General features: G+C 42.4%; 1 protein-coding gene across 1 annotated transcript; it reads right to left on the bottom strand.

Annotated features, from left to right (window-relative positions):
- Positions 1-12,495: 12,495 nt before the first annotated feature.
- On the bottom strand, positions 12,496-61,586 carry KIF18B (kinesin family member 18B). Its single transcript, XM_060781196.2, has 16 exons — positions 61,520-61,586; positions 54,628-54,964; positions 46,965-47,122; positions 43,694-43,798; positions 41,096-41,206; positions 38,656-38,853; positions 32,812-32,988; positions 29,934-30,008; positions 25,711-25,826; positions 25,415-25,472; positions 21,709-21,818; positions 20,953-21,176; positions 20,276-20,825; positions 18,264-18,362; positions 15,022-15,113; positions 12,496-12,782 (listed from the first exon to the last, which is right to left on the bottom strand). The coding sequence occupies exons 2-16, from the start codon at positions 54,950-54,952 to the stop codon at positions 12,754-12,756; spliced, it is 2,427 nt and encodes an 808-aa protein (XP_060637179.2). The 5' UTR covers positions 54,953-54,964; positions 61,520-61,586; the 3' UTR covers positions 12,496-12,753.
- Positions 61,587-70,910: the final 9,324 nt, after the last annotated feature.

Genomic DNA, 70,910 nt, shown 5'->3' with positions numbered 1-70,910 from the left:
ATTTATTAACTGATAAGATTTTTGGACTTGCTCTCCTCCTGAGTCTTTATGAGGAGAAGTAAAGTCTTTGGGAGATAGACACTGAGGCCGAACTGAGGCTCTTGAATCTTTATTTCTTCTTACAGAGATTTGAATTAACACATAGTGAAAGAATCCTCAAGTAGGATATTGTTCAAAAGTTATATCCATAAACATGAAAACAGAAATGCAAGAAAGGCAAAACCTGCAAGAACATGAAGTCATAAACAGGAATCAAACCAAGAATCTTGAAATACGGGAACCAGGAATTTAGGACTAGAAACCGGGAGCTGCTTCCCCTTTTTACAGTGTTGTCCCCACTAAAGACCTGAGAGTCCAGAAACCACTTAAAAGGCCTCAATCCTTCCCATGACATCACTTCGCACACACCTGCTTTCTCTCTCTTTATCTCTAAGCCTCTGAAAAAAACCTCCTAATTTCAAGGTGACTTGATCTGGAAAAACCTTTACATCCCACATTCTCCTCTGAATGCCACTCTGGCCTGTTCTCGTGGGAACTGATATCACTTTCTCCCGTTGCCTGGGAATGGCCTGGAGAAACTAAAACATCTCTCTCCAAGCCACTGCTATCTTCCACAGAGTCCTTAGACATTACAGGTTGCAGCCCATCATCCCCTTCCTCATTCTGAATTCAAATTCCTATATTTGATTATTATATTTTTAAGTTAAGCTGAAATGATCCTGTTTAATTGCTCTATTCCTGTGCTACTATACGTTCTATCCACCTTATTGACCAGTGTAATAGATCTACCTTTTAGTCGGCTAGGCCGAAGCCTGCATAACAGTGGCTGGCATCTTGGTAGTCAAGCAGAGCAGGAGGAGGAGTCAGGTTGACTCCTGATTGGGTGTAGCAATTGGGGGAGGAGTCAGCTTAGAGAGGGAAAATAAGCTGCCTGTTTTGACAGAAAAGGGAGAAGGATCTTAGATAGAGACAGAGAAGGTTGTGGATTTTTAGAGAGGAAGTTACAGCAGGGATCTGACAGAAAGAGAAGAGCTTTTAGTGAGCCTTTAGGTTAGGGAAATAGGCTGAGACAAAGGTTAGGAGTTTTACTGTGCTGGGAGAGCCAGTAAAAGAAAGCTTTGTCTCTAGAGCTTACTACCCTGTGGGGGAAACAGAGAGGGATCTGTTTCTCCAGTGAAACTGTGTCTAAAAGTAGAACAGTTTGTTAAAGGGACTCACAGCTGTAAAAGCTATTCTGTCAGGGGAACTTTCTGTTCAAGCAACCAAGTTATTGCAATCGCATCAAGATTCTGTACCACTCATTTCCATCAAGTTGTTGTTAATATAAAATTAAATAAACTCATTCTTAGTTAACTTTTAACTGATGTATGCCTCAATCCATTCGTTTCCCTCAGAACTCATTCTCTCAACACATTTTTAAAGTCCAGTCAGCTAGGGAGGAAGCCATAGAAGACCAAGAGCTCAAACACCCTTTACCTAAATACATTCACACCCTTTTGGTTCCTCAGGCCAGAATTTCTGAGGTGGTGGCAGCAAATACTACCAAGAACATTCGGTCACTTGCATATACAACATAGGGCCAGCCTTGTAATTAAGCTATATCGAACGGCAGAGGTGTGATTGTTGTGTCCACCCTGTCCGGATATCCCATCAACATCCTTTATAACCAGCCTATCCTTTAACTCATTTCGCATATTGCCCCCCCCCCCCCAAATGAGTCTGTTGTTGCTTATGATGTTGTTTATTGTTGTTTATGCTGTTTTATGCTATTTTAATGTTATTTCTGTTTTTAATTGTACGTTGCCTTGGGCTTGGCCCCATGTAACCTGCCTTGGGTCCCTTCGGGGAGATGGAGGCAGGGTAGAAAAATAGAGTTCTTCTTCTTCATCATAATCCTCTGAGCACTCAGAAAGCTCAACCGAACGAGGCTACATCTGCTTCAGGTATTGTTGAAAAGAGTTTCAACTAGCTCTAGCCAAAATAACTTTAGTCTATAATCTGACAGCATCTAGAATAGAGCTTTCAAAACTGTGTGTCATGACACATCTGTGTGTCAGCTGCAGTGTGTAGGTGTGCCGCACAAACATAAGGAGAAACTTCTGAGTCTTCATAAAAATAAGAAAGAAATTGCATATTTTAAAATATATAAATGAAAGGTTTTCACAAGATGCATGTTTGTCATCAAATATTTCATTTATTACAATTTAAGTGTGTGTTCATCTCTTACTAGGACAGTGGTTCTCAACCTGTGGGTCCCCAGATGTTTTGGACTTCAACTCCCACAAACCCTAACAGCTGATAAACTGGCTGAGATTTTTGGGAGTTGTAGGCCAAAACATCTGGGGACCCACAGGTTGAGAACCACTATTAGAGGTTGGGTAACCTCCTTGAGTCCCCTCCGGGGTTGAGAAAAGCGAGGTATAAATAAGGTAAATAAATAAATAATATTTTCTGTGTTGCAAAATGATGTATGTCTAAAAAGTGTGTCACCAACATGAAATGTTTGGAAAGCTCTGATCTAAAAGGGTGCACATTCTTCAACCATATATTTGAATTTTAAAAAAAGAGGTTCAAGAACTAATGTCAGCCTTGTGGCTATTCCATTCCATACCCCCAGAATATTTTCACCTCTTAGTGTTGAAGTCACTAGAAACCCTTGAGCATGGGACAAATGTGGTCCCATCTGGTTCTATCTCTCCCCCTCCTCAATTGTCAATCCCTGAGGTGTGTGAATCATCAATGTTTAATGATAATGGGTCTTGACAGACGCTACTCTGGGATAAGGGTTTGAGGCTTCAGCTCTCCAAACATCCAGTTCCCTTTGCAGACTGGAGGATGAGGACGTGTATTTGCTAAAGTGATTCTTCACAAAAGAGATGTAGAATCAAACAATTCCTTGTAGATTCCCCACCTCTTAGATGTTCTTCACCTGCTCTTATGGCAGGTGTGGATTTTTTTTAAGTTAATGGCTTCAGATGCAAACTCCTAGTGCTACCAAGGATTTGATTGATTGTCGTGTCAGGAGTGACTCCTGGTGTGAGAGAATTGGCTGTCTGCAAGGACGTTGCCCAGGGGACGCCTGGATGATTTGATGTTTTTATCATCCTTGTGGGAGGCTTCTCTCATGTCCCCGCATGAGGAGCTGGAGCTGATAGAGGGAGCTCATCCGCCTCTCCCCGGATTCGAACCTGCGACCTGTTGGTCTTCAGTCCTGCCGGCACAGGGGTTTAACCCACTGCATCACCGGGGGCTCCACTACCAAGGATGATGTAGCTAGCTAGGCTTTCCCACTAAGCAGGGTCGACCCCAGTTTGGATTTGTTGGGAGACTACCCATGGGTGCTAAGTTTGGAATGGATGGGGACTAACAGCTTTGGCTCCGGTTCAGACCCTGATAGGAGACTGCCTATGGGCACTAAGTTGGGTCAGCCCCCATTTGGAATGGAGGGGAGACTGCCCATGGGTGCTAAGCAGGACCAACCATGGTTTGGAATGGGTGAGAGACCACCCATGGGTGCTAAGCAGGGCCAGCCCTGGTTTGGAATGGATGGGAGATTGCCTATGGGCGCTAAACAGGGCCAGCCCCAGTTCAGAATGGATGGGAGACCTCCCAGGGGTGTTAAGCAGTGTTGGCCCTGGCTCGAACTTAGATGGGAGACCGCCCATGGGTGCTATGTTGGAACGGCCCTAGTTTGGAATGTATGGGAGACTGCCCATTGGTGCTAAGCAGGGCTGGCCCTGGTTCGGAATGGATGGGAGACCACCCGTAGCAGGGCCGGTCCCAGTTTGGACTGGATTGGAAACCGCCTATGGGTGTTAAGCAGGGCTGACCTTGGGTCAGACTTAGATGGGAGATAGGAAATGATATATAAACCAGGAATAAAAATCATGTTACATATGTGATGTGTTCCTGCATGAAAGGGATGTGGACTGGATGGCTCTTGTGGTCTCTTCCAACTCTTTGTTTCAATGAAATAGTACGCCCCCTACAGCTGCCAACATCTGCCAGCTAGAGTGACTTGTAGCCATCCCGTCTAGTAGTAGTAGTAGTAGTAGTAGTAGTCAGAAGAAGAAGAAGAAGAAGAAGAAGAGCTTTCCCTAACCAGAGGACAGGGAATTTATTCTCTTTCTGGGCAGCGAAAGAGCCATAGTACCACATAAGGCATGATGCAACCTGCTGATCTATCTTTCCTGCCATTCCTGCAAGAACATTATACCAGTTTACAGCAGCTGGTAGAGCAGGGACTGAAACGTATAATCACAACAACCTTGTGAGGTAAACTGAACACAGAGATAATGTCTTACCCAAAATCTCCCAGCAAATGTCACAGCTGAGTGGGGAGTCCAGAGCTAGTTCTCCCCTCTAAGTTACATTCCACTAGTTTTGTTGTCGAGCAATTTAGAGTGGCTGTGGATAGCGAGATCCAAGCTATTGTGGGTTGCCTGGTGAGAAAATGTCTAGTTGTCAGGATTAAGGTGACCAGTGTTTGCCAAACAACCCAGTGATAGCTTAAGCCCTCAAGTCAGATCAGAGTTATTGTTTTAGTCCTTTGAATCATCATTTTTCATCTAGCCCCAAAAGGCTAGATCTTTTGTCTTATGGGATATGGAGTTCATAGATGAAGTTTGAGGTTGGTTTCAGCTGGTTAGGATTGACAAAATGGAAAGGCTGTGGTGAAATTTCTGGTTCCTCGCAGATAGGAAGACACCCTTTGTGTTGAGTCATTTAAATGTCCAGCCCTAAACGGTTCCGGCCACACCTACCTCTCCGAACGCATCTCCACCTATGAACCGACTAGGACATTAAGATCGTCCGGGGAGGCCCTGCTCTCGGTCCCGCCTGCGTCACAGGCGCGTCTGACGGGGACGAGGGACAGGGCCTTCTCGGTGGTGGCCCCTCGGCTATGGAATGCCTTACCTGTAGACATCAGACAGGCCCCTTCATTGCTGGCGTTCCGGAGGAAGGTTAAGACGTGGCTCTACGAACAAGCGTTTGGCTAAACAGTGCAACTGAACACAGGAAGACGGTAAAATCGAACATAGGAAATGTTATAAGGATTATGAGAACGGATTCTGATTTTTTATCGAGGCGTTGATATGATAATTGATTGTTGTTTTGTCTGTTGTATATGATGTGTTTTAACTACTTGCTATTGTTATGATAATTTGTATTGTGTAAACCGCATTGAGTCGCCGAATTAGGCTGAAAAATGCGGTATAGAAATAAAGCAAATAAATAAATAAATAAATAAATGACTCGTATCGTCCCAGATGGTCTGGCTTCGCCCTCCGAAGTCTGATCTGATAAAGAGCTATTTATTCTTATCGTCCATGACAAGTGTGCTTGATGAAAACTTTTGTTAAGGGATGACTAGCTCAGGAGTCGTGAAGGGACTTCCTGAGCCATGAGAGTTGCTGGTTTTATGAAACAGTAGCAAGGGAACATACAAGGAATTTATCGGAAGAGAGGGGGAATCATGCAGGGTCTAAGGCAGTGGTCCTCAACCTTCCTATTGTCACGACCCCTTAATAGAGTTCCTCATGTTGTGGTGACCCCCAACCATAAAATCATTTTCATTGCTACTTCATACTTGTCATTTTGCTACTGATATCAATTGTAATGTAAATATCTGATTTATTTTCATTTACTGGACCAAATTTGGCACAAATACTCGATATACCCAAGTTTGAATACTGGTGGGGTTGGGGAGGGGATTGATTTTGTCATTTGGGAGTTGTAGTTGCTGGGATTTATAGTTCACCTACAATCAAAAAGCATTCTGGACTCCACCAACGATGGAACTGAACCAAACTTGGCCCACAGAACTCCCATGACCAACAGAAAATACTAGAAGGGTTTGGTGGGACCTTGATTTTTGGAGTTGTAGTTCACCTACATCCAGTTAGAGCACTGTGGACTCAAACAATGATGGATCTGGACCAAACTTGGCATGGATACTTAATATGCCCAAATGTGGACACTGGTGGAGTTTGGGGGAAGATAGACATTGACACTTGTGAATTGTAGTTACTGGGATGCATAGTTCACATACAATCAAAGAGCATTCTGAACCCCACCAGTGACAGAATTGGGCCAAACTTCCCGCACAGAAACCCCATGACCAACAGAAAATACTAGAAGGGTTTGGTGGGACCTTGATTTTTGGATTTGTAGTTCACCTACATCCAGGTAGAGCACTGTGGACTCAAACAATGATGCATCTGGACCAAACTTGGCAGCAGGCCCGTAGCCAGGATTTCGTTTCGGGGGGGGGGGGGGGGCTGAGTTTGGTTCGGGGGGGGGGGGCTGAGTCTGAGTGAAAGAGGGTCTACCCTAGCAAACCTTTTGTATCGTTACCCCAATATCCCCATGCATATGGGATATATTGAGCAGGGCGATCAGATCATGATATGAAGAAACATAACAGTTTAAATAATGTACCAGTAAGGCCTTCTCGTAGACCACCATGAGAATTTTGGGGGTGGTGGTGAAGCCCTCCAACCCCCCCCCCCCCCCCCCCCCCCGGCTACATGCCTGCTTGGCAGAGATACTTAATATGCCCAAATGTGGACACTGGTGGAGTTTGAAGATAGACATTGGCACTTGTGAATTGTAGTTACTGGGATGTATAGTTCACCTACAATCAAAGAGCATTCTGAACCCCACCAGTGACAGAATTGGGCCAAACTTCCCACACAGAAACCCCATGAGCAACGGAAAATACTGTGTTTTCTGATGGTCTTTGGAGACCCCTCTAGCACCCCCTCGTGACCCCTCCAGGGGTCCCAATCCCCGGGTTTATTTACATTTATTTATTTACATCACTTATATCCTGCCCATATCAGCCCGCAGGCGACTCAGGGCAGTCTACATATTGGCACAATTCGATGCCATCAATACAATACAACAGCAAAAACAGTTAAGTGCATTTAGACAAAAAAGACAGTGGAATAACAATTTAAAAAGAGCTATATCCTCTCATTCCAATCCTCATCCGTTTCATCGTCTTGGCCGTTCCTGGGTCATTCTTCATCTCAAGCTTGACTATCTATTCTGGGGTTCCAAATGCTTGCTCAAAGAGCCAGGTTTTTACTTTCTTCCGAAAAGTCAGGAGGGAGGGGGCTGATCTAATATCCCTAGGCAGGGAGTTCCACAGCCGAGGGGCGACCACAGAGAAGGCCCTGTCCCTCGTCCCCACCAAGCGTGCTTGCGAAGCAGACGGGATCGAGAGCAGGGCCTCCTCATATGATCTTAACTTCCTGGAGGGTTCGTAGGAAGAGATGCGTTGGATAGGTAGGCTGGGCCAGAACCGTTGAGAAACACTGGTCTAAGGGAAAGTCACGTCAGACCCCCAAAGTCCATAAAAGTTCATAAAGTTTGGGTTACAGGGGTGTTTCCATGTGGGGCCATGGAAAAAGCCTTAGGTTCCCACATGGGGGAGAGATAAGAGATTATGGGATCATTCCAGCCTGGTGTCCTTGGCAAAACTATGAATTCCCTGAGTCCTGGGAAGGGGGGGGGGGTCACCTCTGATCACAGTTTCATGGAAAACTTTATCGTCAGAAATTACTGGACCTCATCATGCTTAAAATGGCTTGGATACTGCTCACATTTCCCTAATAAATCAAAGTATTTGAGAGGTCTCACCCCCCTTCTCCCACCACGCTTTGACACACACAGCTGTAGTATTTAATTGCATCTCTGTGACACCTTCAAAGATTGTAGGTGGAGAAGAGGACTGAACCAAGACAGGCGTCCCTCCATTCTGCTTCAGCAGGCTTGTTATCTCAGAGGTGACGGCTTAGCGCTTGAGCAAGAGTCGGCTTGCGATGTGAGAGTGTATTAAAAAAGAAAGGGAATATATAGGACTTTGGGGTGAGCCGCTAAAGCCTCTGCTAAATCTCCCCAGATATTTCCCCCTACCCAGCCTAGGCAAGTGGGGATATACGTGGGGGGAATGTCTCTTGCAAGGCCCTCTCCCAAACCACAATAAAAAATGCCATTTATTTCAGCCAGCAGAGGCAAAATTGGATCATCCACTCCCACTGCCACCTAATGAGCGGCACCAACTCAAAGCGAGTTGGAAGTTTTAATTATAATCTTGCTGCCTCTAACAATGCAAAGCCGGGCCCCATCTGCAGCCAGTTTTCTCGACAAGACAAGCCCTCTTCTAAACTAGGTCAGGCATGGCGGGAGCCTGTGCGTTGCGGAGTGGGGTGGGTACATCTCCCCAGAGGGAAAATGTTCAGATACAGATCTTTCACTGATCCTGGGGCTAGCTGAAGACGGACGATGGGCTGTCAGAAGCGGTTGCATCAGGGACCGATACATCAGGGAATTAAGGCTGCTTAATGCGCTTAGGACAATGAGAAGATTTCATAAATAGGGCTGTTTGGGGCCTTTCTTCCCGTTGCCTTTGACAACACGATTTTTAGCACCACTGTTCCAGCAAATGTTTGGGCAAACTTTAATGTGCAGTTTAACAGATTCCTTTCTTGCAAGTAAATCACAATTGGAGGGACAGAAATGGGAAGTAATAATTGATCACTAAAGAGATTTTGCGGGGCAGGGAAATATTACTTTCCATGAGTTGCTGTGAGTTTTCTGGACTTTATGGCCATGTTCCAGAACTATTTTCTCCTGACGCCTTGCCCACATCTGTGGCAAGCATCCCCAGAGGTTGTGAGGTCTGTTGGAAAAAAGGCATGTGGGGATCTATATTAGGCATGGTTAGGTACCGTCAGAATCTTCGTAATTCAGAATAAAGTCGGAAAAATTACCTTTTTGAAGCGATTTTGAAGTTTTTAAGAAAACTGGAAGTCCCTTTGCCCTTCTGAAGTTTTTTCCGCCATTTTTGTTACAACTCATAAAGTGAGTCGGAAATGATTTTGCTTTTCCCTCCTTCCGGTCCTCGGCTTAAGCCAGAGAAGCCAGTTTTAAACCAGAAAAGGAAGGAATTTCCTGGCCTCGGCTCAAACCAGAGAAGTCAGTTTTAAAGCCAGAGAAGCCAGTTTTAAACTAAGGAAGGAAGGAATTTTTTGGCCTTGGTTCAAGCCAGAGAAGCCAGTTTTAAAGCCAGAGAAGCCGGTTTTAAAGCCAGAGAAGCCAGTTTTAAACCAGGGAAGGAAGGAATTTCCTGGCCTTGGCTCAAGCCAGAGAAGCCAGTTTTAAACCAGGGAAGGAAGGAATTTCCTGGCCTTGGCTCAAGCCAGAGAAGCCAGTTTTAAACCAGGGAAGGAAGGAATTTCCTGGCCTCGGCTCAAGCCAGAGAGGCCAGTTTTAAACCAGGGAAGGAAGGAATTTCCTGGCCTTGGCTCAAGCCAGAGAAGCCAGTTTTAAAGCCAAAGAAACCAGGTTTAAACCAGAGAAGGAAGGAATTTCCTGGCCTTGGCTCAAACCAGAGAAGCCAGTTTTAAAGCCAGAGAAGCCAGTTTTAAACCAGAGAAGGAAGGAATTTCCTCCATTTACTTTTCCCCACTTCTGGTCCCTGGCCTCGGCTTGAGCCAGAGAAGCCAGTTTTAAATCCAGAGAAGCCAGTTTTAAACCAGAGAAGGAAGGAATTTCCTCCATTTGCTTTTCCCCACTTCTGGTCCCTGGCCTCGGCTCGAGCCAGAGAAGCCAGTTTTAAACCAGGGAAGAAAGGAATTTCCTGGCCTCGGCTCAAGCCAGAGAAGCCAGTTTTAAAGCCAGAGAAGCCAGTTTAAAACAAGAGAAGTAAGGAATTTCCTCCGCTTGCTTTCCCCGGCTTCTGGAGTAAAACAACTACTTTCAAAGTAAAGACCACCCAATGAAACAGGAAATAACACTTTCAAGCCATTAACAAAAGGATTCGGAAGTCTCAGAAGTTTCGAAAAGTTTTGAATATTTATTCTGTGAAAATCGGAATTGACTTTAGAATCGAACCACCAGCGCCCCTACATCTGAAACAAGTTTTGAACCATTTTTATAAAATCAAACAAGCCTAGTCTATATATCTGTGGAATGTCCAGGGTGGGTGTTGCCTGACGTTCTCCTGACGTTTCGCCTGCATCTATGACCTCACAACCTCTGAGGATGCCTGGCATAGATGCAGGCGAAACGTCAGGAGAGAATGCTTCTAGAACATGGCCATACAGCCCGAAAAACCTACAACAAGCCGTTGATTCCGGCCATGAAAGCCTCCGACAATACAGAGTCAATCTTGCTAAACACAATGGGACTGGCTTCTGAGGACAAGCTGAGAAAAGCGACTTTTTTGTCATATCCGTTGTTGGGATTCTAGGACTTTTAGTTTAAGAAAATAACTTTCACAGCTCTTGTTTCATAGATATTAAAGATTATGTCAGATTTTCCTTATAAAACTGCCACTCATCCATCAAGCTTTTATTTGTAACAGAAATGTAGTTATTTCATTTATATCCCAATTTACTCCCGAGGTGGGGTGCAAGAAAAGAAAGATGTGAGATGCTGTGTGTCTCTGCAAGCCATAAGTGAACTGCAGGTGGCAGTCTTGACTCTACATTGACACTACATGTCCCCTTCCTCCTCTATATGTGAATATATATTATAGTGGTTATAAACTATTTATTTTATGATATTTTATACTTATCATCGATGTATTTGGATTGTTGTTACAGGATTTTAATATGTTGTAAGTTGCTTTGGGTCCCGTCAGGGAGAAAAGCAGGATCTAAATAAAGATGATGATGATGATGATGATGATGATTTGAAACACAGCAAGATGAGTCCACAGCAGACACTCTGCTGGCTGTTGAATTGGATCACACATCGGACACTTCCCAAGTGTCTAGGACTATGTGATGTATCAACGAATAATGCGTGCAGATCCCAGTAAGGTGGCCTTTTACAGCTGGCAGATGGTAGTTTTGTCTGCGCCGATTGTGTTCAAATGCAGGCCAAAGTCTTTAGGCACTGCACCCAGTGTGCCGATCACCACTGGGACCACGTTGACTGGCTTAATAGAGTAAAATAATAAATGTAAATAGAGTAAAATAATAAATGTAATAATGATAATCATAGAATCATAGAATCAAAGAGTTGGAAGAGACCTCATGGGCCATCCAGTCCAACCCCCTGCCAAGAAGCAGGAATATTGCATTCAAATCACCCCTGACAAATGGCCATCCAGCCTCTGCTTAAAAGCTTCCAAAGAAGGAGCCTCCACCACACTCCGGGGCAGAGAGTTCCACTGCTGAACGGCTCTCACAGTCAGGAAGTTCTTTCTCATGTTCAGATGGAATCTCCTCTCTTGTAGTTTGAAGCCATTGTTCCGCGTCCTAGTCTCCAAGGAAGCAGAAAACAAGCTTGCTCCCTCCTCCCTGTGGCTTCCTCTCACATATTTATACATGGCTATCATATCTCCTCTCAGCCTTCTCTTCTTCAGGCTAAACATGCCCAGCTCCTTAAGCCGCTCCTCATAGGGCTTGTTCTCCAGACCCTTGATCATTTTAGTCGCCCTCCTCTGGACACATTCCAGCTTGTCTTGAATTGTGGTGCCCAGAATTGGACACAATATTCCAGATGTGGTCTAACCAAAGCAGAATAGAGGGGTAGCATTACTTCCCTAGATCTAGACACTAGACTCCTATTGATACAGGCCAAAATCCCATTGGCTTTTTTTGCCGCCACATCACATTGTTGGCTCATGTTTAACTTGTTGTCCACGAGGACTCCAAGATCTTTTTCACACGTACTGCTCTCGAGCCAGGCGTCACCCATTCTGTATCTTTGCATTTCATTTTTTCTGCCAAAGTGGAGTATCTTGCATTTGTCACTGTTGAACTTCATTTTGTTAGTTTGGGCCCATCTCTCTAATCTGTCAAGATCGTTTTGAATTCTGCTCCTGTCCTCTGGACTATTGGCTATCCCTCCCAATTTGGTGTCGTCTGCAAACTTGATGATCATGCTTTCTAGCCCTTCATCTAAGTCGTTAATAAAGATGTTGAACAGGACCGGGCCCAGGACGGAACCCTGCGGCACTCCACTTGTCACTTCTTTCCAAGATGAAGAGGAAGCATTAGTGAGCACTCTCTGTGTTCGTCCACTTAACCAATTACAGATCCACCTCACCGTAGTTTTGCCATAATAATAGAGTAAAATACTGTAAATGTAATAATAATAACAAATAGAGAAAAAGATCAAATAATAAATAATACTAATAACAGAGTAAAATAATAAATAACCTTGACTCGAGTTTAAGTCGAGGGGAGCTTTTTCAGCCTAAAAAAGGGGCTGAAAAACTAGGCTTATACTCGAGTATATACAGTACATTTCAACATATCTTTTCGCTTCTATTTTTCCCCCTTAATGCAAGAAAGCTACAGCCAGGAGAAGAATACAAGAAGCTACTTAACCCTTCTACCTGGTAAGTCTCTCAAGAGGTTGAAAACATATGTGGCCTCTGTGTCTTTTTCAAGTTTTGAGGACCCCTTCATCACATAGACTCAGTAAACTCTAGTCACAAACACAATCCAGCACAAAGCCTAAAACCCAAGATTTGTTGTTTCTGTTTTTATTCTCTTGTTTATTTAAAAATATATGTTGTTCGCAAATTCTACGTACGCGAGATATGCTTATACAAGAGTAAAGTGAGGTAATTAATGTTATTCAAAATATATATGCATAGAGAAAGAGGATTTGGGGGTCCCCAATAGTGCTGGGCAATGTTTTGGGAGAAAACAGATTTACAATATTTTCGACACGAGACGCATCCAGAGATAAGCGGCCCGATTCTCCAAGAGATGCAGTGCCTTTCTAGCGCCATTTCCATGCAGGAGGTTGTCCTGTTGGAAGAATATAGATTAAATTGAGAAATGTCGAGCAAAGTGAGTTGATCCAAGATACCGAAAGCATTCTGGATTTCTTTTTTTTCCTGCTATAACTGATAACTTGAGGTGGCTTCCCGCACAAGCACCAGCTTGACGGCACAGGTTGATAACTGGCAGCTCCTCAGATTTTGCAACACTGCAACCACCATTTATTTATTTATTTATTTACAGTATTTATATTCTGCCCTTCTCAGGGCAGATTACAATGCACATATACATGGCAAACATTCAATGCCATAGACACACTACATATATAGACAGACACTCAGAGGCTATTCAACATTCCAGCTTTTCAAGAGGGTATTCTGGCCACCAGGGGAGCTGCCACTTCACAGTCCATTTGTGACACTGATGAAGTACTAATTCTCTAATTTAACTAATTGGCCTTGCAAATTAGTCAAATTAGCCTCTCTGCCTAAGCAGTACCTAAATTTCCTACTTGACAGATGCAACTGTCTTTCGGGCTGCAAAGGTCGACAGCAAGCTACACAAATTGGCAGCAAGCTCACTCCGACTTCGAACTCATGACCTTTCGGTCAGTGGTGATCTTAATGCTGCTGACTCCCAGCCAGCTGTGACAAAGTCCCGGTGCCTTCACCACTGGTTAGACTGGGTAATTGCTAGTGGGAATTGCAGTCCAGCAATACCTAATTGCCTGCCTCTATTCTAAAGTGACAAAACAACCGCAAGGAAGGTAATTTTTGAAGGAAACTGGGTTGCTTGGAAGAACAGGTCTATGGCTGGATCTATATTGACATATAATCCAGACTATCAAAGCAGATGAACCACATTATCTGCTTTGACCTGGATTATATGAGTCTACACTGCCATATAATCCAGTTCAAAGCAGATTATCTGGATTATATAACAGTGTAGATTCAGTCTTAGAGGAACAAGACTAGCTTGGAAGTTTGCTCACTGCACATTCAGAACCAACATATCCCATTCTTCTGTGGTGCTCTGAAGGCACACAGAGCCATATTTGTAGCATAATGCAATATGAAATGGGTTTTTGAGAAAGATGATGGTTTGATGATAACATAATAGATAAAATTGTTGAAAATTAGTAAAATTAGTAAAATTACTCCTGATCAAAAGGAAGAATTCTTGGAGGGGGAGGGGTATTGAGATAAAAATATACAGTTATTGAATAACATTTAAAATGTTCAAATAGTTGGCATTAAAATTATCTGAGGGTAGGTGGGATAACCCATTGCAAAAGGGAAATTGTTGTATATGGATAAATAACAGACTGTTGGAAATCAAAATAAAATGGATTTTTTTAAAATGTGGGTTCAGATGAAAGAAATAACAACAACAACAACAAGAATGAATGAATGAATGAGGAAATACAATAAGATATCATATTGGGGAAAATTGTAGAAATGCAGTAAAATTAACCTATTTAAAAAAAAGTTGGAGGACATTGAGATGTGAAATATAATAACTGAATTTTAGTGCAAATTTTTACATTCTTTGTGTTGATAACACTTATGAATAAGTAGGGATTTTAACCATATTTGTTCAAACTTAGCAGCAGTTAAAACAATTAGACTAGAAGTACAAACTAATATTTTGAGAGATGCCTTGATTTCAGTGAAGTCAAGTATTTTTAATGTCTTTTATGTTTTTTATTTTATTTATATTTTTTAAAAGGTTTTTTTTTTGTCGTGTCAGGAGCAACTTGAGAAACTGCAAGTCGCTTCTGGTATGAGAAAATTGGCCGTTTGCCCAGGGGACGTCTGGATGATTTGATGTTTTTATCATCCTTGTGGGATGTCCCCGCATGAGGAGCTGGAGCTGATAGAGGGAGCTCATCCGCCTCTCCCCAGATTCGAACCTGCGACCTGTCGGTCTTCAGTCCGGCCAGCACAGGGGTTTAACCCACTACGCCAGTGGGGGCTCCTTTAAAAGGGTGAGGCTACAGGAGTAGGGGGAGGTCGTACAGTGGGTTTTTAAAAATTACATCTTTTTGAAAACCTAATAAAAACACTGGAAAACAATTTGAAATGTAGAAGGTACCCAATTCCTATTAAAACCCTCCCTCGATTTCTTTTGCACAGACATGCACTCTGTAGAGCAGTTTTGTAACTATTTTTTTTCAACAAATATTTGTGGGTCTTTATTCTGTCTTATAAGGAAATTAAGAAATCTGAAGACCTCTGCAACCTGAAAAGGACTGAAGCCTAATTACCTGATGCACTCCCAGCCTGAGAAGACTTCACGGAAGTGCCTCTTGGGCGGGCAATGCGGCTGCGTGGTGCACCCAGAGACTGGGAGGCAGAGCTGAAAAGAGAAGTAAAGAAACCAAGAGGGAAATAAGAAATAAGTCCTCACCATACTACAATCCACAATCAAGAAACGTATATTTATCAGTAGCACCAGCTGAGAAATTTTGCTATCTGAGGCAGAGCAATAAAGAGTCATTCTTCCTATCTAGTTAACATGCAGAGTAACCTGGGGCAGTCAAGGTTTTTGAACACCCGAAGCAGAAAATCAACTTTTGCTTTGGGCCAGAGTGAAGAGAGAGGGGGGCAGGAAGGCAGTTCCACCTTGTCTCCTGTACTGGACTAATAATATAATATAATATAATATAATATAATATAATATAATAATGTAATACAGTATATTACTAATAATAATACAATATTATAATTATATCTTTTATATTACATGTAATATTACTAATAATATTACAATATAATGGTGTAGTACAGTGTTACTCAACCTGGGGGTCGGGACCCCTGGGGGGGTCACGAGAGGGTGTCAGAGGGGTCGCCATAGACCATCACAAAACACAGTATATTCCACTGGTCATGGGGGTTCTGTGTGGGAAGTCTGACCCAACTCTATCATTGGTGGGGTTCAGAATGCTCTTTGAGTGTAGGTGAACTATAAATCCCAGCAACTACAAATCCCAAATGTCAAAGTCTATTTTTCCTCAAACTCCAACAGTCATCACATTTGGGCATAATGAGTATCCATGCCAAGTTTGGTCCAGATCTATCATTGCTTGAGTCCACAGTGCTCTCTGGTGGTAGGTGAACAATAACTCCCAAACTTGAGGTCATTGCTCACCAAACCCTTCCAATATTTTCTGTTGATCATGAGAGGTCTGTGTGTCAAGCTTGGTTCAATTCCATTGTTGATGGAGTTCAGAATGCTCTTTGATTGTAGGTTGACTATAATTCCCAGCAACTACAACTCCCAAATGACATACTCGATCCCCCCCCAACCCCACCAGTATTCAAATTTGGGCCTATTGGGTATTTTTGCCAATTTTGGTCCAGTAAATTAAAATACATCCTGCATATCAAATATTTACATTACAATTCATAACAGTTGCAAAATTACAGTTGTGAAGTAGCAATTAAAATAATTTTATGGTTAGGGGTCACCACAACATGAGGAACTGTATCAAAGGGTCGTGGCATTAGGAAGGCTGAAAACCCCTGGTGTAGTACAATATAGTAACATGTGGTGCTGAAGTTGTGCTATGCTAATAATATAATATATTGTATGTATATATATCTTGTAAGTCGCACTGAGTCCCCGAATATAATATTTCAAATTTAAAATATAAATAAATAAATAAAATGTTATAAGTCTCTTCCCTCAGCAGGAAATACACATCAGGAATTAGTTCAGTAAAAAATGGCTACTCTTCCATGAAACCAAAACTCCATTGACTAAGGTAGCTGTTTCCCTCAACTTCATGGTAGGGCTCATCCTGTTTGTTGGAATTGAACAAGTATAGCATTTTTGCATATATTTGCACAATGATCACCACTTCGGAATGCTTGCTGCCATGGACTGTTTTAGAGACTTTAAAAATAGATAAACAAACAAATAAATAAATATTTTTGAACTTATATCCTGCCCTATCTCCCAGGACGGTTTGCAACAGATATTGGCAAGCATTCAATGCCGTGAGAAGCTGAACAAAGACAAAAATAACTCAATTCCCCAAATCCCAAAAACAAATCCACATCTACATTAAAATAATAACATGTTACACTGCAATATTATCAGCCATATTATATGTAATATATAATATACAATTATCATATTATTATATTTATATTATATTTATATTATACTATGTTATTATAAAACAATATATGTAATGCACTACCTGCATATTATATTATTAGTAATATAAAATATATTGTACTATATCTTGAGTTGTAATATATACAATATACAATATATTATATTACGACATTATTAATATTATATATAATATAATAGCACTATTACATTACAATGTTATTATTGCTATAAATAATTATATTGTATATAATATATCAATATATATGCGCATGCGTTGTAATTTAATTTTTGTTTTTTGTTTTTTAAGTCTCTTTTGCTGTGTCTTTCAGTGTTTTTATGAGTGATTGTCACTTGTTGGCCTGAGACGTGTATTGTGTCCAAATTTGGTGTCAATTCATCCAGTAGTTTTTGAGTTATGTTAATCCCACAAACTAACATTACATTTTTATTTATATAAATAATATTTTTTTATTTATATAGATAATATATCAATGAAGAGAGAAAAGCAAGGTATAATAATAATAATGGTTTGCCGGCCATGAAAACCTTTGATAATACAATAATAGTAATAACTCCTGCTGTCTTCCCTTAATTAGATGTATTATTATAATATAATAATCTATATAAATAAAAATGTAATGTTCGTTTGTGGGATTAACATAACTCAAAAACCACTGGACGTATTGACACCAAATTTGGACACAATACACATATCAGGCCAACGAGTGACCATCACTCATAAAAACACTGAAAAGACTTTAAAAGCCTCAAAACAAAAAAATACATTACAACGCATGCTCAAAACCACATATATACACATATACACAAATATATACACACAAAAACATATACACAGACTGGGCCACAGCAATGCGTGGCAGGGGATAGCTAGTCAGTATAATAATAATACTTTAATTATTATTTAATTAATGTAAATCCCTCCTGCTAATGACTCAAAAGTATGTGTAACATAATGAAGGATTAGAGTGTACTATGCCATTTCAGGCTATAATGAGGAGACTGCTCCTTCTGAATGATCCCTGGATTTTTTTTTTCTAGCTTTAAATTGTAATTTGTATTGTTTTTAGTGTTGTGAGAAACTCTGAGTCTCATTTAAGAAAAAAGGCATACATACATTTGTGTGTGTGTTTTTTTTAAATCCCTGTAGGTAAAACAAACAAACACTAGAACATCAAGAAAAACCATTCTGTCCTCTCACAAGTTTTTTTTTTAACTTATGGAAGTTGTTTTGGCCCAGTAAGAAGTTTCAACATCTCCACTGGTAGCCTGAAGTGGGGCAGTCTAGTTTTTGTGGCACATGTCAAGAGTCTCTGATTAATGAGGACTCTGTTAACTGACTTTTGAAGTCAAAGGCAATCTTACGTTGTGGTGTGCCTCCTCTTCTGAGTTGACGCTTTAGAAGTCAAGGATGATGGCCGAGGGATGGAAGACCCTTTCATGGTGAACACTGGCATGGAGGCTCTGAAATAGACCCATAAGAGATGGTAAATGCAAGACCATGGAGAGGTAGTTTTGGCTGTGTGCCCTCATCAGATAAAGGGCACCACAAGGCCTGGTTTCACTATGACTGCTGACCCACCACCATATGCAAAGCAAAAGAGCCCAAAGGTAGACCATCTTTGCTGTAGAAACTGAACAAGACCACAGTCCCACTTAACCATTCCCAGTGATTCCATTTGAGTACTAATGTAAGCAGTATGTGCATGCCACTCTTTTCCACATCTTACTGTAATATTTCTTTGGTTCATTGTCCCAACACATTATCTAACCAGCACCGTTCATTACTTTTTATAGGGTATTTTTATTTTAAACTGAGTTGGGTTTTTATCTCTTGTAATTGATCTTTTGTGAATGTTATTTTATGTTAATTTGATACTATTTTATTGCAGTTGTTGTTGTATTTTGTCTATATTTTATGTGGTTTATGGCACTTTCGTGTGCTGTCTGTAAGCTGCCCCAAGTCCCTCCGGGGAGATGGTCAGTAAGGTAAAGGTTTTCCCCTGATATTAGGTCCAGTCGTGTCCTTTAGCAAACTAGGTAAAGTAAAGGTAAAGGTTTTCCCCTACATTAAGTCCAGTTATGTCTGACTCTGGGGGTTGGTGTTCATTTCCATTTCTAAGCCGAAGAGCCGGCATTGTCCGTGGACAACTCCAAGGTCATGTGCTGTTACCTTCCCGCTGGAGCGGTATCTATTGATCTATTTATTTATTTATTTATTTCATTTGTATACCGCTCTCTCTCAGCCCGTAGGCGACTCAGAGCGGTTTACAACCAAATCAGTATACAAAGTGCACAACATTAGCATTTAAAACAGTAATCATGGCAACTAAATCAATATAACAATACATCAATATAACATCAATACATCCAGATAACTAATCCATCACGTCTCTACTCACATTTGCATGTTTTCGAACTGCTAGGTTGACAGAAGCTGGAGCTGACAGCGCTCCCCTGATTCGAACCTGTAACCTTTCGGTCAACAAGTTTAGCAGCTCAGCGATTTAACCCACTGAGCCACCAGGGGCTTTGGGGAGATGGTAGCGGGATATAAATTATTATTATTATTATTATTATTATTATTATTTTGATGTCCCAAAATGCAGACTGTGCAAAGAAGCTGATGAAACCATGGATCATATCCTCAGTTGTTGCAAGAAAATTGCACAGATGGACTACAAACAGGCACAACTCTGTAGCCGAAATGATTAACTGGAACTTATGTCACAGGTACCACCTGCCAGCAATAAAGAATTGGTGGGATCATAAACCCGCAAGGTTTGTGGAAAATGAACATGCAAAAATACTGTGGGACTTTCGAATCCAGATTGACAAAGTTTTGGAACACAATACACCACGATTGTGGAAAAGAAAAAAGTCTGGATTATTGATGTCGCCATACCAGGTGACAGCCGCAATGAAGAAAAACAAGAGGAAAAACTCGGCCGTTATCAGGACCTCAAAATTGAACTGCAAAGGCTCTCGCATAAACCAGTACAGGTGGTCCCAGTGGTCATCAGCACACTGGGTGCCGTGCCAAAAGATCTCAGCCGGCATTTGGAAACAATAAACATTGACAAAATCACGATCTGTCAACTGCAAAAGACCACCTTACTTGGATCTGCACGCATCATTCGAAAATACATCACACAGTCCTGGACACTTGGGAAGTGTTCGTCTTGTGATTTTGTGATACGAAATCCAGCATATAGATCTCGTTTGCTGTGACATACTGTGCTTTTGTGTCAGTAAAATAATACTACTAACAACAACAACAACAACAACAACAACAATAATAATAATAGGAACACAAAGTGTAATGGAGCCTAATGCACCCTGCAAGGATACGTTTGCCACAACTCCCTGTTACCCACCTGGGTATGAACGGTGCCCCCTTGGGGTGAGAGAAATGTGGAATGTTTTCCCAGGCAGGGCATGCAGGAGCACTGGACTTTGCATTTGAAGAACAGGGATCCTCTCCAAGGTCAAAAGTGGTGTTCAGGCATGGCGGGGGCATTGGAGTAGTGCAATTCTGGACTGCCGAAGTGCCCAAAGGCACTCGTCTCTTCGTCTCAGTCAAAGAACAGGGCTGCGAGGAAAGGCAACTGGTCGGCCTTTGGGACTTTGATTTCCCTACAATGGGGGTGCTGGTGGACTCCATGGGCATAAGAGCAGCCCATTCCTTCAAGTTGTCCACTTGCTGGGGAGAAGGGTCTGCCTTTCGTCGACGTTTAGCCCGCCCCTTTGGGCCAGATGGGGTGCTACTTTCAGATGGTGATGAGGGCTCTGTTGACTTCCTCCTCTTTTTTGTTAGGTGGGAAGGTGCCTTGAAGGAAGGACTTGGGATCGCGAAGACAGGGGAAACTCCAGGACTGGCTTCTGGGTTGGCACGATCAGTCGTGGAAAGCGCAGCTGGAACGACAGCTGAAAAGAAGCCACAAAACAGTAATGAAACCCGACATCCTAAGAGATGCAGGATCTGTCTAAGAAAAACAATGCAATTCCCTGCTAATTCGGTGACACACTCCATATCTCCCTCCATAAAGATTACCTTTATCCACAATCTGCTCCATGTTCTGGTCCAGGCTGACATGGGTATCTGTCTCTAGTTTCCTGACTTGCTCCTCCATGGAAATTTCAGGGACTTTGCAAGATCCTTGTTGCACCAAGCCGTCCAGTTCTTCAAACTCATCTCTCATTTCAGAGGTGAGAAGGTTGGAAGTTTTCAGAAGAGTGTACTGCTTTTGGGCTATGCGAAGGATAGTAATTGCTAGGCTGGAGTGAGAAAAAAAATACCATGAAGATTCAACTGGAGAGAGAACCATCTCTGAAAGATCATAGAATTCAGGGTAGAACCTTCTTTCCATCCACTCCCATAGAAAAAAGCAGTTTTCCCAGCTGGTCAGCTGTGAATCACACATTTGGTATATTCCTGCGCTTGCGCAGGCAGCAACGGACATTCTCGAGACTATTTTATGGGCGAGTAGCCCCGCCCATTCTCCCCGTCAGTATAAATAGCCCAATAGCGGGGCCACTGCCCAGTTCTTTTGCCGCAAAAGCAGTCAGAAGTCCTGAGGCATGACATTGTTAAATGTGGGGAGGATGGGTGGGGATGTGTGAATTCATAGGTGACCACTCGGGAAACTACAGTTACAGGTAAGCAACCAATATTTTGTAAGTGCTGAAATGTCTGCAAAATTGATTGAACTAACAATGTACTCCATATTCATAACAGCATATAAAACCCCAGGCTGAACAAGAAACCAGTCACTCACTCCTCGTATTGAAAAGAGAGACACCAACTCACGTCTCCAGCTGTTTCTTGTCCATTTCCTGCAGCCAAGTGTTCAGCTTCTCCTGCTGTTCAACTGGATTTGAGGACCCCACGCAAGAATATCCAAGGTTTTTTCCTAGCTCCTGAATTTATGCAAGAAATACACATTGAAGAAATAAATAAATATGGCACATACATGTATATTATACAGGAGATGCTAAAAGGCACCACTCACTTTCAAGGCCCACACAATTGGCTGAGTTGCTGCGACATCATGCAGCACTCATCACTGCTATAAATACTAATAAGAAAGGAGCATCCATTGTATGTCAGACAGGCACCCTTAGCATATTTGGCAGCTCATGATGGGCAAGTGCCACAGCCCTCTGATAAGAAGGATGCCCATTCAGGCTTTCTTGCCAATGCTGAAACTGAAGTAGCACAAGAACCATTACTGTTTCTTACTCCCTTCAGTTTTCAGCATGATTGGGAGGAAAGGCTCGTATTGCCTTTGTTATTCTTGCCAAGAGCTGGGGAGAAAAAGCAGAGGTCCTTCTCTGTGGGTTTGGAGATGACAAAGAGCAGCAGGAATTTCTCCCAAGTGATAGGAACAGCCAAAGGCAGAAATGAAAGGAGTTACTTGCTCTTGATGAAGAGCAAGAGTGGGCTGTTTTGGTGGGACTAATTTGGAATGATTTGAATCATTTCATTCAGAGCATTAACAACTCTGAGTCTATCTCCTCTCTAAGTATCTTTATTAAGTATCTACGAATAAAAAAAGCAGTTTTGGACTTTTTAAATAAAAAAATGATGTTTGGGGAGCATGGGAGATGGTTTGGGGAAGTGTGAGGCCACACTTCGTTTACAATTCATCTTTTTTTTCGTGTCAGGAGCGACTTGAGAAATTGCAAGTCTCTTCTGGTGTGAGAAAATTGGCTGTCTGCAATGACGTTGCCCAGGGGATGCCCTGATGTGTTACCATCCTGTGGGAGGTTTCTCTCATGTTTCTCTCATGTTCCTGCATGGGGAGCTGGAAGTGACAGAGAGAGCTCATCCGCACTCTCCCCGGATTCAAACCTCCAACCTGTCAGTCTTCAGTCCTGCTGGCACAAGGGTTTAACCCACGGCACCACCGGGGACTCCTCTTTTAACCTCTTATCTGAAGAGATAAGAGGTTAAAAGAGTTTCAGATTCTCCTTCTCTGTGACTTAAGTTGAGCTTTCTCATTCAAGTCTTTGCTTCTTGGAGGAAAAGGAGTGCCGAATAGGAAAATATTTGTAAACATTTCCATCTACAATGGGAAAGGTTGCCTTAATGTGTCTTTACATCCCAACCTTTTACATTTTGGGTTATTTAAACAAAAAAATGTGCAACCCCCCCCCCCCCCAAACCCTCCAATTGTTGATGGAAAACAATTTTCTTTGTTGTATTGTCGAAGGCTTTCATGGCTGGAATCACTGGGTTGTTGTAGGTTTTTCCAGGCTATATGGCCATGTTCTAGAGGCATTTTCTCCTGACATTTCGCCTGCATCTATGGCAAGCATTCTCAGAGGTGGTGAGGTCTGGATGGCCATCTGTCAGGGGTGCTTTGAATGCAATTTTCCTGCTTCTTGGCAGGGGGTTGGACTGGATGGCCCATGAGATCTCTTCCAACTCTACGATCCTATGATTCTATTCTAAGTCCCATGTTGGGCGCCAGAGATGTAGAGGCAATGCCTCGCTGACACTCCCACAATCCGTATGAAGGCAGGAGCGCTCTCAACGCAAGAGGGCGATGTAAAGGAAGGACACCGCAAGTTGAACTCCAACTGCAGAAGCGATTTATGGTGGGCCAAGCACTAGCGACAAAAACACACATTAGAATACATTCGAAGGCTCCCCATCGTGGTCACTGTGAATCGCACATATCGTCAGCTACCTAGCTGCAGCAGACAGAAGTCCTTTGTCCCACCCTGGTCATTCCACAGATATATAAACCCATTTTCCTACTTCCAACAGATCTCAGTACCTCTGAGTGTGCTTGCCATAGATGCAGGCAAAACATCAGGAGAAAATACCTCTAGAACATGGCCATATAGCCCAGAAAAACCTACAACAACCCAATTTTCTTTGGGTTTTTTTTAAGGTTTTGCACATTTTTTGCAAAAACGTTTAAAGTATAAAACATTAAAATATGCAAGTCCCTTTGTAATCTCACCCAACTTTTGAACTTATTCATTAAAGATGTTGAGATTGACATGTATACTGCTAGAAGCACCTGCCATGGTGGCCCACATGCTCGTCACATCTTGAATAGATTACTGCAACACACTCTATGTGAGGTTGCCCTTGAAGACTGTTTGGAAACTTCAAATAGTCCAAGAGGTGAAAGCCAGGCTGCTCACCGGAGTGATGTACAGGGAGCACGCAACCCCACTGCTGCATCAGCTCCACTGGCTGCCAGTGTGCTACCAAGCACAATTCAAAGTGCTGGCCTTGACCTATAAAGCCCTAAATGTTTCTGGTCTAATTTACCTGTCCGAACGTATCTCTCCCTTTGAACCAGTTAGAGCATTAAGATCATCTGGGGAGGCCATACTCTCGATCCCACCCCCCTCACAGGCGTGATTAGTGGGGACAAGAGTCAGGTCCTTTTCAGTGGTGGCCCCTCGACTATGGAACTCCCTCCTCAGTGATGTTAGACTGACCCCTTCCCTCCTTACATTTAGGAAAAAGCTGAAGACCTGGCTGTGGCACCTACATCTGGGGAATAGTGCAACATGGAATGCAGCACTAACAATGAAGGGCGTTAGGCTTGGGTAGCCATGGAAAAATTTGGTTCTAAACTCGTTTTGTTTTTAGGGGGCCCTTGCGTTTCGTTTTTTTAAATAATTCCGAAATTTTCCTTTTAAAAATTTCGAAATTTTGTAAAATTACGAATCGATTCGTTAATGGCGGACGCGATTGCGCAATATGCTAAAAAAACCTTCAAATGGGACAGGGGGAACTTCTGAAGCTTCCCTCTCCCTCTGTTGTTGACGGTTGGTGTGATAAAACAAACAACAACTATAAAACTTGCACCAGACGTGCGAAAATAATTACGAAATAATTATGAAATAATTACGAAATAATTGCGAACTAATTACAAAATAATTACGAAATAATTACGAAATAAATTGAAAAAATTGTTTCAAATCTAATTTACTCCTCACACTATTCCTGCATGGCTCAATATTGGATCGTAAGCTAATTTAAATACGAATTAATAACGAATTACAAAATTAACGAACAAAACCGCCAAAGCCTAAAGAGCGTTTGCTCGTAAACTTCCTCCTTGATCAAATCGCTGACATTTTTCTGGCATTTCCTTATGGGTGCCTTAAATACCTCTCCGCTTTAAGGTGGTATCTATTTATCTACTCACATTTTGCTTTTGAACTGCTAAATAGGCAGAAGCTGGGTCAAAGGCCAGGAGCTCATCCCAACCGGGGCTTCGAACTGTCAACCTTTCAATTGGCAAGATTTACTGCAGCTGGCAGTTAACCTGCTGTGCTAAAACCCGGCCCATGAATGGGACCTTCACCACAACCCATCTGGAGGTGTTCGCTTGAGGAAGGCTAGTCTACAAACAGGTTTGTAAACCACTAACTGCTAGATATTGCCTGCCCCAGACAATACTCCACAGTCCCTTTTTTCTACTATCTGTTCCATGTGGCTTCTTCCTGAGCAAGAGGCATTGTTTCAATAGCTTCAGGATCACCTTGTCCTCACAATCCTCCTTAAGCTGGACTTCAGAACCCACAGTATCTTCCTTTGACCTATGAAAAACATAAGAAGGGGATATTAATAATTCATCCGTTTCTGATTGGTAGAAACTCCAGTTTCCTACCAAAGTAATCTCTTGTACATATCTTTGCCTTTTGTCCTGGGCACACCCTAATATTGTTTATGATTTTTATGGTGGTATATAGTGAGGCATAAGATGCCACATTGTTAGATTGTAGCTCCTCCCAATTAAAACACCTTTTCCTACCTCCTTTGAAACTACAGACCCACCTGAGATATTCATCCTTGTGTTCAGGACTAGAAGAAACGAGAGAAGGTGGTACACAGGAATTAGGATCTGGATTGTTTTGCTCATATGCACGGAGCCTCCCTCTTAAATCTGCCACCTGCAAAGAAAAACATTATTTACTAGCTGTCCCCTGCCATGCATTGCTGTGGCCCAGTCTGTTGATCTGGGAAATAAAGTAATGAGAAGTGTTGGTTTCTAATATATGTATGAAATTTCTTTATGCTTGTGGGTAAACAGTATTTCTTGGTGTTTCTTTGCCAGTGTTGATGTGGAGAGTGTCTGGTTTGTCTACTCTGGAAAATGCAACATATCATTGTCCTTCTTTAGGGGTCCCTTTCAAATCTATGGTACTATAACTGTCATAAACATGTGTGTGTGTGAAACATATATATTTATCTATATCTATCTATATATAAATGCTCTGTGCATAATGAGTACCTTAAAAACAAAAGAACCAATGAATGAAATCACACCAAATTTGGCAACAAAACGTCTCACAACACAAGGAGTGACCATCACTCAAAAAATTATGATTTTGTCATTTGGGAGTTGTAGTTGCTGAGATTTATAGTTCACCTACAATCAAAGAGCATTCTGAACTCCATCAATGATGGAATTGAACCAAACTTGACACACAGTACTCCCATGACCAACAGAAAATACTGGAAGGGATTGGTGGGGATTGACCTCGAGTTTGGGAGTTGTAGTTCACCTACATCCAGAGAGCACTGTGGACTCAAACAATGATGGATCTGGACCAAACTTGGCACAAGCACTCAATACGCCCAAATATGAACACAGATGGAGTTTGGGGGAAATAGACCTTGACATTTGGGAGTTGTAGTCCCTGGGATTCACAGTCCACCTACAATCAAAGAACCCCACAAACGACAGAATTGGGGCAAACTTCCCACACAGAATCCCCCTGACCAACAGAAAATACTTAAGGCCACCCAATCCAACTCCCTTCATCAGGGCAAAAAAACGTAATCAAAGCCCTCCTGACAAAGAGCCATCCAGCCATAGATATAGATAGATAGATATGATTCATACACACACAGTATCTACATTCTGTACATGAAATACTATAAGCTATATTTGATTTGAAAGGGACCCCTAAATAAGGACAATGATAAGTTGTATGTTCCAGGGTGGGCAAACCAGACACTCTCCACATCAACACTGAGAAAGAAACAGCAAGAAAAACTGTTTACCCACAAGCATAAAGAAATTACATATGTTAGAAACCAACCCTTTCTCATTACTTTATTTTCCAGATCAACAGACTGGGCCACAGCAACGCATGGCAGGGGATAGCTATTTTCTTTATATATATTTATCTATATCTATGGCTGGATGGCTCTTTGTCAGGAGGGCTTTATGTTTTCTTGCTCTGGTGAAAGGAGTTGGACTGGATGACCTTAAGGCAGCATTTCTCAACCTGGGGTTTGGGACCCTGGGGGGGGGGGGTTGCGAGGGGGTGTCAGAAGGGTCACCAAAGACCACCAGAAAACACAGTATTTTTTGTTGGTCATGATGGTTCTGTGTGGGAAGTTTGCCCCAATTCCGTCAGTGGGGTTCAGAATGTTCCTTGATTGTAGGTGAACTATAAATCCCAGTGACTACAACTCCCAAATGTGAAGGTCTATTTCCCCAAACTCCATCTGGGTTTATATTTGGGCATATTGAGTATTCGTGCCAAGTTTGGTCCAGATCCATCATTGTTTGAGTCCACAGTGCTCTCTGGATGTAAGTGAACTACAACTCCCAAACTCAAGGTCAATGCCCACCAAACCCTCCCAGTATTTGCTGTTGGTCATGGGAGTTCTGTGTGCCAAGTTTGGTTCAATTCCATTGTTGGTGGAGTTCAGAATGCTCTTTGATTGTAGGTGAACTATAAATCCCAACAACTACAACTCCCAAATGACGAAATCATAATTTTTTGGGTGATGGTCACTCCTTGTGTAGTGAGACGTTTTGTTGCCACATTTGGTGTGATTTCGTTCATTGGTTCTTTTGTTTTTAAGGTACTCATTATGCACAGAGCATTTATATATATATAGATATCAGGTACAGTTAAAAATTCCCTCGTAGGCTAGGCATAGGTGGGTCTCCAGTCTGCAATTTTCATCATGCTCAAATTGCACAGTCAATGGCAAGCAATTCTGGGAGTTGCAGATTTGCCCATTCTGGCCTATATTGCCAATAATTGCATTTCCATGACCAGTATCAAAACAGGGTGAACCTGTGTCAAGTGTGGAGGAGGAATTGAACAGATTACTCTCGGCCCTTGGACAAAAATACAATACACACAATGGAACTTGTTGAGTTTCATCCCTGACTGCACAAGTCTCCAGCCCTCAATGAGTACTTAGCCTAGATAGATTAGAATGAGGGATTCCTTCCTCGAAATTCCCTCTGCATGCCCATCTCAAGAAGGGGCTTAGAAGGGGGGTTGGCTTACTCATCCTGCATGCAGCTATCTCCTCCCCTTTGAATACTTAGCAATGTGATATCTTCAGGGAAGACGTAATTTCCTCTTTAAAAGTATTATCATTGCCCTGATTAGGCCATGTGGTCAATTCTCCATTTTGATCTCTTTCTTCCTCTTTTTCTCCTTGAGTGAGGATGCATCTTGCCATTCTCCAGGCAGGATGTAGATGCATGGATGCTATTTTGTTATTTTTCCTTTCCTTAGAAGATATCTTAGTGAAACTAGTTAGCTCCAAGAACCTTTCCTATCCAGAATGAATTTCTTTTGACTTTAATAAACATATTTTTAGAACCTATGAAGTTGTGGATCTGCACCCGTACCTTGGGAAGTCAGACTTAGCCACGGTGGTCTTGTTACATCTAGGATAGACTACTGCAACGCACTCTATGTGGAGTTGCCTTTGAAGACTGCTCAGAAGCTTCAAATAGTCCAACGAGAGGCAGCCAGGTTAATAACTGGGGTGGCATACAGGGAGCACACAACTCCCGTGGCTGCCAGTTTGCTACCGGACATAATTCAAAGTGCTGGCTTTGGCCTATAAAGCCCTAAATGGCCCTGGCCCAAATTACCTGTCCGAAGACATCTCCCCCTATGAACCATCATGGAGATTAAGATCCTCCGGGGAGGCCCTGCTTTCCGTCCCGCCATTGGCACAGACACGATTGGTGGGGACAAGAGACAGGACCTTCTCGGTGATTGCTCCCCGGCTATGGAACTCCCTTCCTGGTGAGATCAGGTCGGCCCCATCTCTCCTGTCCTTTAGAAGGATGGTAAAAACTTGGCTGTGGGACCAAGCTTTCGGGGCAGGGCAATAAAGCGGCAATAGGAAAGATGACTTGGTCAAAATATTAGATTTGATGCGAATGACTGGGATGGGTTTGAATGGTGTATTTTAATATTTTGATAAATGTTTTTTAGTGTTTATGTATTATATGTGAATTTGTGTCCCGACATTGAATGTTTGCCGTGTATATGCTGTGCTCCGCCCTGAGTCCCCTTCGGGGTGAGAAGGGCGGAATATAAATGTTTTAAATAAATAAATAAATATTGCATTGTCTCCTTGCATCACTATGCCAAAAGGGTGCATTGAAATGTGTGTATTTACATTTAAAATGGGAGAAAAGGCAACCCATGGGTGAGGAGCAATTTTCCATGGTATGGAAACACCTGAAATGGTCTGGGCTCGGACCTAATTTATTTATTTATTTGCTGTATTTGTATACCGCCTTTCTCAGCCTATTGGCGACTCAAGGCAGTTTCCAACAAAACAGTATACATAGTATCATAATACAATTTTAAACATTAAAATTACATAAATCACACAATAAATACAATATCACTAGCGTCTCCTTATTGTCAAGCATTGTCCAGTTCCATCGTCAGTAATCAGTTCCATATATTAGTTATCTGTATCCGTTACTCTGTGTTTGTAAACGCTTGCTCAAACAGCCATGTTTTGAGTTGCTTCCGAAATGTTAAAAGGGAGGGAGCAAATCTAATCTCTCTGGGGAGGGCGTTCCATAGCCGGGGGGCACAGCTGAGAAGGCCCTGACTCTCATCCCCGCCAAACGTACCTGGGACGAGGGTGGGGCCGAGAGCAGAGCCTCTCCAGATGATCTTAAGGTCCTAGATGGTTCATAAGGGAGTATTCTAACCTCAGCACCGTGAGAAAATCTCTCCTTCAAAAGCCATGTTATCCGAACTCCTTACCTCCGCTCTGAGCTGCTCACAGACGACAGCATATTGGCTGAGAGAGTAGTCCAAGCTCACTACATTTCTTTTCATCTGCAGAACAGGACAAAGCACAGAGTCATGAGTGATGCTGAATACTGCAACGCTTAAACAAGTTACTCTATTTTCTTATACACAGAGATTCCAGCCTACTGTTCCTTGAAGATACATATAGCTGTGGCGAAGTTAACGATTCTGAAAAATGGACTGCAGCTTGTTTTCTAATCTACCAAAGCTTGGATTATTGTCCGCAGGCTCCCCTAGTCAACATGGCCACTGATCATGATGGATGGGGGATTCTGAGAGTTGTCATCCGCAAATGTAACCATTCCTATATGTGTCCACTATTTATCTCTTCCTGCCTAAATTAAAGAGCTGAGGATCTAGCAAATTCCAGTGAAGTGAAAGGAAGTCAAAGCTGATCTTGAAAAGCAGGGCAATTTGTTCAATAAACTCCAAACTACCACTGAATTTACAAGCTTTGTTACTTGTAAGTAGTACATTCTTTGGTCTGAGGAGAAGACAGTTTAGAACCCCCTTTCCGAGCCAATATTGCTAGGAATGTGCTATTTTTGAAAACAGAAACAGGTTTGAAAGAGATAGAATTCTTTAGCCTGTGTTCAACTTATCCGAACCAGAATACACAGCCCGCACAACTGACTAGACAAGCATTGGAAACGAATACTGGGAGAGTCTGATCTAGCGCTGCTTTTCCCATGAGAATCTTCCAGCATTCATTCCTAGTATATACCAAGCCAGATGTACAGACAATGTGTATTCTGTGTTCACAGAGATTGTATCAATGGTGCTGCAATGGGTTAAACCAGGGGTCCTCAAACTATGGCCCGGGGGCCAGATGCGGCCCTCCAAGGTCATTTACCCGGCCCTCACTAAGGGTCAACCTAAGTCTGAAACGACTTGAAAGCACACAACAACAACAACAACAATACTATCTCATCAGCCAAAAGCAGGCCCACACTTCCTACTGAAATACTAATAAGTTTGTATTTGTTAAAATTGTTCTTCATTTTAATTATTGTATTGTTTTAAGTGTTTTTTGCACTACAAATAAGATATATGCAGTGTGCATAGAAATTCATGCATGTTTTTTTTCCAAATTATAATCCGGCCCTCCAACAGTTTGAGGGACTGTGACCTGGCCCTCTGTTTAAAAAGCTTGAGGACCCCTGGGTTAAACCGTTGAGCTGCTGAACTTGCTGACCTGAAGGCTGGCAGTTCAAAACTGCGGGACAGGGTGAGTTCCCACCATTAGCCCCAGCTCCTGCCAACATAGCCATTCGAAAACATGCAAATGTGAGTAGATCAATAAGTACAGCCTCTGTGGGAAGGCAAACAGGCACTCCATGCAGTCATGACGGCCACATGAGCAGGAAATGGAGAAGAGCATCGCCTCCAGAAGCCAGAAATGAAAGGAGAAGCCTTTGCCTTTGTATTTGTGTCATTGTATTTCATTAATACTCTGAGTCCCCTCGGAGAGATAGAGCAGAATATAATATAAAGTTTTTATATTGTATTTAATAATCTGGTGTTCATGTATTTATTTATTTGCCTTGCCTTGTGAAAGACCTATGGTCTAAGCATCGAATAAACTCTCATATATATATTTATATATATATATATATATATATATATATATATATAATTATTATTATTATTTGAAACACCACAAGATGAGTCCACAGCAGACAATATCACTCTTCTGGCTGTTGTACTGGATCACACATTGGACACTTCCCAAGTGTCTAGGACTGTGTGATGTATTGGTGAATAATGCGTGTAGATCCCAATAAAGTGGCCTTCTGCAGCTGGCAGATAGTAATTTTGTCAGCGTTGATTGTGTTTAAGTGCAGGCCAAGGTCTTTAGGCACTGCACCCAGTGTGCCAATCACCACTGGGACCACCTTGACTGGCTTGTGCCAGTCTTTGCAATTCGATCTTTAAATCCTCATATCTTGTCAGTATTTCCAGTTGTTTCTCTTCAACCCTGCTGTCACCTGGGACTGCAACATCAACGATCCATATTTTATTTTTTAACAAGATTGTGAGGTCAGGAGTCTTGTGCTTATTATTATTATTATTATTATTATTATTATTATATCAATATATATATATATAATCTCATCAGCGCTGATTGTGTTTAAGTGCAGGCCAAGGTCTTTAGGCACTGCACCCAGTGTGCCAATCACCACTGGGACCACCTTGACTGGCTTGTGCCAGTCTTTGCAGTTCGATCTTTAAATCCTCATATCATGTCAGCATTTCCAGTTCTTTCTCTTCAATCCTGCTGTCACCTGGGATTGCAACATCAACGATCCATACTTTGTTTTTTAACACGATCGTGAGGTCAGGAGTCTTGTGCTCCAATACTTATTATTATTATTATTATTATTATTATTATTATAATTATATCAATATATATATAATCTCGTCAGCGCTGCTTGTGTTTAAGTGCAGGCCAAGGTCTTTAGGCACTGCACCCAGTGTTGTTGTTGTTGTTGTTGTTGTTGTTATTATTATTATTATTATTATTATATAAACAATGAAGGACTGTGCAGCCTGTGATTGCAGAAATTGCTATGGCATGTATAACCTGGAATTATTGCTCTTTTATTTCTAAAAACAAGTCTGTAGCACTACTATGAAAAAAGCCTTCAAAATATAAATGCAATTTTGCTTCCATTGGAGCTTTTGAAAAGCATGATGTCCACATTATTCCAGCAAAGAACAAAGTACCATGGACACCAGATATATTGCATACATGCAGACAACAAGAACAACTACAATGCTTAGTCAGTCAATGATACATCAAATTCAGAAATCTATCTATGGTACTCACTAAGAGTTTGATTTCTTTAGCCCGGTTGGCATATTTGAGGGTGTTGTATGTGTCTTCATAGGAAAGAGCAGAAGGACTAATTGCAGCAATCATGATGGTTCGACAGTTTCCACCAATAGAATCCTTTAGAAGACGCGTGAGTTTGCTGTCCCGGTATGGAATATGGTTCTTTTTGCTCTGTAGACCAACAGAAAGAGTGTGTTTATAAAATTAATTTCAAAAGAAAAAAAAGCCATATACGTTTCTAATAATATAATGTAGTATTTTGTATATACATATAATATTTATATTATTATAATGTAATACAATATAATACTAGTAATAATAATACAATATTATAATTATATATTTACATTACATGTAATATTACTAATAATATTACAATATAATGTTATAGTGCAATATAGTAATATGTAATACTGATATTGTACTATGCTAATAATATAATATATTATATGAAAATATATATTGTAAGCCGCTCTGAATCCCCTTCAGGGTGAGAAGGGTGGCATATAAATGCCATAAATAAATAAATTATATATATATATATATATATATATATATATAGTTAAAGCAACAGTCCTATGACTGCATATTTTGGGCCTGAATTTCTGCAGAATTTTTTCCAGAAAACATTTCAGTGCTATATTTTTCATGTCTAGCCATCTATATCTGAGCTTGCGTGAGCTGCTGTACTTCAATCAATCATGTTTTCTATATAAATAAAAATTTAATGTTCGTTTGTGGGATGAACATAACTCAAAAACCAATAGACGAATTGACATCAAATTTGGACACAATACACCTAACAACTCAATGTATGTCCTTCACTCAAAAAATTGATTTTGTAATTTGGGAGTTGTAGTTACTAGGATTTATAGTACACCCACAATCAAAGAGCATTCTGAACTACACCAACGATGAAATTGAACCAAACTTGGCACACAGTTCTCCCATAACCAACAGAAAATACTGGGTTTGGTGGGCATTGACCTTGAGTGGCGGGCATTGACCTTGAGTTTGGGAGTTGTAGTTCACCTACATCCAGAGATCACTGTGGACTCAAACAATGATGGATCTGGACCAAACTTGCCACGAATACTCCATATTCCCAAATATGAACACAGATGGAGTTTGAGGGGAATAGACCTTGACATTTGGGAGTTGTAGTTGCTGGAATTTATAGTTCACCTACAATCAAAGAGGATTCTAAACCCCATCAACGTTAGAATTGGGCCAAACTTTCCACACAGAACCCCCATGATCAACAAAAAATTCTGTGTTTTCTGATGGTCTTTGGCAACCCCTCTAACACCCCTTTATGACCTCCACTGGGGTCCCGACCCCCAGGTTGAGAACTGGTGCCGTAAGGCCATCCAATCCATCTCCCTTCACCAGGGCAAGAAAACATAACCAAAGCCCTTCTGACAAAGAGCCATCCAGCCATAGGTATAGATAGATAGATATGATTCACACACACACACACACACACATATACGTATATGACAGATATAGTATCATATATTTGAAAGGGACCCCTAAAGAAGGACAATTATATGTTGCATGTTCCAGAATACGCAAACCAGGAAATCTTTACATCAACACTGACAAAGAAACAAGAAGAAATACGGTTGACCCACAAGCATCAAGAAATTACATATATTAGAAACCAACACTTCCTCATTACTTTATTTTCCAGATCACCAGACTGGGCCACAGCAACACGTGGCAGGGGACGGCTAGTATCTATATAAATAAAAATGTAATGTTCGTTTGTGGGATTAACGTAACTCAAAAACCACTGGATGAATTGACACCAAATTTGGACACAATATGCCTCACAACCCAATGTATGTCCTTCACTCAAAAAATTGATTTTGTAATTTGGGAGTTGTAGTTGCTGGGATTTAAAGTACACTCACAATCAAAGAGCATTCTGAACCCCACCAACGATGATATTGAATCAAACTTGGCACACAGTTCTCCCATGACCAACAGAAAATACTGGAAGGCTTTGGTGGGCATTGACCTTGAGTTTGGGAGTTGTAGTTCACCTACATCCAGAGAGCACTGTGGACTCAAACAATGATGGATCTAGACCAAACTTTGCACAGATATTCCATATGCCCAAATATGAACACAGATGAAGTTTGGGGGAAATAGACCTTGACATTTGGGAGTTGTAGTTACTGGGATTTATAGTTCACCTGCAATCAAAGAGCATTCTGAACCCCACCAATGACAGAAATGGGCAAACTTCCCACACAGAACCCCCATGACCAACAGAAAATTCTTAAGGCCATCCAGTCCAACTCCCTTCTCCACGGCAAAAAAATGTAATCAAAGCCCTCCTGACAAACACCCATCCAGCCATAGATATAGAGAGATATATATAACTCACGCACACAGATATAGTATCATAGATTTGAAAGGGACACCTAAACAAGGACTATTAAATGTTGCATGCTCCAGAGTAAGCCAACCAAATAATCTCTACATCAACACAAGCATACAGAAATTACATATATTAGAAACCAACACATTCTCATTACTTTATTTTCCAGATCACCAGACTGGGCCACAGCAACGCATGGCAGGGGACGGCTAGTGTAGGCTAAATATGGATATGAACTTCAAGATATTCTTATGGGGAAGCACAGCACTGACAAATGTTAATTCTCATAAAAAAATAGACTAACAAATAAATGTACTGCTGAACTTTTTTTTTTGTTTTGCAATTTTTTCCCCTTCTCTATCGTAAGTATAAATTATCTAGGAAAATATGATAAGCTGCCCATGTCCACAGACACATCCATCCTTTGGTGAAATAGAATGTTCTAGTAGATGTACGGAATAATATTTTTCTTGCACTGAAATGGGACTGATAAATAGTGCAGAGTAAGTAAAGTTGAAGGTACTACAGCTATGCTTCGGCAAAAGATCATTCTACTATTGATATAAAATATAATAAAGTACGGTTCTCTATGTGTCCACAAAAAGAAAAATAGTACACAACTTTAGTTATATTTTAATTATAAGGAATATGTATAGTAGGCTATATACATTACTACAAACATTCAAATAAACAAACATTCACATAAAGTTATTTCCACATGCAACTTTGAATGCATTTGAATGTTAAATCAGAGAAAATTAATTTAGAAAATTATTTTTTAATAAAATGCTCCAATTTCAATTTTTCTATAAATCCCATGTTGCTGCCAATAAGTGAAACCCACGGAAAGGTTTACTTCTGAGTAAACACACAAAGGACTGCAGTATAAGGTTTCTAACTATACCCTCTTGTGGTGAAACTGAAGTACATCTTTTAAGGGGAAAATACTACATTTTAGGTGTGAGTTTTTCCATAAATCTCTATTTAAAAAGCAATATCGGAACACTGAACTCCACAAACATTAAAGGAAAATATACATCTTGACCATATTTCTTCAGAAAAGCAATTCCTCTAGATTCAAGCAGGAATGCAACATTTCAACTCAGATGATCTTGGAATGACTGCTACCCTAACTCTACTTTGGACATTCTGGCAAGGCTGATTGGGTTTGCGGTCCAACATCATGTAGTTAACCACATGTTGCCAATACCTTCTAGACATACTTTAGCTGTAAGGATTGGGGAATCTAGATCTTTCTGAAAAAGAGGCATTGTGTTATTAAATGGAACTTGAGATCGTTGAAGGAGGCCCTGCTCTCGATCCTGCCTGCTTTACAAGCACATCTGGCAGGGATGAGAGACAGGGCCTTCTCTGTGGTGGCCCCTCGGCTGTGGAACTCACTGCCTAGGGATATTAGATCGGCCCCCTCCCTCCTGACTTTTTGAAAAAGAGTGAAAACTTGGCTCTGCGAGCAAGCATTTGGAATCTCAGCATAACCAGACAAACTTGAATCGGAAAATGATCTAGGAATGGCTAAGATGATGGAACGGATGAAGATTGAACAAGAAGACATAGTTTTAATTTTTTTATTGTTCATTATTTTTATGGTTTTAAATGTACTGCGATGTTTTTTCTACTTTTATTAATGTACTAGCCATCCCTTGCCATGCATTGCTCTGGCTCAGTCTGGTGATCTGGAAAATAAAATAATGAGAAAGTTTTGGTTTCTAATATATGTAATTTCTTTATGCTTGTGGGTAAACAGTATTTCTTGCTGTTTCTTTGTCAGTGTTGATGTGGAGAGTGTCTGGTTTGCCTACTCTGGAACATGCAACATATAATTGGCCTTCTTTAGGGGTCCCTTTCAAATCTATGATACTATATCTCTCTGTGTGAATCATATATATCTATCTATATCTATGGCTGGATGGCTCTTTGTCAGGAGGGCTTTGATTACGTTTTCTTGCCCTCGTGAAGGGAGTTGGACTGGGTGGCCTGAAGTATTTTCTGTTGGGCATGGGGGTTCTGTGTGGGAAATTTGCCCCAATTCTGTCATTCGTAGGGTTATTATTATTATTATTATTATTATTATTATTATTAAACTTTATTTGTACCCCGCTAGCATCTCCCGAAGGACTCGATGCGGCTTACAAAGGCCAAGGCCTCAACACAACAACAGCATAACAATACAACTCAAAGCAAAATCAAAAAAATAAAGCAATAACAACAAAACATTACACTATAACACAGTTATACTTTGGCCACATCATGAGGAGACAGCAAAGCCCAGAGAAGACAATTATGCAGGGGAAAGTGGAAGGTAAAAGGAAGAGGGGCCGACCAAGGGCAAGATGGATGGATGGCATCCTTGAAGTGACTGGACTGACCTTGAAGGAGCTGGGGGTGGTGACGGCCGACAGGGAGCTCTGGCGTGGGCTGGTCCATGAGGTCACGAAAGAGTCGGAGACGACTGAACGAATGAACAACAACAACATAACACAGTAAAAACTAGGGCTGGGCCAAGTAATGGGTACAGATTAATAAAGTGCTGCTGGGACATAATGCTGGAGTTTTCCCATTCCGGAAAGGCACATCGGAATAGCCAGGTCTTCAAGCTCTTCCTAAAGACCGCCAACGTGGGTGCTAGTCTGATGTCTTTGGGGAGGGTTCAGAATGCTTTTTGTTTGTAGGTGAACTATAAATCCCAGCAGCTACAACTCCCAAATGACAAAATCAATTTTTTTGAGTGAAAGACATATATTGGGTTGTTAGGTGTACGCTGTCCAAATTTGGTGTCAATTTGTCCAGTGGTTTTTGAGTTATGTTAATCCCACAAATGAACATTACATTTTTATTGTATTTTTATTTAAGGCATCGAATTGTGCCGACTTGTACACCGCCCTGAGTCACCTTTGGGCTGATATAGGCGGGATAGAAATAGTGTAAATAATAAATAAATAAATAAATAAATGGTTCATTGGAATCCTAGGAATCTCCAGTGGCGCAATGGGTTAAACCCTTGTGCCGGCAGGACTGCTGACCGAAAGGTTGGCGGTTCGAATCTGGGGAGCAGGGTGAGCTCCTGTCTGTCAACTCCAACTTCTCATGTGAGAACAGGATGGTAAAACATCCAGGCATCTCCTGGGCAACGTCCTTGCAGATGGCCAATTCTCTCACACCAAAAGCGACTTGCAGTTTCTTAAGTCGCTCCTGACACACACACACACACAAACCAAATGGAAATCCTATAATCTTTTAGGATGTCAGTTGTGATTCTTGAAAATGTCATTTTGGTTTTCTGACCAAAAAAGACCAAATCTGGAATTGTTGTTGTTCATTCGTTCAGTCGTTTCCGACTCTTCATGACCTCATGGACCAGATTAAATCTGGAACATGTATTGAACACACCAACATATGCCATGAGACAGGGAAAAGTCGCAAAACTGTACCTTGGCATCAGCCAGGCTATTAATGACATTGATGAGGGCCAGCAGGGAGCGGTTGATGTTGGCACCTTCTCGGAGTCTCTCTCCCTTGGTGTTTGCTACAGAGGCCCGCTCAGATCCTGCTAAGTCTATCAGGCTCATCTTGGCCACCTGCAAGTCGTGAGTTGTGCCTATCATACAATCCTGCTGCTTCACATAGATCTGCAAAAAAGGAAAACAATGCACTCCTTAGGACAAATAACATGACACTGGATTGTCCAAAGAACAGAAAAGGGAGCTTCTTATTGAACCTCTGGACTTTTCTCTTTCAAGTAGAAGATCTTCCCAAACCAGTGAATCTTAGAGAGCATCATTTCAGCATCTCAATTAATTTAATCATCTTTAAATACCTGGGAGTAACTCTGGACTGTGCTCTGACCTACAAGAAGCACTGCCTGAATATCAAGCAAAAAGTGGGCGCTAGAAACAATATCATGCGAAAGCTGACTGGCACAACCTGGTGATCACAACCAGACACAGTGAAGATATCTGCCCTTGCACTATGCTACTCTGCTGCTGAGTATGCATGCCCAGTGTGGAACACATCTCACCACCCTAAAACAGTGGATGTGGCTCTTAATGAGGCATGCCGCATTATCACGGGGTGTCTGCGCCCTACACCACTGGAGAAATTACACAGTTTAGCCGGTATTGCACCACCTGATATCCGTCGGGAAGTAGCAGCCAATAGTGAAAGGACCAAGGCAGTGACATCTCCAGCTCAACCCCTGTTTGGGTATCAGCCAGCACATCAACGACTTAAATCAAGAAATAGTTTTCTAAGATCTACAGAGACAATCGCTGGAACACCCCAGCAAGCGAGAATCCAAAAGTGGCAGGCTCAAACCCAGAACCTCAATCAATGGCTGATACCAAATGAGAGACTCCCTCCTGGGCACACAGAAAACTGGGTGACTTGGAAGGCGCTGAACAGACTGCTCTCTGGCACCACAAGATGCAGAGCCAACCTTAAGAAATGGGGCTACAAACTGGAATCCACGACGTGCGAGTGTGGAAAAGAGCAAACTACAGACCACCTGCTGCAATGCAACCCGAGCCCAGCTACATGCACAACGGAGGACCTTCTTGCGGCAACATCAGAGGCACTCCAAGTGGCCAGCTACTGGTCAAAGGACATTTAATCATCTACCAAGCTTGCAAACTTTGTGTTTTGTTTGTTAAAAAATGCAATACAACTGTTTGGTTTGCTCCTGACACGATAAATAAAAATAATAATCTTTAAAGTACTTTGCCAAAGTTCTGCTTGCATCTTGAGGGAGGGGAAACAACTCCACCGTAACAGTGACAAAACTCACATTGGTAAACTTAAGGGATCAGAGAACAATCCCAAACTTAGCTGAACTGTTGTTGGTTTATTACCACTTCCCAAGAGATGAGGCAAAATAATGCTCCAGTATTTTTTTAAAAATGGAGTTGCTGCAATCAACTGTAATGCAACTTTTACTATCATTAATAAATAAATAAATAAATAAATAAATAATACTTCTGCTCTATTGGTTGATTTTTAGTTCTATCTCACATTTTGCCCAGAACTAGAACTCAGAACAGCTTAAAAATATTTTGAGATCCAGATAAAAACACATGAATGTAATTGCATTTCAATTGATACATTCATTACCCATATGGATTTGAAATTAGGTCAGCTAAACAACAAGTGCTCCTCCGTAACAGTCCTATACCTCATTTGATAGCATATATGTATTTTCTAGCATTATTTCTTTATCAGATAATTTGGTACCAGAAGCAGAAATAATATGGAAAGAATAAGAACAAGTTCTTACACCCCCAAAATGTACAGCTCAGTATGTTTCAGCTTTACTTAAAACTAAACAATAAGCACATGTGATATAAAGGGTGGGGAAATAGTCTTGCAGAAGCAAACAAACTATCAAGAGTTGCTGTGAGTTTTCTGGGCTGTATGGCCATGTTCCAGAAGCATTCTCTCCTGATGTTTCACCCACACCTATGACAAGCATCCTCAGAGATTGTGAGCTCTGTTGGAAACTAGGCAGGTGGGGTTTATATATCTGTGGAATGTCCAGGGTGGGAGACATAACTCTTGTCTGTTTGGCACAAGTGTGAATGTTGCAATTAGCAAGCTTGATTAGCATTGAATGGCCTTGCAGCTTCAAAGCCTGGCTGCTTCCTGCCTGGGGGAATCCTTTGTTGGGAGGTGTTAGTTGGCCCTGATTTTAAACTCTGACAGCTCAGATCTCTTCCGGCAGTAGTCTCACAAGTGTCAGAAGCCACACTGGGTAACAGACTTGGTGAGAATGTAGCCGGTTTTTGCACAACAGTTACATCAAGAGAGGAAAGAATTCCCTTCTGACTGAAGTGCCTCCCAATTTGCTGTTAAATGTTTAAAAAACCTTGCAACACTTACCTGGAAGACTGCATGGGACCGTGAAGACGTGGCATTAATATCTGTCGAGTGCTGTGTGCGGTTCAAATTTCCTTGCCTTAGCATCTCTAGGAGCTGGGCTGCAGTTTTCGGCTAAAAGGAGGCAGAAACACCAGAGAGAAAGAGATGATGCTGATGGAATATGTCCTACAATCATGGCCAATGGGGAGAGGCTTCTTATTCACTTTCTCATTCACAAGGGCTGGGGGAGGACATGAACCTCTCTTAACAAGGCTCTTTTATACAGCATATATATTAAATGTACTCTGGCATGTTAAGAGGCTATTCCTAGCCCCCGCACACAGTCAGTTTGTTACTGGAAACAGTAAGGCACATTAGAAATCTGACCACAGGAAGACTGTTACCTGCATTAAAAATCTAGATGGCCTTTAAAAACAAACCCTGACATTTTTACAAGGGTTGAATGAAAAGTAATGCCTCCACCTTTGTTACTTGGGTTTGGATGGGAATATTTTAATAAATCAAAAGCAGAAATAATCCTTAGAATGTGCTCTTCAACTATTACTATTCGCTTTTCCACATAATCACCGGATAATTGGATACATTTCTGCCAACGATTAACAACTTTTCTGAAGCCGTCACAGAAGAAGTCGACACTCTGTTTCCGCAACCAGCGTCTCACAGTTCTCTCAACGTCTTCATCAGAAGCATAATGATGTCCCCGCAGATCTTCTTTCATTATCGGGAGCAGATGGAAGTCAGACGGTACTAAATCTGGACTGTATGGAGGATGTTGTATGGTGGTGAGATCCAGTCTCTGAAGTTTCAAGTCTGTGCGCTTTCATTTTAGGCATCAGCATCCTGGGGAACCAGCGTGCACAGGTCTTCTGATATCCAAGCAAAGCAATAATGTGACCCACACGTTCTTGTGAAATGCCAGTTATGCTTGAAATTTCTCTCTGAGTGATACGACAATTGTCCTGAATCAATCTGTCAACCTTTTACTTGTGAAACTGGGTGGTTGCTGCCACAGGACGTTCAAATCTTTGTTTGTCATGCAAGTCAGATGTTCCCACCTCAACATCTTTAAACTTACTTGCCCAACGACGCACAGTACTCACATCAACACAATCACCATAAACAGCTTACATTCTCTGATTAATCTCCTTTGGGGTGACACCTTCTGCTGTCAAGAATTCAATGACTGCACGTTGCTTAAGTCGCATTGACTGACCGTCTGTGTAGGGTTCCCTACTTTAACAACACAACCATTCAATGCTAGGGCTTCCTGCCAAAATAGAACTATAGAGGAGAGTCTACTCAACAAGCCAGTACTGCCATCTGTTGAGGAGTTACGAAGGTCGAGGCATTACTTTTCATTCAACCCTCATAGAGCACTGAATAGAGTGTCCCTTACCCAATTATACTAGTAAGTGGCACATCAAGAAACCAAGACACATCCTAAGAATGAGAATATATTGATCTCCAGATGTTTTTGGATTTCTACTTTTATCAGTCTTGGCAAGCACATCCTGTGAGAAAGATTGCAGTCCAACAACATCCAGGAGGCTGGAACTTCCCCATCACTTGAAATCTACCATAGCTATCTGCTGTCCACCTTGCAAGATCACTATGCCATCTTTCAGCTGCACCCACAAGCCAGTTCTTCACATCTTTGGCACCTCCATGATTCCACTTTGCCTTGTCCATTGTTCTATTTCCATCCTAAGTTTTCACAATCATTCACTACAGTCTTATATCTAGTCCAGTCTCCCAACCTTTTCTTGACCAGAGACCACTTTGACCAGGGACAACTTTTGACTAGGGACTGCTTGACCAAGGACCACTTTGAGCAGGGACCACTCTCCAACATCAGTACCCAAAGGTTACGAATCAGTTTTTGGTCAAATTTAGATTGTTTGGTTCAGAAAACTGTATTGGATAGACTACATCAGCTCGTTTTTGATACAGAACATATGTCATCCAGTAGTCGCCATCTGCTCACCCACAGAAAACCATATTTATTAATCTAGAGCTGATGTGGTCTATTCAATGCAATTTTCTGAATCAGCACCCCAAATAACAGTAGGAACAGGCCTAAAAACGAAGACACCAAGGCACCCCCGCTTCCATGTGGTATAAGGAACGTCTCTGCTCAGGGGAAGGGAGGGAGGAGGAGAAGCAGCAGTCAGGAGGCTTATTCTCATGCCTTTTGTGGGTAGTCAGCCTCTCCCCTCCTGACATTCCCATTGCCTTGGCACTTACAAGAGGGTTTCACAAGACCAGTCACTTCCCTTGCAGTGATGGAGTAATAGTGAGGCTGCAGACTATATTTTAGTTCCTGAGGACCACTGGTGGTCCACAGACCACAGGTTGGGAATCACTGCTCTAGTCCCATTTATCTCCTAGTTATACAACCAAACCTTTTAGGTTCAAGGACCAGATCTCTGCCATATTCTGTACATCATGTTGCATAGGCCTAAGACTACAATCAATATTAAGCAGTAGTAATCCTACTTTTCCATGCACGGGGAGTGGCTATTTCTTCTGAAAAATCTCGAAGTCTTTCTTGAAATCCTCCCAGTATTGTCCTCTCTTCAAGCCAATCATCATACCCACCTGATGAAATGAAAGACCTTGCACCACAACCCCTTTCTCTGGGTCTTCCCGGATGGTTAGCGGTCCCTTTGGGTCCAAGAGGTCATGAATTTGTTCATTATACACCTAAAAGAAAAAGTCAGGCTTCAGTTCATTTAGGTCAGCCTCTTGGAATCACTAGTTCTCTGATGCTCCAACACCTGCCTTGTATAGATCTGAGCTTGACAATGTAATTTCCTGGACTAGAACTTCTTGAATTGCCATCCAACTAGCCATTAGACCTGCTAGATGAAGGCTTCCAGGAGTTTTCGTCCAAAAAAGTAACTTTTCAATGTACAAATATATGTCCATTTTATATATCCAAACAACAAAAGCTTTTCTTCCCACTCTTTCAGTCAATCATGTTTTAGATGCCCAGGAAAAAAAACACCAAACAAGGGACACATTCTTTTGTTTTGGGCACTGAGAAAATTGACATATTAATTCAGTATTATAGCGAGTAGGCCTGGGCAATCTGTGGTTCTAAATGGTTCTAAAGCACTTACAAAACTAAAGTTCTGGTGGTGAAAATTTCAGAACTCTAATAAAACTTTCAAAATTTAATTATTATTTCATTATTGGTGATTTTTTAATGACAGAACCAATTAGGAACTGCCATTTATAATGAAATTTTGAGAGTTTTGTTAGAGTTCTGAAATTTTCACCACCAGAACTTTAGAATCATTTAGAACCATGGATTGCCCAGACCTAATAGCGAGCCAGCATCTAAAAAAATTATGGTGGCTTCTTTAGAGGAAAACTAAAGGCAGAATCTCCCCAAAAGGATCAAATTTGGGAGAGCCTTTCTACTTCTGTTCGCACTTACAATTGAAACAATCCAGGATAGTGTTTTTGCAATGCCTACACAATGGAAGTTCACTCCTGTTCAGGTTTGTTAGGTTAAGAATTTAAGATTCTTTTTATTTTGCAATGCTTTCACTTAAGTTGGCAATGGGTACTGGTATGTTTTGCAGACAAGGAGAACGCCCACCAGTGAAAAAGAAATGTGAAACTTGCAATGGCAAGCTTTGGGTGTATCCTACGTAGCAAGCATGTTATGAGTATTATTATGTGACTAGACGTCCCCTGCCATGCGTGGCTGTGGTCCAGTCTAAGTATATGTGTTTTGTGTGTGTGTATATGCATATATGTGGGTGTATATATGTGTGTTTATATACCACATGTATATAACCACATGTATATATGTGGCTTTGCGCATGCGTTGCAATGTATTCTTTGTTTTTGTCTCTTCTGCTGTGTTTTTCCATGTTTTTATGAATGGTAGTCAATTGTTGGCCTGATATGTGTATTGTGTCCACATTTGGTGTCAATTCGTCCAATTGTTTTTTAGTTATATTAATCCTACAAACTAACATTACATTTTTATTTATATAGATTGTATTACTCCACTCGGAGCGAGAAAGGACAGAAGATGTAATCTCTGCAAGTAGGTACATATAAATCTAAACTGCAATTAGTTATGCCACATGGAAGAGTTCACATCTGTAATAATTAGGGCTGTAACATATAACAGTGTAATTAGTTAGCTCAACCAGTTAAAAGGTTTTTACAGCACAATTGAATACATGTCTATTTGAAAGCCTCATTGTGTTCACTGAAGCGTGCGTCTAGGTAAGTGGATATAGGATTGTTGTTTAAAAAATGAAGTATTTGGATGATTATTGGCTAGTGAAAGTATTTTCACTTGTGTTCCCCCAGTCCTCATCACCAAACCAAAGCACAATTTTGCAGCAGTATTTTACATACATTCTCAATGGGTGGGGAGACAAGATTGATCACAATTGAGGATGAATATAAACACATCCATAAGGCTCCTTAAACTGAGTTTGGGCAGTCCAGCTGACTAAAAGGAGGAAAAGATGACTGAGAATAGATCCAATGTATTGTTGAAGGCTTTCATGGCCGGAATCACTGGGTTATTGTAGGTTTTTTCAGGCTATATGGCCATGGTCTAGAGGCATTCTCTCCTGACATTTCGCCTGCATCTATGGCAAGCATCCTCAGAGATAGTGAGGATGCTTGCCATAGATGTAGGCGAAACGTCAGGAGAGAATGCCTCTAGACCATGGCCATATAGCCCGAAAAAACCTACAACAACCCAATAGATCCTATGTTTGACTTGAATCTGTACATATTAAAGGGAATAATAAGAATAACACTATGTAACATGATTTTTTCCCCTGGGTTATAAATGTCAGTGGTTCAATTAAAAAATAGAATAAGTTTATTAAACTGCAAAAACTTTGTTTTTGTGGGACATTCTGTAGAACATTTTGCTATAGTTTTTCAATGAATATATCATAGAGTCTGAACCAATTCAACACAGTTTGTGGCAGCCACAAAAATGGAGTTTCTGGAGTATAATAACTGCTTTCAAAATAAGTACCGCACAATTAAACAGGAAATAACACTTTCAATACAGGAACGGAAAAAAAATTCAAAATTTGTTCCATCTATATAAATTAAAATGTAATGTTTGTTTATGGGATTAACTACTGGATGAATTGCTGCCAAATTTGGACACAATACACCTATCAGGCCAACAAGTGATCATCACTCATAAAAACACTGAAAAACACAGCAGAAGAAGCTTAAAATGCCAAAAAATAAGAAATACATTACAACGCATGTGCAAAACCACACACATATAGACAAACAAAGAACATATACAGAGACTGGGCCACAGCAATGTGTGGCAGGGGACGGCTAGAACTGTAATAAGAACAACAACAATAAAACAATAATTTATTTTTATTCCACCTTTCTCCCCATAGGGGCACAAGGCAGCTAACAATGACATAATACAAAAGTGGGACCACATTGTGAGTGAAGGGCCCACTGTATGGTCACTGTGTGAACAGCAAAATCCTGGGCCGATTAGTCAGATGTTTGAGCAATACATGCATATACACAGCCTAATTTTCCTTCTTCCTTTTCACAAGAAGGAGAAATAACCAGGATATAAGATGTAAACATAGTTTCTTGCTATGCCCAAACCAGGTTAAGTGCTTCAAATCAAGCCAGTTTCAAAACAAGAAGACTTTCTTTCCACCCCAGATCTTGCTTGTTTTGATGTTTACATAGGAAGAGACTCATATACATGGCTCCCTGGCTTATCACAGTTGATTAAACCAAGATTATGAGTTTCCCATGATGTGCAAATTGGATCTTGAGCTGTCCTTCCCCTCCAAGAGAAAGGAAGCTTGTAAGAAAAGAACTGGAAGGGTAGTACCTCCTGATACGAGATGAGCACCTCACAATGCTTCTCCTCCTTCCTGGCCTCAATTTTCTTGTAGAGCTCCCGCATGGTGAGGTACATGATGCCTGGTTCCTTCTCTGAGCCCAACATGGTGTGGGTTTTCCCAGCACCTGTTGCACCATAGGCAAAAACTGTAAAGAGAAGAGTAAGACCCATTGAGTCATTTTCCAAACTCTAGTAATAAAGCTGTGCCTCATCCTACTCTTATGTGCCTTATAGTGCTTTAGGGCCAAGGCCTAAACATATAATAATAATAATAATCATCATCATCATCATCATCATCATCATCATCATCTTTATACCTCGCCACCATCTCCCCAAAGGGGACTTGGGGCGGCTAACATGAGGCCAAACCCTTCTAAAAAACAATACAGAACACAAAATGCAAAATACAAGACAAAATACATCAAAAAAATAATAAATAAAAATAAGAATAAATTACAATAACAAAATACAATAGTAAAAGAGAATATAAAATCAAATAGGATGGGCAGGTCAAATGAACAAGATAAAATGATAAAACCCTGGGTGAGGTAGAAGTAAAATATACAAATAAGGGGGCCCCAAGAAAATGAAACAGTAGGGACTGGCTTTCAGTTTAGAATGGGGAAAGTGTGTCATAGGGGAGCATTATAGCTGGGACAACACAATTAGTGTGGATGGTCACTCTTTAAAGGCACATTGAAAAAGCCAGGTTTTCAGATTTTTCTTAAAGTCTACTAAGGAGGGGGCTTGCCTAATCTCAATAGGTGTTGTTGTTGTTCATTCGTTCAGTCGTCTCCGACTCTTCGTGACCTCATGGACCAGCCCACGCCAGAGCTCCCTGTCGGCCGTTACCACCCCCAGCTCCCTCAAGGTCAGTCCAGTCACTTCAAGGATGCCATCCATCCATCTTGCCCTTGGTCGGCCCCTCTTCCTTTTGCCTTCCACTTTCCCCAGCATAATTGTCTTCTCTAGGCTCTCCTGTCTCCTCATGATGTGGCCAAAGTACTTCAACTTTGTCTCTAGTATCTTTCCCTCCAGTGAGCAGCCGGGCTTTATTTCCTGGAGGATGGACTGGTTGGATCTTCTCGCAGTCCAAGGCACTCTTAGCACTTTCCTCCAACAATCTCAATAGGTAGTGAGTTCCAAAGACGGGGAGCCACAGCAGAGAAGGCTCTCTCCCTCGTTCCCGCCAATCTGGTCTGTGACAGTGGGAGAGGCGAGAGGAGAGCCTCCCTGGAGGAACTGAGAGGTTGTGCTGGTTGGTGGCAGGAGATGTGGTCACGCAGGTAGGCGGGCAAACCGTTCAGGGCTTTAGAGGTGATGACCTGAACCTTGAATTGGGACCGGAAGATGAACGGCAGTCAATGGAGCTCCTTGAACAGGGGGGTTGACCGCTCCCTGTAATTTGCCCCAGTTATTAATCTGGCTGCCGCACGTTGAACCGATTGTAGTTTCCGGGCCGTCTTCAAGGAAAGCCCCACGTAGAGTGCATTGCAATAATCCAATCTAGAGGTAACTAAGGCATGGACCACCGTGGTCAAGTCAGACTTCATGAGGTATGGTTGCAGCTGGCGCATGAGTTTTAATTGTGCGAAGGTCCTCTCAGCCACTGCCGACATCTGAGCATCAAGTGTCAGCGCTGAGTCTAGGAGGACCACCAAGCTGTGGAGCTGTGTTTTCAGGGGGAGAGCAACCCCGTCAAGCACAGGTTGCCACCCAATACCCCAGTCGGACATACGACTGACCTGGAGGACCTCTGTCTTGTCAGGACTGATCTTCAGCCTATTCATCCTCATGCCTACCAACACAGCAGCCAGGCACTGGTTCAGCACCCGAGGGGCTTCCTTGGATTCTGGTGGAAAAGTTGGGTGTCATCTGCGTAGAGATGGCACTGAGCTCCAAAACTCTGGATGACCTCTACCGGCGGTTTCATGTAGATATTAAAAAGCATGAGAGACAGAATGGAACCTTGCGGGACCCCACAGGTCAATGGCCAGGGGTCTGAGCAAGTGTCTCCCAGCTTCACCAACTGAGAACAATCCTCCAGGAAGGACCGGAGCCATAGCAAAAGCGTGCCCCCAAGACCCATCCCGGAGAGTCGGCCCAGAAGAATACCATGATCGATGGTATCAAAAGCCACTGAGATGTCCAGGAGAACCAGCAGGGTCACACTCCCCCTGTCAAGTTCCCTGTGGAGGTCATCCACCAAGGCAACCATAGCCGTCTCGGTACTGTGCCCAGGCCTGAAACCAGACTGCGATCTATCTAGAAAATCGGTGTCATCTAGGAATCCCTGGAGCTGGGAGGTGACCACCCACTCCAGCACCTTGCCCAAGAAAGGAAGGTTGGAGATTGGTCTGTAGTTATTTAGCACAGAAAGGTCAAGGGAGATCTTTTTTAGTAATGGTTTTACCACCACCTGCTTCAAGCAGGACAGGAATTTCCCTTGACTCAACGAAGCGTTTACGATGGAAACAAACCAATCCAGCAACCTATCTCTAGCCAGTTTAACTAGCCAGGATGGACAAGGGTCCAGAGCACAAGCGGTCACCTTCACAGCCTCAAGGACCCTGTACACGTCATCAGGAAGAACAGGGTGAAAAGAATCCCATAAGGTCGAACAGACAGATTCCTTGGTTACCTCATTTGGCATTGCCTACAAGATTACCTGCCCCGTGTGAGCTTACCATCCAGTCCTGGCTGCAAAACTCTGAAAAGTTAACTTTTGGGGTTACGAGCCCTAAATTCCTCCTTGTGGGAGCCATTTTTGAGAAGCTGGGGTGGGATAGTTTATCTCTGTACCTCCATACTGCCATCCCACTGTGTTAATATGATTTCAAGGGAAGGATCCCTTGGCAACAAAGCAACAAAATGCAAAATTAGTTTCAGAAAGTGATGTTTGATAGGGCAAATGGTAGAAGGAGTTAAACGTCTAATGTCTCTCATCCTCCACAGCCTAAGCAGCTGATCTCCATTCCCTGTGGCGGCTATTTACAAAACAAATAATGTCCACATTAGTTGCATTTGCACACATAAATGTCAGCTCTAGTTTGGATTTCAATAACAGTACATAACCTCCTGTAGCACTGCTTTTGTTTTAGATATTTGGCATTTCAGATACTTACATAAGGACCACTGTTTTTGGGAAGTCTTTTGGTTTTGTAAAGGTTTGCCAGGTTCGATTTTGTTTGATACGTTTCTGATCACTTTGTGGTCATATGTCACAGTTACAAAGGGACATGGTTACATGTCATGATTTCATTTGTGGCTTTTAGTGCACTGGGAAGCATGTGTTCCTTGGGCACTCAAGTAAGCACAGGGTAACTGGTATATTAGTATACTTCAAGTCTTAGAGCAAGGTACAAGGGAATGTTCACAAATATATGGTATCTGAAGCAGTTCAAATTAAAGAGAATTATAAAGGGAGGAGGTCAACTTGGTATGCTAGTTTGAGCATTGGACTACAATTCTGGAAACCAGGGTTCAGACATCTACATGAAACTGCTGGGTGAGCCCATCCGGAGTTTTGGAGTTTGGTATCATCTGTACGCAGATGACACACAACTCTACTACTCTTTTTCACCGAAATCCAAGGAAGTTTCCCGGATCCTGGACCAATGTCTGGCAGCTGTGACAGGCTGGATGAGGGTTAACAAACTGAAGCTAAATCCAGACAAGAGAGAGGTCCTCCTTGTCAGTCATGATGCCGATTGGGATATAGGGTGGCAAGCTGTGCTTGATGGAATTACACTCCCCCTGAGGACACAGGTCCACAGTTTGGGGGTCCTTCTGGACTCAGCGCTGACCCTAGAGCCCCAGGTGTTGGCAGTGGCTGGTAGGACTTGTGCACCAATTCCACCCGTACCTCGAGAAGCCGGATCTGGCCATGGTGGTCCATGCTTTAGTTACATCTCATATGGATTACTGCAATGCATTCTACATGGGACTGCCTTTGAAAATGGCTTGGAAATTACAATCAGTACAAAGATCGGCAGCCAGTTTCTTCACAGGAGCAAGCTATAGAGAGCATACTAAGTCCCTATTAAATCAGCTCCACTGGCTGCCTATAAGTTTTTGGTCCCAACTCAAAGAGCAGGTCATGACCTACAAAGCCCCATACGGTTCGGGTCCAGCCTTATTTATGAGACTATGTCTCCCCCTATGAACCTGCATGGGCTCCAAGATCTGCTGGAGAGGCTCTCAGTCCCACCTCCATCGCAAGCATGGTTGCTGGGGACAACGGAGAGGGCCTTCTTGATTGTGGCTCCCTGGCTCTGGAACGCCCTCCTTGGGGAGATCAGGCAAGCCCCATACTTGAAACTTTTTGGACAGAACTGAAGACTCGGCTTTTCAAACAGGCCTTCGATAATGGCTAATAGAACATCCAACAATTGAAGGACCTAACATGGTTGAAGTTTATCCTAGTGTTGATATTAATTGACTTGTGGCTGGGTATTCCAAATGGGTTTGTATACTATGGTTTTAACTTTTAACCTTTATTTATTTATTTATTTATTTATTTACTTCACTTTTAGCCCGCCCATATCAGCCCGAAGGCATCTCAGGGCAGTGTACAAATCGGCACAGTTAGATGTCATATAAAAATACATACATCGGATAAAATCTTTTTAAAAACCACATTACAATACATTTAAAATCATAACAGCAATAACAATAAAATTATAAAAACTATGTCTTCTTGTTCAAATCCTCAAACGTTCCATCGTCTTTCCTGTTCCTAACCTTTGTTATGTTTATTGTTTTCTTATTTTGATTTGACATGGTATATCTTGTATTATTAAGTTATTGTTGTTTTTTTATGTCTTATGTTGTCCTGGTTGTATTGCTGCTATTTCGTAAGCTGGCATGAGTCCCTCTTGGGAGATGGGGTAGGATATAAATAAAGTTATTATTCTTATTCTTATTATTATTATTATTATTATTGGATTACTGCAATGTAATCAATTATTATTATTATTATTATTATTATTATTATTATTATTATTGGATTACTGCAATGCACTCTACGTGGGGCTGCCCTTGAAAACGGCCCGGAAATTTCAGATGATCCAACAGGCGGCAGCCAGGGAGCGGTCATCCCTCCTGTTCAAGGAGCTCCACTGGTTGCCCAATTCAAGGTGCAGGTTCTTACCTACAAAGCCCTGAACTTGCGTGACTGCATCTCTGTATACGAACCCACACGATCCCTTCGATCATATGGAGAGGCCCTGCTCTCGATCCCACCAGCATCGCAGGTGCGATTGGTGGGGACGAGAGGGAGGGCCTTTTCGGTGGTGGCCCCTCGACTCTGGAACTCACTCCCTAAAGACATCAGACAGGTTCCAACTCTGGCAGTCTTCAGGAGGAGCTTGAAGACGTGGCTGTTCCAGTGTGCCTTCCCGGAATAATGATCCCATAGCACTTTGTTCTCCAAAGCACTTTATATTTCTTTAGGTCTGCTCATATGCCCTTCCACAAACACCAGTATCACCTTTCGTCCATGTCCCAGCATTATTTCCAATTTTAACTCTATATTTGGCCTTCCCATTGTTTTTAATTGTGTGTTGTCTTATTGATAATGTTGTGTATTTTATTGTCTATGTTTTTTAATTGCTTGTATTGTTGTGATTATTGCTTGTATTGTTGTGTTTGGGCTCGGCCTCATGTAAGCTGCACCGAGTCCCTTGGGGAGATGGTAGCGGGGTACAAATAAAGTGTTGTTATTATTATTATTATTATTATTATTATTATTATTAATGTTGTTATTGTTATTATTATTCAATGAACAAATGTTGCCAAGAAAACCTCATGATAGTTTTGTGTCAGGATCAGAAAATCAACAACAACAACAACAAAATAAAGGAAGGGTTATAAAATCACACATTTCCCTTTCACATGTTCTTAACAAACTGGCTTGTCTGTTGGTAGCAAAAAAACCACCCCTTTTTTCACTTTAGGGAGTTTCTTTCAAACGGTGTGTAGAGAATTTTTCTCTGTATGGGACTAGTTCAATGTCTACTTCATAATCACTATGGCTGTAATCCACTTCACATGTACAGTATGAGTTAAATCTCAGTAAATATGCAGACAATTGTACTACAAGTGGGTGAAACCTCAGGGTCAAACTGTAAGTATGAACAACCAGCTTCAACTACTTGAAAGTCATCCTTCCACTCACACATCTGATGCTGAATATTAAAATGAGAAGAGGCAGAGCCATTAGAAAGGAAGGTTATTTGGACCAGAGATAGAGCGCAAGTGTGACGCACATCTTGCCCTCTCAGTCTAGAAATATTCCATGTGATCCAAGTCCATACACTCTCCTAATGAGTCCTTCCAAAATTAAACTGAAGTGGGGAGAGAGCGCCATTTAAAAATGCTTGTCAATTAGTACAGGGACCATAGAAAGGTGGGAACAAAGCAGTGTCCTGTTTTAGTTTATGAAATTTTACAATTTTTGCAAACTACAAGACAGGAGATTCCATCTGAACATTAGGAAGAACTTCCTGACTGTGAGAGATGTTCAGCAGTGGAACTCTCTGCCTCAGACTGTGGTGGAGGCTCCTTCTTTGGAAGCTTTTAAGCAGAGGCTGGATGGCCATCTGTCAGGGTGCTTGGAATGCAATTTTCCTGCTTCTTAGCAGGGGGTTGGACTGGATGGCCCATGAGGTCTCTTCCAACTTTATGATTCTAATTCAGTACACAGGTGTCAACAACAGAGTATAATTCTAGTCTTTTTCTTAACCACAAGGTAGTTCTCCCCAACCTCTGCTGTGTCAGCTCCACTGGCTGCCGGTTCAGTTCCGAGCCCAATTCAAGGTGCTGGTCTTGACCTATAAAACCCTGTACGGTTCCGGTCCAGCGTATCTGTCCGAACGTATCTCCCTCTACGTCCCACCACGGAATTTAAGATCATCTGAGGGGGCCCTGCTCTCGACTCCACCGCTTTCTCAAGCAAGGCTGGTGGGGACGAGGAGCAGGGCCTTCTCAGTGGTGGCCCCCCACCTGTGGAACTCACTCCCAGTGGATATCAGGGCATCGACATCACTCCTGTCCTTTAGGAGAAAGACAAAGACGTGGTTGTGGGACCAGGCCTTCGGGCAGTCTGCTAACTAGATAGGACAACCAGGCAATTAGGACCGGCAGGACTGATATATGTGGACTGATAAATGTGGAAGAAAACTCTGAACCATGAGATAGCGAACACTGACTGGCAAGAAGGAAGAAGTGGTTGTATCGGTTTGTATGAAATTTTACTGGTTTTATTGGTTTTAACGGTTTTAGATGCAATGTATTGTTGTTGTTGTTGTTTGCTAATTTGTTATTTTGTTTTATTGCTTATTATTGTGTATTATGTATGCTATGGGCATCGAATTGTGCCTTGGATGTGTAAGCCGCCCTGAGTCCCCTTCGGGGTGAGAAGGGCGGGGTAAAAGTAAACCAAATAAATAAATAAATAAATAAACCTGGCACTTCAGAAGCACCTGACCATCACCTCTAGTAAGCATAAACTGTATTATCAGGAAATGTCGGGCATTACAGTCCACTACATTTTGAAAATTGCCATACAGTGACAGGTAATCATATCACCTGTGACATTATAAACCCCCACCACCAATGCTACCATCACCAAGCCCAGTTCCCATCTTACCAGAGCAGTTGTACCCATTCAGGACACTGTCCAGGATGCCTTTGGTCGTATTCTCAAACACTTCTGCTTGGGTAGAGCTCTCTCCAAACACCCGGTCAAAAGCAAAGGTCAGATTCTTGCCCTTCCTTTTTGAGGCAGAGTCCTGGGCTTGGAAACTCACAGGGAAGCCAGACAGGTTGGACTCTTCCGGGTCAAACACTAGCATGCTGTTACCAGCCACCTGCACCACACTTTGGCGATTTGCTTCCTGCTCCCGCGGGGTCTGTGGACGTACCCGCACCACTACCATCACGCTGCCTTCTTCGGCAGGCGGTGCAGGCACCATCGTTACAGGGTCCTGTGTCAAAGGGAAAATGGGAAGACATCAACATATACAAATGTAGAGTCAAATCCTCCTAGATCTCAATACATTCGTAGAGCAATTTTGAAAGAGTTCTCTGGAAAACAAAAATCGCAAGTAAAATTTGCCTAAGTGAAGAAAAAATGATAAGTAGGAGATTCTCATATGCCATACGATATAATTTGGGGGGAAAGTGAAACTCCAACAAGTGAAAAAATATTTATGATAGAAAAATTACTAATAGTTCTTGTATTACAGTTTACAGTAAACCACCGGCTCATCCTGAGAAAAATGTATAATATCACAAAGGATTACCACCTCACCCGCCTCATAGGAAAGCTACAAAACAGGAGCTTTTTTGTTGAGTTCCAAGATCAAAGAAGTAGGTGATAAAACAGAAGAATGGCCTGCTCCAGGGGAGTGTGCTTGCTCCATCAATGTTCAACATTTACACAAATAATCAGCCACTGCCAGAAGGGACAGAGAGTTTCATCTATGCTGATGATCGTGCCATTACCGCTCAAGCAGGGAGCTTTGAGAAGGTTGAACAAAAGCTCTCCAAAGCTCTTGGTCAGTGTTTTTGGCCTTTAACTCCCAGAAATCCTAACAGCTGGTAAACTGGCTGGGATTTCTGGGAGTTGTAGGCCAAAAACATCTGGGGACCCAGGTTGAGAACCACTGCTCTAGGTGCTCTTACTGCCTATTACAGGGAAAACCAGCTGATCCCTAATCCATCTAAAACACAGACATGTGTTTTTCATCTTAAGAACAGACTATCATCCCAAGCTCTGAGGATTCCCTGGGAAGGAATCCCACTGGAGCATTGCAGCACACCCAAAAACCTGGCAGTTACCCTGGACCGTGCTCTGACCTATAAGAAGCACTGCCTGAATATCAAGCAAAAGGTGGGTGCTAGAAATAATATCATATGAAAGCTGACTGGCACAACCTGGGGATCACAACCAGACACAGTGAAGACATCTGCCCTTGCGCTTTGCTACTCTGCTGCTCAGTATGCATGCCCAGTGTGGAACACATCTCACCACACTAAAACAGTGGATGAGGCTCTTAATAAGACATGCCGTATTATCACGGGGTGTCTGCGCCCTACACCACTGGAGAAATTACAGTGTTTAGCCGGTATTGCACCACCTGACTTCCGCCGGGGAGTAGCAACCAATAGTGAAAGGACCAAGGCAGTGACATCTCCAGCTCATCCCCTCGTTGGGTATCAGCCAGCACGCCAATGACTTAAATCAAGAAATAGTTTTCTAAGATCTACAGAGACACTTGCTGGAACACCTCAGCAAGCGAGAGTCCAAAAGTGGCAGGCTCAAACCCAGAACCTCAATCAATAGCTGATACCAAATGAGAGACTTCCTCCTGGGTGACTTGGAAGGCGCTGAATAGACTGCGCACTGGCACCACGGGATGCAGAGCCCACCTTAAGAAATGGGGCCACAAAGTGGAATCCACAACATGCAAGTGCGGAGAAGAGCAAACCACAGACCACTTGCTGCAATGCAACGTGAGCCCTGCTACATGCACAATGGAGTACCTTCTTATAGTAACACCAGAGGCACTCCAAGTGACCAGCTACTGGTCAAACGACATTTAATAGAATACCAAGCCTGCAAACTTTGTGTTTTCTTTGATTGTTTGTTTTTAATGCAAAACAACTGTTATGGTTCGCTCCCGACACGATAAATAAAATTCTTGTATTAAACAAATAACTATGTAGCTCTCCCCTGAGTTTTTCCAATGTCTCTACCATCTTCTTGCAGTTCAGGGCCCAAAGCTCAAGGCAGGACAATAAATTTATCTTCGTATTCAATGCTGCTAAGGGAACAAATTTACAGCTGTCTTCAGCCACAAGGGATTAAGGGCCAAAGACATTCCCTGATTGATTGTATGGGCTAATCAATGCATTCATTTGTAGCAAGATTATAAATGTGGGTTTTAATAAAAGCTGTCCTCTCGGGAAAGAGCAATCGCTTCTGAAACCTTGTAGTAAGGCAGCCACTGTCTACCTTTACTATTCAGAACATGCTTGCACAGCTGTTTCCTAAAGGACCCTTTTTTCCATTCCTTTTCTCTGACATGTGGCTGGAATTGTTTAGAAGTCTTCCCAAATGGAAGAAAACATGCCATCCTCTGTTGGCGAACATGTGGTGCTTCAAAAATGTAGTGTCAATTTGGAATCAATCAATCCTGCAGTTTGGAGAATCCAAAATTTTGGAATTCCTCCCCAAGGGACAGATTAAAATTCAATCGAAAGCATTGCAACTTACAATTTTCATCAGAAACTTTCCTTTGAAATTAAATGCATCTGTCATTATGGCTAAACTTGAATCTGTTGTGTATCGGTGTTTTGCATGAAAAAGTAGCATTTCTTGAAATACAGCAATAGAATTTAAGAAACTGGTACACTTCAGTGAGCCTAAGTGCCCTTCACACAGCCACATAACCCAGAATATCAAGACAGATAATCCACAATATCCGCTTTGAACTGGATTATCTAAGTCCACGCTGCCATATAATAAAGTTCAGTGTGGATATTATACAACTGTGTGGAAGGAGTCATAGTTAAGATTGACTACATGTATGGACAGGGGCGGCTCATCCATTAAGCAAAGTAAGCGGTCGCAGTACACTTTTTTTTGCCAGGGGCGCAGAGGCACCTCTGTAAATGCCCCTTAACTGCCACTTGAGGAGCGCCCCCTCAGCTTACAGCAGCCCTAGCAGTCCGGGGGGAGCCTCGGCTTCCTTGCCTCGCTGCCGGGCAATCCTCTTCCCAAAGGGGCCGGGCCTAGAGCCTCGCCTAGCCCCTCTAGTTCCTGCTCCACCAGGCCAACGGGTGCGCACGCGGAGCTGGTGCTCAATCGTTCTCTGCGTTCGATCCCTTCCCCATGACCGGCTCCCTTTCCCGAGCCCCCGGCGCTCCACCCACCTCGCGCTCCTCTCATTTCCCCAATCTGCGGGTGAGCCAAGGGGCGGAGCTACCACGCCGCACTTGCTCCCTTGCCTGGCCCGGTTCGGGTCCAGAGACGTGCCTGAAGACCCCGGCGTGCGCACCAAAAGTCGCCTCTTCTCCTGACTTTCTCCTCAGCCATTGGGACCAAGAGAGAGAGAGAGAGCCCCTCCAGCTGGAGGTATCTCCCACCTCCACTCCCTCCTTTGTTTTTGCACCTACCTTCAGGAAAGGCGGAGAGGGGGGAGGGGTGCTGCTTGACCTCCCCCCAGGGGTGGCTCAACCCATTACGCAAAGCAAGCATTTGCAGTATAGTTGATTTTGCCCAGGGGCGCTCTTGAGGTGCTCTTGGGGGAAAATAGACCTTGACATATGTGAGTTGTAGTTACTGGGATGTATAGTTCACCTACAATCAAAGAGCATTCTGAACTCCACCAATGATGGAATTGAACCAAATATGGCACACAGAACTCCCACGACGAACAGAAAATATATATCAATGATTGGTTGGGGGGGGGGGGGCGCGCTAAAATACTGTTTGCTTACTATTGAAAATTACCTAGGGCCGCCTCTGTGTATGGACAACACTGCAAGACACTATTAAGCTAAAACAGGAGGGAAAGTCTCTGAACTCCTCCCAGGCCTTCTATAGTTTCATATTATCAGAGCAGATCATCCACATTGAGTCTACACTGTGTCATAAGAAATTCAATGTGAAATGTGAATTTAAAATGATGTGTGGGAATGAATGGAAGAATGGAAGGTGAATGTATGGATGGAGCTAATAATTTTGGAGACACCAGTATAATATTAAGGCCTGCAATGGCTAACTACCTGCTTGCTGGACTATAATTAAAAGTTGCTAATTAGAGCTGAAAAGTAAACTCTGATAAGAATTGGGACAGTGATAAGAGAAATGTTTACAATGTTAAGAAGGAAGTCAACATAAGATCAACACCAATCAAGAAGAATCAACATCTGGCCAGGAAACTGAGATGGATCCAGGATGGAAGACGTCTATCATTATTATTGAAAAGTCATTCATAATATATAATCCAGTTCAAAGCAGAAACCTGGATTATATGGCAGTGTAGATCCATTCTAAACTTGCAGGTTTTGTGTGATAATAACCTTATTTGAAAGCAACATCAATGTGGCCTAAGGGAAGTGTTTACAAGCCTCCCTGTCTGTCCTCATGTATCAGTGCAATTGATTTGGAAAGGGAGGGGGAATCAATTTGCTTTCAAAAGACAAAAATCTTTGTGTAGTCAACTAGAGGCAATCACCATTAGCCAGTAGCTGGTAACAAACAATGCACAGAAATAATGATTATATTTTTACTTTTAGTTGTTTTGGGGATTGACATGTTCTTATTAACTTCAATTAGATTAAAGATGTATATATGTGTGTATGAGAGAGGATAATTATGACACTGGCATTACAGTTTTTCTACAAAGAGCTCAGAGTTGCTATAGCTGAGATCCATTAAAGGTCTGTACCTCTCATGTGTTTCAAGCTTGTTTCATAAGGTCCAGTCACATCAAGCTTCACTGGGTGATGTTACGTGCAATGAAATATGTCAGGATAGTACAATAATGTATATTAATTTTAAATGCTTACAATGTTTTATATGTTTGACTGCTGTTTGGTTTTGAATTGTATTTTTAACATGTTGTAAGCCGCTTTGGGTCCCCACTGTGGGAGAAAAGCGGCATATAAATAAAGATTTATTATCGTCGTCGTCATCATCATCATCATCAGGCTCAGGCCCTTTCTACACTTCCATGTTCTGTAAAAACACGCATCTTTCTGCTAACATCATATATAGCTAGAGGTAAAGATTTCCCCTTGACATTAAGTGCTGGTGTTGACCTACAAAATCCTAAACGGTTCTGGCCCAGTTTACCTGTCCGAACGGATTCTCCCCTATGAACCATCAAGGTTGTTAAGATCTTCTGGAGGGGCCCTGCTCTCGGTCCCACCACATTCTCAATCGCGTCTGGTGGGGACGAGAAACAGGGCCTTCTCGGTGGTGGCCCCTCGGCTGTGGAACTCTATCCCGATAGAGATTAGATCTGCCCCTTCCCTCCTGATCTTCAGAAAGCTAGTGAAATCCTGGCTCTGGGACATAGCATTCTCAGAATGATTGGTGAGTTCAGCAATAACCTAATAACTACTGACCACACTGGCGGATTGAGATGAACGTGATTTTATCTTGGCGATTTGGCTTTATGTATTTATTTTGTTTGTATTTTAACTTATTATGATATTATTATGTTTTTAGTTGTATTTGTGTATTGATTTTCTGCTGTTAGCCAGCCTGAGTCCCTCTGCAGAGGTTAAGAAGACCGGGGTATAAAAGTTTTAAATAAATAAAATAAATAAATAGTCGTGTCCGACTCTGGGGGATGGTGCTCTTCTCCATTTCTAAGCCTAAGAGCCGGCGTTGTCCATAGACGCCTCCTAGGTCATTTGGCTGGCATGGCTGCATGGAGTGCTGTTACCTTTCTGCTGGAGCAATACCTATTGATCTACTCACATTTGCATATTTTTGAACTGCTAGGTTGGCAGAAGCTGGGCAAAACAACGGGAGCTCACCCTGCTCCCTGGATTCGAACCACCGATCTTTCGGTCAGCAAGTTCAGCAGCTCTGCGGTTTAACCTGTCGCACCACTGGGGGCTCCTAAACATCATACATACTCCCCAACATTTTTGCATACGACAGTCTGGAGCTATGAGGCAAAGCATCACTGGAAGCCATAAGATGGGAGGATGGTGCAGGGAGCATTAGAATACATTCAACTGTCCCAATAGGAAAGGGACTTTGGTTCCTTCTACACTGTGATATAAAATCCAAATATAGTACAATATAGTAATATATAATACTGATATTTTACTATGCTAATAATATAATATATATCTTGTAAGCCGCTCTGAGTCCCCTTTGGGGTGAGAAGGGCGGCATATAAATGTCATAAATAATAAATAATACCATATATTCCAGTTCAAGGCAGAAAATGTGAGGTTTTATTCAGCTGTGTGGAAGGAGCCTAAGATGATGCTTTGGGTTAGTAAAATCCCACATTTCAACTGGAATATATGGCAGTGTGGACTCAGATAACCCAGTTCAAAGCAGATATTGTGGGATTTTCTGCCTTGATATTCTGGGATATAGGGCTGTGTGGAAGGGCCCTGAGCTTAGCTGACAGCAGGAAAGCACCATTCTGGACATTTGGGTCCACACTATAGAATTAGTACAGCCTGACACCATTTTAACTGCCATGACTCAATGCTACAGAATCATGGGAATTGTAGTTTTACAAGGTCTTTAGCCTTCTTTGTCAAAGAATGGTGGTGCCTCATTAAACTACACATCCTAAGATTCCATAGCATTGAGGCATGGCAGTTAAAGTGCTATCAAACCGCGTTGATTCCACAGTGTAGATGCACCCTTGTCCACACTGCTTCCACTGGAAGAGTCTCCTTCCATTGCCAGGTTTATAAAAGGAGATCCTGAAGGATCTTCTGTCCCCATAACAAAGGCATGAACAACAATATCACACACACACACACACACTTACCGCAATCCCTCACACGATTCAGTTTTCTCCCCCGCTCCAGTTCAAATCTTTACTCGCCCATTTCCGATTGGTCGGTTCGTCTTCCACAAGCCCCGCCCCGTTTCCTCTAATCCAATGGTTCCTAACATTTGCGTCTTCACCCGCTTTGGACTTCATTTCCCAGAAGTGCTACCCGGCGGAAGCAATGCCAAAGGATTCTGGGAGTTGAAGTTCAAAATCATTGGAAGAGCCTAACGTTGCGAATCTCTGTTCTAATAAGTCATTAGCCCCAACAGTTCAGCAAGTCTTAACAGTTCAGTGGAAGGAGGGGGGCATTGAAATTGATTTACTGCAGGGGTTTGTGGAATGGGTCTTGATTTTGGGAGTTGTAGTGCACCTGCATCCAGGCATACTGTGACCCCCACCAACAATGGACCAGGACCACATTTGGCATAGAGAAACCCCATGACCATCTCAAGATACTGGAGACCTTTGGGGGACATTGACCTTGATTTATGGGAGTTATAGTTCATCTGCATCCAACAAACTGTGACCCCCACTGACCATGGACCGGGACCCCACTTGGCACAGAGAAGCCCCATGACCACTTGAAAATACTGCAGGAGTTTGGGGGAATGGGCCTTGATTTTGGGAGTTGTAGTTCACCTGCATCCAATCATACTGTGACCCCCACTGACAATAGACCGGGACTACACTTGGCACACAGAAGCCCCACAACCAACCAAACATACTTTACGGATTTGTGGGAATGGGCCTTGATTTTGGGAGTTGTAGTTCACCTACATCCAGTCATACTGTGATCCCCACCGACAATGGATCAGGACCACACTTTGCACAGGGAAGCCCCACGACCACCTGAACATACTGGAGACGTTTGGGGCACACTGACCTTGATTTTGGGAGTTGTAGTTCATTAGTATCCATACAAACCGACACCCACTGACCATGGGCCGGGACCACACTTGGTACAGAGAAGCCCCATGAACATACTACAGGGGTTTGTGGGAATGGGCCTTGATTTTGGGAGCTGTAGTTCACCTGCATCCAGTCATACTGTGACCCCCATCGACAATGGACTAGGTCCACACTGGGCACAGAGAAGCCCCACGACCAACCGAACATACTTCAGGGATTTGTGGGAATGGGTCTTGATTTTGGGAGTCATAGTTCACCTGCATCCAGGCATACTGTGACCCCCACCGACAATGGATCAGGACCACACTTTGCACAGGGAAGCCCCACGAGCAACTGAACATACTTCAGGGATTTGTGCGAATGGTCTTGATTTTGGGAGTTGTAGTTCACCTGCATCCAGTCATACTGTGACCCCCACCAACAATGGACCGGGACCACACTTGGCACAGAGAAGTCCCACGACCAACCGAACATACTTCAGGGATTTATGGGAATGGACCTTGATTTTGGGAGTCATAATTCACCTGCATCCAGTCATACTGTGACCCCCACCAACAATGGACCAGGACCACACTTGGCACAGAGAAGCCCCATGACCACCTGAGACATTTGGGGGACATTGACCTTGATTTATGGGAGTTATAGTTCAGCTGCATCCATACAAACTGTGAACCCCCACTGACCATGGACCGGGACCACACTTGGCACAGAGAAGCCCCATGACTAACCAAACATACTACAGGGATTTGTGGGAATTGACCTTGATTTTGGGAGTTGTAGTTCACTCATATACAGAAAACACTGAACCCAGCCGACGTCAGATCTGGACCAAAATTGGCATACAGACTCAACATGGTCAACTGTGCATACAGGCGGGGTTTGGGGGGCGATTGCCCTTGGCATATGGGAGTTGTAGTTCATTCGCATCAAGAGAGCACTGAACACTGCCAATGTCAGATCTGGACCAAACTTGGCACACACACCCAACATTTCCCACTGTATTGTTGAAGGCTTTCATGGCTGGAATCACTAGGTTCTTGTGGGTATTTTCGGGCTAAAGAGCCATGTTCTAGAGGCATTTCTCCTGACGTTTCGCCTGCATCTATGGCAAGCATCCTCAGAGGTAGGATCTATGCATCTATGGCAAGCATCCTCTGAGGATGCTTGCCATAGATGCAGGCGAAACGTCAGGAGAAATGCCTCTAGAACATGGCTCTATAGCCCGAAAAAACCCACAAGAACATAGTATTTCCCACTGTGTATACAGGCCTGGTTTGGGGGTGATTCCCCTAGGAATCTGGGAGTTGTAGTTCACCCTTATCCAGAGACTACTGATCCCAATCAGATCTGGACCACACTTGGCACACAGACCCAACATGGCTGACAGCATATTCGTGGAGTTTGTGGTGATTGACCCATGATTTTTGGAAATTGTAGTTCACCCACATCCATATGCACTTTTTATGGGAGCATTCATAAAAAACAACAGGAAAGATTCGCTTCTTTCTAAGAAATAGAGCTACAAATTTCCAAACTGTTAATACCTAATATCCCAAAACAAGCAATGCCTTTTTCAAATAGCCTGGGCACTGCTGGGTCCCCAAACTAGTCGTGTAATAAATCATTATTTGCAAGGCTTGCTAAATTTTGTGAAGTACAACTGAAGCATTTTCTGCAGAGTCCATTGTAAACACTGCATGTTGTTGCTAATATATTTTTGTAAATGGGTGGCATTCTGAAACTTTTTTCGTGACCCTAACATTGAGCTGAAGGAACCCTATTTGTGGTCGGGACCCCAGTTTAAGAAGCAGTGATATCGACTACCAAGAACCGTGCTTCAGTTTGCCCACTGCTCTCTGCTGCAACATTTTGAGCATCATAGTTTATCCAGGTCACTGCACACATGAGTATTTCTTCTCAGGTATTGCTATCACCTTGACTATATTATCACCTCTGCTGGAGTGAGACCTGCCAATGAAACATCTCACACTTTCAGTTTTGGGAGCATTGTAGCATATCTTGCAGCCAGCAGTCAAAATATAACCCTGCTGAGATACATACATAGGGAAGGAGGGAAATGTTTAATTATAGATGTTTATGAGGAAGAATAGCTGTTACCACCAAGTAAAACCAGCATTTATTAAGTGTTGTGGTTAAAATAACACTTGGAAAAAGATGATACTTGTTGAGATTTTCAAGGTCTTCACAAACTTTGGGGCACGGGTGGCTCCTAAGAGTGGCAGGCCCTTTCTACACTGCCATATACTTACTTACTTATGTGATCCCTCATTGTCTGAGTAGGATAGTCTTCCAAGATCAGTGTACTGATGGGTCCGTAGGTGACTGTGGAGCTCTATTCTTGATCTGCATCTTCTCCTGCAGTGAGGGCATTGGTTTCCAGGTAGAAGGTGGTCTCGGTCGGAGTTGGCTTGACGCGTCTTCCTCTCAGCATGTTTCTCTCTTTCGACCTCCATTCGTGCCTCTTCAAATTCTACAGCACTGCTGGTCACAGCTGACCTCCAGCTGGAGTGCTCAATGGCCAGAGCTTCCCAGTTCTCGATGTCTATGCCAGAGTTTTTGAGGTTGGCTTTGAGCCCATCTTTGAATTTCTTTTCCTGTCCTCCAACATTCCATTTTCCGTTCTTGAGTTCGGAGTAGAGCAAATGCTTTGGGAGACGGTGGTCAGGCATCCGGAAAACGTGGCTGGTCCAGCGGAGTTGATGGCGGAGGACCATCACTTCAGTGTTGGTGATCTTTACTTCTTCCAGCACACTGACATTTGTTCACTTGTCTTCCCAAGAGATTTGCAGGATTTCCCGGAGGCAGCGCTGATGGAATTGTTCCAGGAGTTGCATGTGACGTCTGTAGACAGTCCATGTCTCACAGGCATATAGCAGGGTTGGGAGGACAATAGCTTTATAAATAAGCACCTTGGTATCCCTACGGATGTCCCGGTCCTCAAACACTCTCTGCTTCATTCGGAAAAAAGCTGCACACGCAGAGCTCAGGCAGTGTTGTATTTCAGTGTCAATGTTGACTTTTGTGGAGAGGTGGCGGCAAGGTAGCGGAAATGATCAGCATTTTCTAATGTTACACCATTAAGCTGTATTTCTGGCATTGGAGAGGGATTGGCTGGTGACTGCTGGAAGAGCACTTTGGTTTTTTCAATGTTCAATGACAGGCCGAGCTTCTCGTATGCTTCTGCAAATGTGTTTAGAATGGCTTGTAGGTCTTCTTCTGAATGCACATAGACGACATTGTCATCAGCATATTGGAGTTCTGTAACAGATGTTGTTGTAACCTTGGTTTTGGCTTTCAGTCACTATACAAAAATATATACACATATACACAAATATATACACATGATATTAGAGGTGACCCCCCCCCCCCCTCAGAACTCTGTAGAAGATGGTTCAAAACCAAGGAATTCATAGTTTTACCAAGGATCTCGGAGGGCACAAGGCTAGTCCATCTGGAGATAAGACCTCTGGGCATCTTGATCCACCAACACAAAAGGTGATTTCCTGTCTGCGAGGAATTAGGACTTTACTACAACTTCTTCCATTATGTCAGCCCTGCTGGCTGAAACCAGTTCCAAAGTTCATCAACGCACCCCATGTCTCCAGATGATAAAACAAAGTATCTGGCCATTTAGGCCAGACTACAGATGATGATTCCAATGAACTTAAACAATAAACCCTGGCCAGCTCGAGGGCTTATGCAATCGCTGGGCCATTTTGCAAACATTAGTCATTTAAATCAGTCAACTGGACATTTCTTCATTGTTTTCCTGTTGCCCACCTCCGTTCCACCCCATTGGCTGAGAGGCCAAAGCAGAGCTCAGGACACCACTGGCTATGCTGCTGGCTTGTCAACGTCACAGCCAATCAAGACGAAGCTGGCTCAGGGAGTGGGCATGGAAACTTTTGAATCTGAAATCTATATATTCTGTATTTACCTGCCTAGCAGACATGTCGATTTGTTTGGCAGAATTACTGCAATCGTCATCGTTTCCAGATGGAATGAAATAAAGGCAGCTCGGTGGCATTTTCTTCAACTTGGTAAGACTTTTTATTGGGAAATCAGGGAAAACTCTATTGGGTGCTTCCTTTCTCACCAGGGCTGAAAGGACTCTCTTTGATGGGTCTGGACAGGCTCTGCCTCCTGGCAAAAACCCCTAAATTCACACATATAAAACATATACACAGACTGGGCCACAGCAATGCATGGCAGTGGACAGCTAGTAGTTTTATAAACTTTCATAATCTTTATAAATGTATTTCTTTTATAAATTTTCAACAGAAAGGAAGAGACCATGAAAATGAACAAAATCTGACTACCAGTATTAAAAAACTCTAAAATTACAACAGCAAAACAGCAGAGAGGAAACAACCAGGCATATCTTAACACCTCTCAACAAAAGATTTTCCCAGGCTCAGGCAGGCCTTCAAATGCCAATGAAGGTGGTCAGTTGAAACATTCACACCTAGCTCCAGCAGAGAAGAGCTCTTTGCCCCACCCCAGCCATTCCACAGATATATAAACCCATTGTCCTATTTCCAAAAGACCTCACTACCTCTGAGGATGTTTGCCATAGATGCAGGCGAAACGTCAGGAGAAATGCCTCTAGAACATGGCCCTATAGCCCGAAAAAACCCACAAGAACCTAACTTTCATAATCTGTCTTCTTGTGTATGCGTAAAGTAGGGTTTTCCCACTGAAATTTTCTTTGGAAAGGCTGAGAAAGAGTTTGCTCCCGTGCAGAGCCGGACACAGCTGCCTGCCCATATGGTCTCCCCCATTCCCTTGTGCAAGGCTGTCTAGTGAAGTATCCTCAGGAAGGGAGGTACGACTCGTGCCTTAAGCAACCCAAGATGGTGTCTGTGCAATCCGACTTGTATCCATCATTTTGCATTAATCCAGGTTACGTGACTCCGCAGTCCCTAGACAATTCCAAGCCACAAACGCTAAACACAGTCTCCATAAATAGAAGGAGTTTATCTCAGAAGGCCAGATCTTGGAATAAACATGTAAAGGCTATCTCCGCTCTACTGGTGAAATATCCAACATCGGGCATTTTGGGGAGAGGAATGACTAACCTATGCTAGTTTTTAAAAAATAGATTTACTCAAACATAATTTGGATTCAACCCAAAGGGCTGAATGGAATGGGTCTTTGCTCTGATTCATCCCTCTGTCTCTTTACATGCTTCCTTGTGGTTCAAGTGGACAAGGTGATTGGTTCCGCATTTAGGAGTGCCGGTTTCTTAATTGATAAAAGACATCTAATTGTTCCAACATGAGTATTCTTCACCTTGACACTTCGCAAATTAGCTTGTTTGACGGCTGCTCTTTGTGAAGTAAATACAGCTTCATTTGCAAGTCTGATTGCTCAGGCACAAAGTTTGGAAGGAATCATATCGCTGGAGGGAAAGTGCGCCATCCACTTTGAATGCTCAGTGTCTAGCTTAGCTTTGCCCTTAGTGACCTTGAATACAGCCAGAATCTGGTAAATATGACAAGATCATTTACTCCAGATCTCTGCAGTGGCATTCCTTCAACAACAGAAGCTTGTAATGGTACTAGCAGAGTTGAAGAGAGTAATGAAAAATGAATACAGATGCCTCAAAACTCCACCTGAAAGTATCCTTCTTTTGGGTTGCCAGATTGAAAACCGGAGAGTATTCCTTTCCTGTCCTTTTAATGGTTGTGTAGAAGAAGGAATTTCAACAGGTATTGTATTACCTGGTTGCCTGACATTCAAATCTCACTGAAATTTCATCTTCTGAGCCACAATTAAAGCAGCGTTTCTCAACCTGGGGGTCGGGGGGGGGGGTCGTGAGGGGGTCGCGAGGGGGTTTCAGAGGGGTCACCAAAGACCATCAGAAAACACTATTTTCTGTCGGTCATGGGGGTTCTGTGTGGGAAATTTGACCCAATTCTGTCATTGGTTGGATTCAGAATGACCTTTGATTGTAGGAGAACTATAAATCCCAATTTCCTGAAAAGACAGGACAGCTTAGAGAAGCCAATGATGCTTGGGAAAATGGAAGGAAAAAGGAAAAGGGGCTGACCAAGGACAAGATGGATGGATGGTATCCTTGAAGTGACTGGCTTGACTCTAAAGGAGCTGAGGGGGGTGACGGCCGACAGGGAGCTCTGGTGTGGGCTGGTCCATGAGGTCATGAAGAGTTGGAAGCGACTGAATGAATAAACAACACCATAAATCCCAACAACTGCAACTCCCAAATGTCAAGGTCTGTTTCCCTCAATCTCCACCAGTGTTCACATTTGGGCATATTGAGTATTTGTGCCAAGTTGGTCCAGATCCATCATTGTTTGAGTTCCCAGTGCTCTCTGGATGTAGGTGAACTACAACTCCAAAACTCAAGGTCAATGCCCACCAAACTCTTCCAGTATTTTCTGTTAGTCATGGGAGTTCTGTGTGCGAAGTTCAATTCCATTGTTGGTGGAGTTCAGAATGTTCTTTGATTGTAGGTGAACTATAAATCCCAACAGCTATAACTCTCAAATGACAAAATCCCCCCCCCCCCCAAACCTACCAGTATTTAAGTTCGGGTATTTGTGCCAAATTTAGTCCAGAGAATGAAAATACATCCTGGATATCAGCTATATACATTACAATTCATAACAGTAGCAAAATTACAGTTATGAAGTAGCAACGAAAATAAATTTATGGTTGGGGGTCACCGCAACATGAAGATCTCTATTACGGGGTCAGGGGAGGCTCAACCCATTACGCAAAGTAAGCATTTGCAGTATAGTTGATTTTGCCCAGGGGCGCTCTTGGGGGAAAACAGACCTTGACGTATGCGAGTTGTAGTTACTGGGATGTATAGTTCACCTACAATCAAAGAGCATTCTGAACTCCACCAATGATGGAATTGAACCAAATATGGCACACAGAACTCCCACGACGAACAGAAAATATATATCAGTGATTGGTTGGGGGGGGGGGGGGCACCAAAATACTGTTTGCTTACCATTGAAAATTACCTAGGGCCGCCTCTGTACGGGGTCATAGCATTAGGAAGGTTGAGAAACACTGCATTGAAGGCACAGGAACACTCCGGCAATCCTATCTACGTATCATCTGCTCTTTTACAAATGCCTTACCTATATTGACGGGCATTATATTGAAATAATGCCATAATCATGATCAGATAGGCAGCATATCTCCAGGTTTCAGATATGTATCCTGGCTCTACTGGAAATGCCAGGGATTAAATTTAGGCTGGATCTACACTGCCCTATATCCCAGGATCTGATCCCAGATTATCTGATTATTCTAGATTATCTAGCAGTGCAGACTCATATAATCCAGTTCAAAACAGATAATCTGGGATCCGATCCTGAGATATAGGGCAGTATAGCTCCTGCCCTAGAATCTTGTGCATCCAAAGCACATGTTCGGCCTTTCAGTTAAAATTTATAATAAGGCCCCTTCAACACTGGCATATCATCCATATTATCAAAGCAGATAATCCACATTATCTGCTTTGAACTGGATTATACGAGTCTATCCTGCCATATAATCCAGTTTAAAGCATATAATTTGGATTTTATATGGCAGTATAGAAGGGGCCTTAGAAATCTTCATTTTGCTCTTTTCTGTTTGTAAATTTTGAGTTATTGAGGAACACTTCATTGCTGGTACTTGGCCCCTTCTACATTGCCATATAAAATCCAGATTATCTGCTTTGAACTGGATTATCTGGCAGTGTAGATTCATATAATCCAGTTCAAAGCAAATAATCTGGATTATCTGATAATCTGGATGATATGGCAATGTAGAAGGGCCTTTCGACAGGGTTTAATACATTCTAAAAATTCAGACGTCTTACAAAGGCTTTTGGAAAATACAAACCAGTCTGTAGTACATACACATGGTGTGGGGTGGATTTCAGATGAGAAGGACAATTTCCAAACAAAATGGAGTCTGAACCAACTCTTTCGAATTAAAAATTGAATTATGAATTAATTAACTTGAAAATTGGCTTCTAAATAAATTAACTGACGAGTGTAGACCTTAACCCCTGGAAACATTAAGGGGACATGGACAAATCTATCTCATTCGAAGCTGCGGCTAATTGCCTTGAGCTGGGCTAGAGCAAGGTATAAATCAAAATAAATTAAAATATAGAATTTTCACAGCACTGAATTCCAACTCAAAAGAATTCCTCTTGCGCTATATACATCCAACTGTGTAATCTAGTACCTGTGGTGTTTTTCTTGACACATCTGTGGATACAGAAGAACTAATTGGGACATACCATGCCTTCCTTCTGCTCTCCTGGGGCGGATGGTGGTTCTCATGTCCGTGGCATGGTGATTCAGCTCTGGGTTTCATCTGAACTTCAAAAGAGCAGTCCAAGGTGTTAACCCTAACCCCCAAATAGGTTCAAAACAGTGGTTAGTGCGTATGTGCTGGTACGGCAGAAATGCCCTCCTCAGTT

Source organism: Anolis sagrei, chromosome 6 (assembly GCF_037176765.1).
Source record: "Anolis sagrei isolate rAnoSag1 chromosome 6, rAnoSag1.mat, whole genome shotgun sequence".
NCBI classification, from domain to species: Eukaryota; Metazoa; Chordata; class Lepidosauria; order Squamata; family Dactyloidae; genus Anolis; species Anolis sagrei.
Note: the sequence above shows the minus strand (reverse complement) of the source record. Positions and strands in the feature narration are given on the sequence as shown.

Coding starts and splice junctions, on each gene's coding strand:
- KIF18B (XM_060781196.2), bottom strand. CDS start 54,952: ATGGTGCCTGCACCGCCTGCCGAAGAAGGCAGCGTGATGGTAGTGGTG. Junction 47,123..54,627: donor GAATGGGTACAACTGCTCTG/GTAAGATGGGAA, acceptor TTCTCTTTACAG/TTTTTGCCTATGGTGCAACA. Junction 38,854..41,095: donor GGTCCCATGCAGTCTTCCAG/GTAAGTGTTGCA, acceptor CCTTTTTTGCAG/ATCTATGTGAAGCAGCAGGA.